We start from the raw sequence: 70,306 nt of genomic DNA on the forward strand, positions 1-70,306 counted from the left end.
AGTGAAAATCTCCTCGTGTAATAAAACTGCAGCCGAGCTGGGACACTGATCAACCCACTTCAGACAGATGAAACCACATGTTATGCTGATGAGGAAGTAAAGCATCATACACACCATCACAGCTTGAGCTGATCTACAGACGAATCTGAGGGACCTCAAAGATTTTCTTCTTGGAGGAGCAACACAATATAAAACAAATTGTTGCAATGAGTGACTTTTTCAAACGCTCGTCAATGGAAAACACATTTCTTCACTCAGAGGTATTTATTGAAGACGTTTGGTTGTGCTGTTTATGAGAACTGTCATGTTTGGTCCAATTTTCCAATTTAATTTAATGTTGTTGCCCAAACAGAGAAAAACCCCTGAAGTGTGATCAGCCTCAGCAATGAGCACCACAGTGATGTGCAGCAGAGAGACGCTTCGAAACGTTCAGTGCAACAGTCACATCAGGAGCCCGATCAGGACCGAGCCTCGCAGGAACTCCATCCCCCCGACCCAGACCCTCACCGCTAAACATCTGCTGGCCTACCTGCCCAGACCACAGCCAGAGGCCGTACGCTACAGCCCCTACACTTTCAAGGTACCTACAAACTCAGCACTTCTCATCCCATTTCATGTGAGGCCTGACAGGAAGAAAAAAGACTCATTACTGGATGTAAAAACAACTCTGTAAATATCATTCAGTATTTATCATTCCTACTATGAAAAGTTGTTGCAGTTTGTGGAGTGAAACAGTGGGAGGGATGTACAAACATGAAGCACGTTAAGAGAATGTACAAAAATGTGATTTTCACAAGGAGGGAAGCAGGTGTTCAACCATATCAGGCTGTTTACTGGGTACCTAAGCTCAGCTCTTATTTATTTATTTATTTATTTATTTATTTATTCATTTATTTAGTTACTGAGTATTTATGTAGTCGGTACTACTTACTATCTAATTTTTGCTAAAATTTACATTTGAAAGAATTTGTGGATTTGATAACAGTAGCCTATTGATACATTGTAGTTATATTTAATTAACGGCAGAGCATGTAAAGGAAGCTTAGCTGGTAGATAGATTGAAGGAGACGGTAAAAGTTTTGAACTTCAGCCCTCTCCTTTTCAGACATGTGAACAAAAGTTGTGCAGTAACTTGCTTTCATTGTTTTCTTTTCTTTGTTAACTTACTCTATTTTACATGTTTGAAATAAATAATGTAATTTATTCATTCATTCACTCATTCATTCCTGTAGGTAAACTACTCATCTGTTGTCTGTATTTAAAGGATAATTGCCAGTAAATGTCATGAAAAGATCAAAACCAACCATGAGTATACTCTGAGGTTCTCATCCGCAAGTAGCCTTCATGTGTTGTCACAAAAAGATGTAAATCTGTGATAAAATTGGTAACAGATGTATAGTTTTGTCTTTTTAAAATATTTACTAAATATTTACAAAAAAAATACTAATATTTCCTGAAACAGATGGGTTCTGTAGTTTTAAGTAAATGTTACTCAAACCTGAGGAAATTGTGTATTGACTGAGGACTGTTTTCACCTGTGGATTAAGTGGTTACTTGTGGTTTTGTACATTGTGTAAATATTATATATTGTTGTCTGTCATTTCAGGGTGTAGCTAAATCCACTGTTGCTACCATGATGATCACGAAACGAGCCTCTCTCATCCACAACTTGAACCATGTCAACTGCTCCTCACTCCCACCGCTGCAGGAAGTGTCTCTGTCTCCCTCCCAGAGTTCCCAGAGTTCCTGGAGTCAGTCTTCTCAGGCTCTGACTCTGGCTAAACAGGAAGCCCCCCAGCAGCCTACCACCGCCCAGGCAGCTGCTCTCGAACCAATAGAGGAGGAGGCGTCAAAGCCTCAGCGTTCGCATCGCAGGAGACACCTCAAGCGTTTCAGCTCCAAATGGCAATCGAGGGGCTCCGCCGGCAGCATCAGTGTCCCACCAGCCAGTTCTGCGATAGAGAAGCAAAACGGTGCGAGGAGCCACAAGAAGAGATGCAAGCTGCTGGGTGACGATGAGCCCTCGTTGCACGTCGTTGCCAGCCACCAACGCCAGCGCTACGTCACCAAGGATGGCAAGTGCAGGGTCAATCTGGGGCCTATTGAAGACAAGAGTCGCTTCATCTCAGATATCTTCACCACATTAGTCGACCTCAAGTGTCGCTGGTTCCTCCTCGTCTTCACCATGTGCTACATTCTCACATGGGTGGCCTTTGGTGTGATCTACTTTTTAGGTGCTTGGTTGCGTGACGACATTGCACACGTCGACGACCCACAATGGAAGGCGTGCTACCAAAATGTGGACAGCTTCCTCTCTGCTCTGCTGCTGTCACTAGAGAGCCAGAGGACCATCGGCTACGGCTCCAGGATGGTGACGGCTCACTGCCCCGAGGGGACGGTGCTCCTCATGGTCCAGTCCATCCTCGGCTCCATCATCGACGCTCTCATGGTGGGCTGCATGTTTGTTAAAATCTCTCGACCGCAGCAGAGAGCCCAGACGTTGATCTTCAGCAAACACTGTGTCATATGTGAGCGCGACGAGAAGCTGTGCATGCTCTTCCGCATCGGGGATCTGAGAGCGAGCCACATGGTGGACGCCAAGATCCGCGCCAAGCTGATCAAGTCGAGGCAGACGAAGGAGGGGGAGTTCATCCCGCTGGAGCAGTCGGAGATCAATCTGGGCTACGACACCGGGGGAGACAGGCTGCTGCTGGTGGAACCCCAGACCATTACCCACGTCATCAATGAAAACAGCCCCTTCTGGGAGGTGGGGGCTGAGCGTCTGAAGAGGGAAACCTTTGAGATCATTGTCATTCTGGAGGGCATAGTGGAGGCATCAGGTTTGTGGAAATGTTTTTTTTTAAGTCTGTTTCTGTCCTGCAACTAAGATAATTCAGATCTTTTTCTACTTTGAAGAAGATTTTAGAGAGCTTCGTGAGATGGATGGAGCTTCTGATTTGATCTCTAATTAAATATGTCCTGATAAAAATACTATTCTGAATTCATGTCAGTTTTTTTTTTCAATAAAGTGACACTTACGACATTCTCTGATGACTTGTGTTGCAGGTATGACATGCCAGGCGAGGACTTCCTACACAGAGGACGAGGTCCTGTGGGGCCACAGATTTGAGTCTTGCATTTCCTTGGAGAAAGGGGCATTTCGTGTCGACTACAGTGCATTTGACAAAATCTTCGAAGTTCAAATGTCCCTACTCAGTGCAAAACACAGGAGCTCAGCAAAGGAACAAGAAAATGTTGACTAAACAAAAAGTTATTGTTTTTGCACATTAATAATGATATAATATAGCCTAATGATATTGCCGGGTAAACACTAAAACTAATAGTTCATGAATATTAATCTCAGGGTAGACATAATTTCATTTTTTTCCATTTGTGTCTATATAAAGATTTGCTCTATGTTTTTATTACTATATTCCATTAAATCTTATGAGATGTTTTCTGATGTGTGATTTTCATAAAATAAACATCCTGCTGAAACTTATTGTCTATGGTGCTGTGAAAATTCTCATACATCCAGGTCACAGTTATCTCAAGGAAATTTCAATCGAACGCAACTGGACTTGGTTATTTGTCTTTAGAAGACGTTTCACCTCTTCACCTCTTTCACCTCTGGTCCCAGCCAGTCCCAGCCAGGTCAGAAGCGAGCATGAACTGATGAAGCCTCTTGGATGAGAGTTGAAACGTCTTCTAAGACAAATAACCAAGTCTCAGCATTAGAAATTTACCAGACATCCCATTTGGGAACCACTGCACTGCATTAAATGTATTGAGTCAAGAAAGCAGCCACAGCACTAAAATACCATGGGCTTCTTTATTGTTGTGCCATATAAAGGAATATGTAAAGGGACTTGTTTCTGACTAAAGAAAAACATTTACTTGGATATTTTTACTCACATTTCGCTGAGAACACTTTTATTCTTTTACCTTGTTGAGAGTTTCATTGCAGAAGTTTGCACCAGTGTACAGGCACCTTTATTCAACCCGAGAACTACTCTGGTTAAACCCTAAACTCTGGAAAACGTTGGATTCTGTTTTTAAACAACTTTTCCTAAACTCCTCCTCGATGTAGAAACCAACCTCCATCCCATGTGTCTGTCTGTCCATCATGCTGTCCATCCTCCAGCCTCCTCCATCCTCCTCCAGCCCGGCAGGTGGCGCTGCTGCAGTTCTTAAATCCAGAGAAGAAGAACCATTGCTAGAAGAACAGCATGATGGGATATGAGAGTCCTCCGGCGGCGCGTTGCCGCCATGTCACCTAGAGAGAAACATTTAGCGCTTCTCTCTGTTTTATGCGTAGTTAGTCTTGCTCTTTATTATATTCCTACTTTTCTTTACGCGACTTTAATTCTCGGAGTTTGTTGCATTGTGTGTTATTATCACAGCGGAGCACCGCTTCCCGCCAGGCTAGGCCTCAATCCGCGGGCTGGCCTGACCGCGCCGGCCGCGTTGAGGCGCTGGTTGTGGGGCTGGGGGCCGACCGGCGTGTCGGCGGCCAACCGGGGGAAACCGAGGAGCAGCAGCAACAGAGCCGCCGCCGGGCACCGGGAACCGGAGGGACACTTCAGACAACCGCTCGGGGAAACAGGGATTTATCGGAGGGAAGCTTTAGCGAGTGACTCGTTTCTTTTCAGTCCCCGGGATTTCCTCATGGGGAGTTACATCGGGAAGCCCGACAGCCCGGCCGCCGACCCCGGGAGGCCGAGAGCCGGGAGAAACCCCCGGGAGCAGCTGCGAGAGAAGCTGTGCAGACCCAACCACGCCGTGTGCACCCCCAACAGGAGGCTGTCGTTTGCTGGGTATGTTTGTGTTTATAATCAAATCCCGTCATAACAACAACGTGCGCCGGCCGCCGTTAGGAGGCAGCAGCGTTGGAGAGGATGAATCCTCAAGTCAAAGGTTCAACATCTTGGCGGGTTTGATGTCTTCACTCTTTGACCCGGTCAGCTGCACAGAGCTGATTTCACTGTTTTACCTCCTATTTGCGCCCTCTGAGATTTACTCTAACACTGGACACATGTATAAATAACATACATTTTTGAACTATTAGGAGGATGAAACTATAAACTTACTATAAACAATTGTGATCATTTTTAAAACACGCTAACATCAATATACATTTTTCATTATGTATAACGTTAGCTTTGGTTCATGACAACTTTATAATTCAATACCTTATTATTCTCAAATGGAAATCGCATAGATAGAATAAAATGTGAATTACAGATAGATTACATAGACTGGAAATAGACCTGAAACTGTACTGTATACTAAATGTATGGCATTGGGTGCATAATATGTTTATAACGCCTGTGTGTGAGTTGAGTTACACAGACCCTAAGATGGGCACCAATATATTTACTCGTCAGGGCAAGAACAATAAAGACAAAGGATCTGTTGTCGCAGGTGTTAAAACTGTTCCAATCTTTACCATGGCAGCCGGTTATTCAGTGAGATTGCGAATGAAATTACAAGAAAAACAGCAAATGTTATCATGTAATCTTCGTTCTTTCAAAAGGCAGATATAATAAAGTATCAAAGACTGAAGATCATTACTATTAGATAACTTTGTAGTAGTATATATTCTCCATGGACTGTAGAGGCTGCTGTTATTGGAGGACAACGCATCACACATTGCAGGAGTGTATTATCAAAATAAAAAACAACTGTGGTGCCAATACACTGTTGATCACAGCACTGCAGCATGGGCTCTGTATGATGTAGGAGTTTTGTTTATAAATGTGTACATCTCACTTGATGCAGATTGGTAACATGCATTATTTTGCTCTTGTCTTCTCTCCTGCAGAGAGCCGCTGGGCGCCGTGAGCCGGTTCACCATCACCCCGCAGCGTCATTACCCGCTGCAGCAGCCGGGCGCCTCGTCTGTGGGAGTCCTACCTCCTGTCAAGTGGGACGGTTTCAGGAAGAAAAATGTCCTCAGCCCACGTAACTCCCCAGCTGCCCTCAGTCCCGTCACCGTCAAGATCGCCAGGCCCAACCACAACACCCCCAGGTTTCTATTTTAACACACTCTCACAGTCTGTCATCATTGTGTGTTCTGTGTTATTTTATATATTTTTTTCATTATCTTGGAATAATCTGTGTAAGGTTTACATTTCATTACTGTGTCCCATTTAAAAAATTTGGGTCATCTATTTTGCCTCACTGAATCTTTGTCACACTTGTATCATTGTTTTGAGGTAATGCAATGGAGACTTCTCAACATCAACCTGCACATATCACTGTTTTAGTTTTATAGACGGAACTGAAACATGATCTTTGAAGTTATTTGTTTAGCAAATTAGCAAAATATTTCCTGGTTCTGAGCAGCAAAATTTGGTTGCAACTTATATGATTGTTGATGTGGTTTTGTCTTAAGTAAACTGCATTATGTTTCTAATATTTTGTAGTTTAGTAAAACCAAGATTTGTGGCTTTACTGACCAGAGTTGCACTGTTTGCTGTGTTTCTCTCCTCTTATAGTTTGGACCATCTGAGTTGTTCAGGGCTCATCAGGGCTCCTGCAGATCCCTGCTCCAGAGAAAGTGTCCTCAAGGTGTTAAAGGAAAGTCGTAAGAGGGAAGTGGAGGATGAAGACAGGAGCTTCACGACAGAGCAGAAAAGTAAACGAAGGTACCAAGCTAAAACAGAGTCTGAGCTCTATTTGCTTAAATGGGCTTTGTAAGTATTGTGAACACTGTGTGTAGCCGTCATTAGCATTAACAGCTGTTTGCAAATCTCGCCTAGAGCTTCACAGACTGTTGCATTTACAAGACAAGAGGTGGCATGATAATCCCTCTGAGCAGGACTGCTTGTAGGATGGGAGAGTGATGAGATGGACTGGGGGCAGCTGGTTAGCATGCTAATCTGAGTGAAAGTGATAGTGTAGAAGAAATAGAAGAAAATAGATCAGAGTGTAACTGTTGGTTTTGCTTTCGAACTAAGATAAGATATGCCTTTCATTTATGTCACAGAGGGGAAATTCTCAGCATCCCAGCATCAATGTGGGAGGTGCAAGGAAAAAGCAACAAAGACAGCAACCCAAAAAGCCTGAGGCAATAATATAAAAATAACTAGAACCACTGGAGACGGTTATTTACAAGTAAAGGAATGAAACATCTGTTACTGCTGATTCCGGTCATGTAGCCATAGCAAATCTTACAGATGTTCCCTTTAAAGCAGATATTAAACAAAGCATGCAGGGGCCAAATAAGTCACTCAATCCTTCGCTGGTCAGTTTGTCTTGGCGTCTCTCTGAAATGTTCACTGTCGGAGCACGTACAGGTTAGGACAGGTTTCTGTTACCTTGAACATGATGTGGCAGGATTTAGACAGACTCTCTTTCACCCTGTTGCTGTTTCTGGGTGAGGAAGAAATATTGATGCATTTGCCAAATGGTGTTTTGTCTTGAGCATTGGCTCCTTGTCCCCTAATGGCTCTACTCAACCTGGGAAAACCTAACCACACACTGATAAAATATAATACAAGGTAGATTTAATTGGAAGCATGAATTTAGTACTGAAGCTGAAATGTTGTCACTTGAATTTAAGGTCACTGAAACTACAGAGCCACAAACCACAGAGCCAGGATTAAAAAATATATTGAGGTTTAAACAGGTTTTGAAATTCGCATCGTTTAGGTGTTGAACGATTTGATTGAATTTTGTGTTAACATAGTTCTGTAGCTGTGGCAGTGAGGGGTCATATATTTACTGAATTGAAATATTAAGCGTGTTTTGTAATCCATATTTATTTCCCAAGGCGTAACGACAGCGGTGGAAGTGCTCACTCTGCTTTTGAGCCTCTTTTGCCCAATGGAACACTGTCACAACTGGTCCCTAAGTGAGTGAAATGAAATCTCCCTTTTTTTTCAGTCTTACACCGCTACTGAAGGTCATTGCACCACATGAAGTATAATGTCGCTGGCTAAATGTTGGTGGAAATGCTTTCCCTCCTCTCCTCCAGGCCAGGGAGCCTGAAAAGAGGGATGACCTCGCTGGCAGAGGAGTCCATCATGAAGAGGTCCCGCACGTCCTCCATCAGCTCCGGCAGCGGGGCTCACGCGCCGAGGGGAACGCCAGGCACCCGGCGAAACCCCATCCACAGCTCCTACAGCTCCTCAGTCGGCCTCTGCCAGGTAACACCTACCTGTTGGATAACAGTGAATGCATTCGACCCCACAGTGATGAAGCGGACTTGTTGAGCCTGATCTCCGTGTTTACCTTCACAGTGGAAGAAACCGTCTGCTCCCAGCTCCCCTCTGTCCAGCCCCGGCTCATCTCGCTCTCAGACTCCAGAGACGGCCGCCAAAAGACCCAGGTATGTATCTGCTCCAGTCGTCCACATTTAATCTCTTATTATGATTTTTTTGTTTTGTTTTGTTAAGATCAGATGCTGCTGACTGGCTCATCTGATCACGATTCGTTTTTTTTTTTTTTTTTAGTTTATTTTGGTCGTAACGCCTCATTGCGCAATAGAAATTACAACTCAACATAAATACAGGAGCGAGACAAGATCCAAGCAAAGATGACAAAATGGGGGGGAAAAAAAACAAAAACAAATCAAAGTAAATGAATGAATAAATAAAAGTGCTGGAGTAGATCCATTGTGATGAAGTTAATATGACTGAAATCACAGCTCACTCTTTGTCATTCGTGTGTAGTGGTTTTTGTCAGATGTTGCACTTTTACATTCAAGATCTTACCACAGGTGGTCCAGCCACATACGATGTTTTGACCTACTCTTGTCAAACTTGTGGTTTTGTTCCCAGAGAGGACGATGGACAGTCTCCCAGCTCTGCCTCCTCGGTGAGGTCAGACCACACAGCGTCAGACAAGGCACCTGTTACTTGTAAGTCACGTATAACAACCACTGAGCAGACGTCAACACTGATTTGTGATGTAGGATATAGAGTAATTATGACATAATGTTGTTGCAGCCAAACTGACTCCAGTCCCCAAGGTCCCCGTCACTACCTCGACAGACTCTACTGGCAGTGGTGGTGGGAAGCGGAAAAGGAAGATCCAGCTGGTGTCCAGCCAACGGGACGATCACATCTCTCTGGTACGAAGAACTGCCACGTTCTCGCATCCAGAAATCTGTCTGTATATAGTTCACGTGTCAGAGTTGCCTACGTGTGTTTCATTCTCCATGCTTGTTGATTGGCAGCCCCCACCTCCCGAGCTTGGCTACACCATCACCGTGAAAGACCTCGATGAAGAGAAGAAGGCTGCAATCAGCAAGATCCAGAAAGTCCTGGAGACGCCCGGTGAGTAAAACACTCGACTGTTTAATGTCTGCCATGTTTGGCTCGCCTCCATTCACACTTGTCTACTTCAGCGCTGGTGGAACGACAGGCTGCCATTTATTAACCGAGCCTTGAAGTATCCTGCTGCCGCCTCCTGCAACTATTAGGCCTCAGTTTTTGGCTTTTGATTGGATGAGCCCCCAGCTTGACCTCTGACCATCCTGTCGATTTGTCCTCATTTAGCTCCAGAGCCGGAGAAGTCCGCCTCGACCCCAGCCACCACCTCCAGCCAGCCCGCCTCCTCGACCATCTCTACCACCACCACCACCCTGAGCAGCCTCCTCGCAGCTCCTCTTCCCACAGCCTCCAGCGCCGCCATCCCAGTCATCAACCTCGACCCCAGCCCCGGCAGCAGTGTCGGCGCCGCAGCCGCAGCCTCCAACCCGCTCCTGGAGGCTCTGAAAATGAAGACTAGCTCTCCTGCAAGCTTCACGTCTGCTGCTAGCACAGTTACAACCACAGGTACGATCACTGAGCCGAGGCGGTTTCATCTGTGCTCCCGTGTGTTTTTGTATTTAAGAGGAACTATGTGAGTCTGGTCGCTTTTCTGCTGTTTTGTTAACCCTCCTCCCGGCCATGTGCATTTGTTGACAACGAAGTCGGCGAGAAATCAATCAGTGGAGCGGTAGATAACGTTATATATCATATACAATGTTACGATGTTTATATTTGTGTAGTTTACTCGGTCATAAACAAGAGGTCACGGGTTACGGGGCATGTTTGTGTTGTGCTGCACAGAGACGAGAGCTGGGACACCGGGTCAAGGATCCTGCAAAGTTGATTTTTAGCCAAGAGACGCTACGTCGAAGGCAGAGAGCCTCCACTCTCCCTCATAACAAGTCTTTTTTTTTTTTTTTTTTTTTTTTTTACATTTTACAATAATTCAGCACAGAAGACAACAAAAATATCCATCCTCCTGATACAGTATCAGTGACAGTATAGCGACAAGTCATTTATTAAACCATCACAATTACTTCTAAACTGTTTATTTAAGGCGAAAATGTAGCATAGTAAAGCTTCAAAATCCTGCATAGTTCCTCTTTAACAATCTCATTGTCTGATATTCACCTGGTTTTTAATTAAACATGTTTTTCACACCATGATTAAATTGTTCTGTCTGCAGCGTCTGCATCAGCTACACCAGTGCAACCCAGCAGCTTGAGCCTGAAGACGATGACCGCGGTGGATTCCCCACAGCTGCCCCCCCCGGCCTCCCAGGCTCAGTCCTCCACCGCCGGCGTGGAGCAGCAGCAGCAGCCGTCTGCCTTTACTCAGGTCCTGGGTCAGGTCTTCAAGGCTTCCAGCAGCGGCGGCGCCACGCCACCCGTCGCGGGAGCCGGCCTGTTTGGACTGGCGGGCCAGAGCAGCGCCCCGTCTGCATCCACAGCCTCCAACACCATCACCGCTGCCGCTGCCGCCGCCGCCGCCAGCAAACCCGAGTCACTCGGTAACACCAACCCTCTGCTGTCTTCAGGGTTCAAGCCCATCTTCGCTGTCACCGCCACCACCTCCTCCTCCTCGGCTCCAGAGAGCAAACCCTCTGTCCAAAGTTTCAAGCCCATCTTCGGAGCCGTCACTACAGATTCTGGCTTCGGACAGTCTGCGTCTCTCGCGACCACCAACCCGGCGTCTACGCTTTCTTCGACTAGTACATCCTCGATATTTGGCGCATCGACGAGCAGCGCCACGGCCGCGTCGTCTGTTTTCCCGGGCTTGACCAACACCCCCGCTGGAACGACGGCCGCTGGCTCCAACGCCAGCACGCAGCCTGCAGGCGTCAAGTCTCTCTTTGGAAACTGGTCCACGCCGGCGCCGACGGGCACCAGCTCGGCCATGGCGCCGCCTCCGAACGCAGGGAGCACGTTTCAGTTTGGAGCTGCCACCACCACCGCCGCTGCTCCGGCTGCCACTCCGGCCGCCGCCACCACGACCGCGAGCAACGGCGCCTTCTCGTTCGGTGCCGCGCCGCCAGACCCGCAAGCCGCCGCCAACCAGAAGGTGTTTGCTTTTGGCCAAGCGGCGCCGAGTCAGAACACGACCACCGCTTCGTTCGGAGGCTTCGGCATCGCCAACACCGTCTCCACGGCCGCCCCCGCCACCACCCAGTCCACCTTCAGCTTCGGGAAGCCGTCTTTTGAAGCGCCACCGGCAGCACCGGCGTCGACCTTCGGCTCCACGGCAGCGGCGCCAAAAGGATTCAACTTTGGAAGCGCTGTTACGTCTTCTGCCGCCGCCCCCAACCCAAACCCCGCCCCCGCCCCGGCTCCTTTCTCTTTCGGGGGAGCTGCTGCCACCACGGCGACCACGTTCGGGGCACCTGCTGCCACCACGTTCGGCGCACCTGCTGCCACCACGGCAACCACGTTCGGAGCAGCTGCTGCCACCACGGCGACCACGTTCGGGGCAGCTGCTGCTACCACGGCGACCACGTTCGGGGCCCCTGCTGCCACCACGGCGACCACGTTCGGGACCCCTGCTAAACCGGCGTTTGGAGGCAGCACCGCTGGTTTTGCTTTCGGCGGCTCCACCGCCTCCCCCGCCGCGCCCCCAGCTGCACCCAGCTTCGGCGCAGCGACCCAGACTCAGAACGCCTCCTCGGCCGCCTTCACATTCGGCAGCGGCGCTCCTCAGCCGGCGCCCACGGGCCCCGCCCAGCCAGCGCCCAGCGGATTCAACTTTGGCGCCAGTATGCCTTGCCCCCAGTTTGGAACACCAGTCGCCAATAACCCTGCACCGGTTATGGGAAACTTCAATTTTGGGGGTGCTACTGACAAACCAGCTTTTGGTAAGAAACAAAGACGAGCTCTGTTTTAATTATTTATTTTAAATCCACCGTAACATTTAGTTCCTCCTATAAGCATGTTTAGCCTGTTCTACATTTGTTTCTGTCCCTGTTTGGTTCAGTGGGTGTGTGGTTGGTTGGTTAAAGTTACGTGCTTCTTTCTCTGCAGGGACTTCAACCCCATCCTTCGGCCAGAGCGCTGCTGCCGGCCCCATCGGCTTTGGGAGCCCTGCAACTCCAGTCCCAGGCTTCCAAGCTGCTCCCTTTGGTATGTGTTTCTATAAGTGCCGTTGTTTGACAGGAGTGGTTGTAGTTGTGCCCCCTGTGAGCCCTTAGCAACCACAGCTAGTCGACCCATGCTGGTGTTAATGAGGAGCAGTGGATGAAGTGCTGCACTTAACATCACTGTTTGTTCCTGCAATAGTTAAAGCAGAAGTAAGCGATATATTTGTGTTAATATAAGTCTTAAATAGTTCTATCTTCCGACAGCAATCACTTACATAGAGTGTTTGGTCTGAATCACGGGTCTGTCAGTCACTCTGCTCTGCTCTGAGCCGAGGAGAAAACTTTTCTCGTATCCTACAGTTTTTATCCAATGAGGAGAGAGAACGGCATGCAGGGCTGTGTGTGCAGCCAAGGGATGCGCGTGAATGTGGTGACGTAGGGACGAGGACTGTTATGGTGCGTTCAAGGCAGCCCGTAACTCGTGTTTTTCCGACCTGTGAAGTCGTACCAGTTCGATCTGGTACGAGTTCACGGGTCGGAAGTTACGAGTGGCCGTTATAGTGACTTTCACAGGTAAAACAGGTCGGAGAAACACGAGTGGGTTGCCTGGAACGCTACAAAGTCGTAAGTTGTGACTTGAAGCTGTAATTTACGGTTTCAAAAGCCTGCCTGGAACGCAGCATTAGCCAAAACGACCGGATCGCTTACTTCTGCTTTAATCAAACCCTGCTGGTTTTTGTTTATGTAACAGCAGTAAGTCAGAGGAGAATCTGTAAACATTAAAATGAGGTTGATCTCAATCTGGAACATGGGTAACAAGTCTACTGAAATACTGAGAACTGAAGAAGGAAGCTCTCTCTCTCTCATGTAAAACCACATCCGTGTATCTATAGAAGACACACGAGAACAGGGGAAGGTCACTGCCACAGGTTTACAGTGGTGGACGGCATCCAGCTTTCATTTGTACCTCATGTTAAATCGAAACATGAAAGCATGACTACAAAGTACTAGTCTTATCTGAAAGATTATCTTAAAGACTCCTTACCTTAATCTGCAAAGGAAATGCAGAAACTAGAGCAGGGTAGTGAGCGTGCACTGTTACTCTGTGTTCAACAGACATTTCTCTGTGACACAATTAGAAGTAGAAAGAGTATAAAGAAATATTAATGCAACTTATGTGACCTAACGTGTCCCTGTCTTTGTGTGCTTTTTTTCACCAGGGTCTCCGGGGACTCCCTCCTTCTCTATCGGAGCCGGATCGAAACCATCCGGAGCCCGCCAGAGGCTGCAGGCGCGAAGGCAACACAACAGGAAGAAGTAACCCGCCACATGTGTCGACACTGCTTTCAGAGGACTCCAGCTGTTGCTGCTATGGCTAATCTGGCTAACATTGCTCTGTTCTAAGCCTAACATCCCCCAACCAGGCCGCCACCATGCCCTCTGCTTCCCTCCCCCTCCTCCAGTGGGTTGCGCTGGCCCGAAAACGTTGTGTTTGCAGAGGAGTTAGAAAGAGCACACCAGCTCGCTGAGTTCATGCTGCCTGGATGATCACATGGCTCGGCGAGGGATCGTAGCAGTGAGGAGACAGAATCCAGAATGTACAATACTTGAAGAGAGAAAAGACGATCGATTAGTTGATTCTGAACAAAAGCATATCCAAAGTTCTTTTTTCCTTTTTCAGTATGTGGACACTCCCATTGGTTTCGTCTTAAGGAGAAAGTCGAGTCCGACAAAGACATGGAGCCTCGGCTCAAACATTTATTTTTTTACGTAACGCGCTCTCTGGTTTGTATGTTACGGAATATTTGAGTACATTCTCTGAATGAGTCTGCGTAGAGTGAAGTGCACAGTTGATTCAGATAAGGTACACGACGCTGCAGTGTAAATGTAAAGTTATGAGTCGTTTTCATTTTAAATTATTTTTTTAATTGGCTCTCTGACCCTGTATATGAGTGATTTTGTTTCTGCACTTAAGGGCGACTTAGTAAATGTCTTAATGTAGTTAGTGAGGATCCTTTTGTTCTTGTTTCAGACTCTGTGTCATTGCAAGCATTCCCAGAGTCCCCCTGTGGACAGCCTTTTTTAATTAAGTGATTGCCAACACTGATGTAATTAGTAGATCAGTATGTGATTAGGATGACTACTATTGACTTGTGTTGTCAAACCAAAGCCAATTCTTCATCTTCATGCCTGTGAAAAGAATCTGTGATCTTTTATCTCATCTTAAAATCCTGAGATGTGTTTGTTTGTGCCAGACTACCTCTCTTTACTCCCAGGCACTGAATCCTTGTTAGTTCACTGAAGAATAACAAACCTGGCAACATTGACCAGATCAAAGATTTTAACTTCGACTACTGTTGTTACAGATACACCTTAATAAACATCCGCACAGCACCACATTATTCCCATTTTTGAAATATCACTGTTATTATTATCGATGACACCACATTAACGTAACATGAGATTTAATAGAAATGCAATCTGTCGATTTGGAAACCCTTACCTGCCAGAAACTGTCACTATGATGCAGGGATTTCTCTTGTCTTTCATTTCAAACATGATAGTAAATCCACTGATGTCAGCAGTCAAAGGTCATTTTATCATAATTATTTCTGTTCCGAGTAATTATCACCTCTTCATGTGACAAGTGAGCAGTATCTGATGCATTTTTGATTGTTGAATTTGAATGAATAAAAACTTAATTTTGGACATGGACAAGGACACATCCAGCTATTCAAGGCCCCGTTCTTTTGGTTTGCAGCTATGAGACCAAGTGACAGTTTGTCTCTACTTTTGATATCAAATACATTATTTCCAGTGCCACTGAATAAGACAAACGCAAACACAATTCATGATTCTTACTTGTTGATGTAATTTAGTATTATTTATTTACTGGACATCTGTCAAAAAAAGAAATCTTTAGAATATCATTTTACTCTACATTGTGCCCAACTATGTTTTTTACTTATTGTTTTATTTAAGTAGATGTTGGTGAATGTAAATTTGGTTAGACTGATTAATGTGAACTATACCCAATGGAAATGCAAGATACTTATAGAAATGAGAATTACAATGTGAATATGGAAACTTTATCAAATAACTTTTTTTTAAAGTAAGCTTTAATCGCATTCAGTACTTTCAGTAAAAAAATAGTTTATCGGTTAATACGTTTTTAGTGTTCACGTTACACATTCGTATGTCCAAATAAATGATTTATCAATCTAAATATTCTAATTATATCATAACTGAATATAACATTTACAACACCAAAAAGTTATGGCAGTGTTTTTCAACCATGGGGTTGGGACCCCATGTGGAGACGCCTGAAATTCAAATGGGGTCGTCTGAAATGTCTAGGAATTTATAAAAAAATTACTGATAAAAATATGTTTAAACTAATTATTATTCTTTTTTAAATTATGATTAAAACCATCACACACAATCTCAAACAACTGTATTCTATACTTCCACTTTCTCAAATATAAAATCATGTTCAAATAAAATGCAGCACATAAAAATATCTGAGCTGGTGCATCTTGATGGACGGGGTCTCCAGAAATTTGTGATGTCAAAATGGGGTCACAGGCCAAAAAAGGTTGGGAACCACTGAGTTATATGGGGTTCATGTTCATAGGATGGATATGATGGATATGATGCATGGATATTATGCGCTGCTGTGGCAGTTCCGCTGTCATCCGTCGGGGGCGCTCATCCCGTTTTGTTTCAAGCGACACTACAATAGAGACGAAGAAGGGTTTGACACAACTACGCATGCGCAGTGTGTCATACGAGTGGTAGTAGCCGTTAGCGGTGCGAGGTACGTGGCAGAAAACTCTAGATATGGAGATTTCTGCTCTGGTCGCCTTAACTTTAATACTGGGCGCACTGGTTATTCTGGTCGCAATAGCGGTGGGCAAACGGAAGGAAGAAATCAGAGAGGAAACGGAGCAGGCAGCGGAGTTTGCCGGTAAGTTACCTCTGTAGCTAACGTGAAGTGAAGCAGCTAGCCCCTGAAGCGGTGAGTCACCGACTCTGTCTCCGCTGGTCTGTCCGCACGTTTCTGCAGGTTCAGTCATTCACAACTAGTGTGCACAATGAGTGTTAGTGTGTGAGATATTTGATAGTCGTTCACACAGCGACACACAGACTCATTCAGCAACTTTTGAGCGACTCACTGTCACCTGTCGTTGGTCAGTCCTCGGATGTCACACTGACAGACCAATGGCAGGAGCCGCTGTGTGTCACTCATTTCCTATTAATTATTTAAACGCGACAAGTGATTCAATTAAAAATGCAATGGTTCATCTTAAAGTTGCATTTGAATGTGAAACACTGCATACATGTGCGTCTCTTATCACTCAAAGAAACATGGCAGACCTATAGAGAGGTCAGTGTTGAAATAGATTTTGAGACGAGATGAATTTCTATATATATATATATATATATATCTATATGTAGATAGATGTATATATTTATGTTTCAGGGGCCATGCAGTGATGTGATACAGGGCTCCAGACTTTGACCACTTTAAAAATGACAATACAGTTTCGTCATTTCCCAGGCCATGCGTGGATGTCTGTCTCTCTGGCCACTAACTATCACTATTCAGTAACATGTTTTTAGGTCAGTGAGCCTCATAGATATATTGATAATTTAACATTTAGGATGACCATTAAATAACAAAGAGGATGCTTCAGAGCTTTCCCAATGAAAAACAACCTACGTATGATAGATGGTGACACCAACACCTCCACAGAAGAAACCATGTGCTGCTGCATCCAATGGAGAAAGTTTGCAGCATCGGGACAAGCAGTAAGAAGTAGATCTGGAGCTGTGTAGTGTCAGGAGTGAAAATGTTCCTCAGTGTGCTCCTGTTTGTGTCTCTCAGCTGAAGGCAATGTTGTGAAGGGCGCTGCACCCAAGAAACAGAAGCAGGAGAAGCAGCGCAGCCGAAAGGACAAAGCAGCACAGCACAGTTTCAGCCATCCGCTGCTGGCAGCCTCGCTGAAGGTAAACTGGAGCTCACACCCACAAAGAAAAACACACTATTGGGCATGAAACTAATTCCTGTTCGTCTAAATGAGGTGGGCAAAAAATAATATCTGTCTGGAACAGTTTGAGCATGTGTGTTTTTGTGTCACAGGGCCACAGTGCGAACGTGACGTGCATTGATTTCAGCAGTAATGGAAAATACCTGGCGTCCTGCGCTGACGACCGCACAGTCCGCATCTGGAGCACCAAAGACTTCCTGGACCGGGAACACAAGTGTCTTCGAGCCAATGTGGAGCTGGATCATGCTACACTGGTTCGCTTCAGCCCTGACTCCAGGTCTCTTCCTCTCTCTTTACTATTCATACTAATTTACATGAAGCATCCCCGATCTGTCCCACAAGCCTAAAGCACAACCAAGATCTAAAATGTAACTTAAAACAATGCACACTCTCACCTTTTCACTGCAGGGCGTTTATCACCTGGTTGGCCAATGGGGATGCCATTCGAATCTTCAAAATGAGCAAGAAGGATGATGGGACTTTAAGCTTCAAAGCTGCTCCTGAGGACTTTCCACAGAAGCACAAGGCCCCCATCCTCAACATCGGCATCGCTGAGACAGGTGATGTTCACAACCTCGCCTACTTCTCATGAAAAATGAACTCCCTTGTTTGTGTTTCTGCTGCATCTGAGTATCTGTGAAGATCAGAGAAATGCAGCAGCTTTGTTTAAAGGGACATTGTGTAGCTTCTTTCGTTGTCTATTCACGAAAATCCAATTCGTTCAAAAGTATGCGTTTCATTAATCAATAATTACCCCCATCAACAAACTGATCTGTTCTGGTAAGCTTTGAATTTGCTGTTCATATCATTCGTATATACATAGAGCGGGTCAGCTCGGTGCTGGCTGCCATGTTGTGCCGCCGTCCTTTTACGTTCAGTGGCAGCGTGACCATAGATAACCACGGAAACTCACTAGAGACACTGGAGCGGTCGGCTTGGGGAGAAACGATTGAGGTGGCGTCTGTGAAAACCATCACCGTGGTGTAGTGTGAGGAAGGATGGAGGGTCACGCTGATGCTGCGTTCACGTGGAGTCAGGCAGACGGCAGTCGGAAACCGGATGTCATTTTAGTCGTAGAGAGAAAGCCGGTAAAACGTGGGTCAGGTAAACAATACTGTACGACATCGTGTATTGTTTTGCCCATCATGTATTGTTTTGCCTCGTGCTGACAGACCACCTGTTTACATAGACGCTTGTTCATCCCGTTACGTGCAGCGGCTGTCGTCCGTCTGCCCGATTCCACGTGAATGCAGCATAAAGAATACGATTGAGTTGCTTGCGATATACAACTACACCACTAGATGGGAGTAATTCCTACACAATGTCCCTTTAAGAAGCAACAACAAAACACCAGTACAGAGTCAGGATTTAGTTCTCTGTAACTGTAAATCTTTGAAATAACTTTGTGTCATCAAAGATACCTTCAGATTCCTTCTCTTACATTTCACTGGTCTTCTAGTTTGTCACCAGTCTAAAAACATGTCGTGCTGATTCTGTGTTTCCTCTGCAGGCAAGTTCATCATGAGCGCCTCCACTGACACTAGCATCCACATCTGGGACTTGAAAGGAGAGGTACTGGCCTCCATCAACACTAACCAGATGACCAATTCTTATGCTTCTATCTCGCCGTGTGGCAGGTCAGTCCCACTCCTCCATCACTACATACTGTCCAACTGAAAGATCAAACGGCGATCTATCTTGGATTTACTGCCTGGAAAAGATAAAAGATATTCACCCCCTCGAAGGATTTTGTTTTATTTGGATTAATCAAAGTGGTGTTCATCTGGGTTTTTGACACTGATCTACAGACTCTCTCAGCAAAGGGATGCATTTTTAAGGCGCTGTAGGTTTTTCCTCTTTGTGTATCATCCAGAAATTAATTTACATCGAGTAAAGACATCATAGTTGATCACTTGGGCTGATTTTGTTTGGAAAGTGAACATATTTCAGTTTTAATTCTCACTACCCCTCCTCCACAGTGTTACTAAATGCGCCTCCAAATGCTGCACTTCTCATTCATAATTTGCCAAACAAGTGCTCTCTCTTAGATAATTTATTCTGCACATCTATAATTCCTGATACTTTCAAAATCAGTTGCATGATTAATGCTCAAGGAAAATTGGTGTCAAATGGAGAAAGAGAGTGATTGTACAGCAGTTGTTTAAACATCTATAAAGTATTAGACCCAGTTTATAATCCTACAGTGAAAGTTATCTCTTTATGTGATCAGTGTTGGTTATAGCCGTACTATCTGGTCATCTCCTCTTCTGAAACAACTAAACTGAGCCATTTTCAATTCCACTGACTAGTTCAAGGTAAAATCAAATGTTACTGCAGAAGACTTGTGACTTACTTGGAGGTGTAATTGTGTGTGTGCTGTTTGTCTCTGCTCAGGTTTGTAGCGTCGTGTGGCTTCACCCCCGACGTGAAGGTGTGGGAGGTTTGCTTCGGGAAGGGAGGAGAGTTCAGAGAGGTGGTGCGAGCCTTTGACCTGAAGGGTCACTCTGCAGGAGTTCACGCATTTGCCTTTTCCAACGACTCTCACAGGTAACTCGGGCTTTTCTGAATTCAGTACGTAGCTGAAGAAGTGGCTCGCCCTGACACAATAACTCTGTGGTGTAAATATGTTCTCAGCTTACCACTGCATATCTGTTAATCGGACACCCCGTGTTTGAGTGCTGAGTGTATTTGTATTCATCTCTGTCTTTGCTGAATTGTATTTTTGAAACGTATCCTAGTATTTTATTGCTATTTATTTTATGTGAAGCACATGGGTCAACCTAGGTTGTTTAGTAGATGCTACATTAATAAACGTGACCTTGACCTTCTCTCAGGATGGTGACTGTGTCCAAAGACGGGACATGGAAGCTGTGGAACACAGACGTGGAGTACAAAAAGCAGCAGGACCCCTACCTCCTGAAGACCGTCCCCTGTTCCTCGTCTGACGGGAGCCGCGTGGCCTTGTCTCCAGACGGCCGGGTGGTGGCCGTCAGTGACGGCTCCAACTTGGCCATGTACAACGGCAACAGTGGCAAGCTGGAGGAAGAAATGCACGGCGTCCACAGCGAGGAGATCAATGACCTCAGATTTGATGTTACCGGGCGCCTCTTGGTGTGCAGCGGCGACAAGGCCATCCGAGTGTTTCACAATGCCCCGGGCTACCGGGCGGCCATCAGAGACATGCAGGACATGCTGAAGAAAGCCCAGAACGAAGGCATGAAGCAGAGGCTGCAGCAGCAGATAAAGGAGGCTCAGAGTGCACTGGACACTGTGTTGGCTGCTCCCGCCGAGTGAAGGATCCATAAGAAACCACACTGTGATTGTGATCATGTCAGACGCTGACTGATGATTTTTGTAACCTCAACTCTCCTTCTGTCACTCACTAAGTGATCTGGTCGGGGGAAGTGGAATTTGCATGCAGTTTTAATAAAGAGAACATTTTTATGGGAAAATAAAATGCTTTGAGTTAATATTTTTCTCTGCACAGTAATGTCTTGATGGTTGTTGTACAGTAAATGTGCCCTCTGCTGCTCCCAAAACTCACAAGTCTTGCATTAAAAAATCAATTTATGAAACCGAGAGCAACATCTAGTTTGAAAGCCAACAGAGGTTCAGTATGAGACAAATATACTACAAGCTGAATGTTGACACTTTTTAGTGAAGCAGGAGTCGAGACTTGGGTGTCTTTCCTATAACTTATCAATGTCATCTGAATTTTTTGAAAAGATACATTTTTTCTCAGCTGATGTGAAATGCAAGTTGTCAGTAAAGATGTAAATTTAGTGTAGCCTATCTCATTCCTGAATTACACAATCTATGCAAAATGAAGGTAGCTTATGCAGAAATGTTGTTTTTGTCCTACAAGAGACTCAAAACCCAAAGATGTTGAGTTTACCGTCATGGAAATCTTAATAATATTCACATTTGAGAAGCTGAAAAAGAGAATCTAGAGACAATTAAAAAAAAAAAAAAAGAACAGTCAAATCACCTTAGCTATTAACATGCTCATTATTTTTCTGTTAATGAATGGATGAGATCACTACAGCCCGGATTAATCTCCTCCGTCCTGTCTTTATCTGCACATTGACAACAGAGAAGCTAGTCCGTGTATAAAGCTTGTTCCTTTCAGGAAATAACATTTTCATGAATGAAAAACTACACGCGACTTTTACAAATACCACAAACTCCGGCTTCTTGTTTCCAGTCTAAAAAATCTCGCTCTGTCTGTGTTTGTTTTGTTTTTTCAATAAAGTTGTGACAGTGAGGACGGGGGGGGCGTGGTTATGGCGTTGACCCGGAAGCAGTCTCTCAGCCGTGAGGCACGTTTTCCTCCTGTCGCAGCAGCATGGACAGTTCACGGCGGCGCTGAGAGGAGATGTCCGTGGAGATGGTGGAGCTCTCGGTCAAAGCCTCGGGGCCGGTCCGGCCGGCCGCGGTCCTGCAGCAGAACCGCGTCTTCCTCGACTTCTTCTGGGACTTGGCCAAACCGGATCAGGAGGTCCGGCTGAAGGCGGTGGAAAACCTGATCCAGTACCTGAAAACTAACAACAAGGTGAGGCAGATAGATCACAGCTCACAGCTCACAGCGTGGCTCTGGTACAGCACTGTTGCTACCTGCAGTGATAATGTTAGAAATTAAATGATAAGTATTGATCACAGTGGTCCCTGTCAGTGTTTTACTATATTACTGAAACATTGATGTTGGCTGTTTTTTAACTGCTTGATTTTCTAATATATTACAATGTTTTATTTCTATTGGCCCATCATATGTTTCCCATGTAGTTTAATCCATGTAAATAAATTAATAACGGGAGCTGTGAGATAATTATCCTGGAATATAAAGTACAGTGTTTCCCTCAGACATGGCAGGTTTGTTGTGGCCCTACTTTACACATGGTAGTTTGATTGTCTGCTCAGTTACCTGCTAACCAACCAGAACCTGACCTGTAATTAGCTGATTGAAAAAAGTAAAAAATAAGAAACAAAAATCACTTTTACCAGATTCTTAAATGTGAACATTTTCCTTTTCCCAGTTGAGCAGTTTTTACCTGATGGTGTGTGCTGTGTGTCATATGGTGCTGGTGTGTGTGTTTGTGCAACAGGCAGATGAGTTGGAGTACACCTTCAAGAGGCTGGTGGATGGACTGGCTCACACACGCGAGGCTGCCAGACCTGGGTTCAGTTTGGCTCTGGGGCAGGTGAGTGGAGACGACCGCCCCGCTGAATGAACCTCTGTGTCCATGGTTACAGTCCTGCAGTCATGTAGCTGAAGCTCAGCACGTCCTTCATACACTGATGTCATTGATGATAACATTGACTTGCAGTATAGAAAAACATATTTATATCCACATTTGTCCAATCACACACTGGGGTCAGTGACAAATAAGGGTTGGCAAGATGAGCAATTAAGAACTGTCTTACAAAATAGTTTTAAAAGCATCAGATTTATTAAAATGTCTATTCTATATTCGTGTTGGTTTTATGTCATTTGAAATGACATTGCTGTATTTCAATATTTGAATTTTAATGCATTTTAGCCACATATCTATAACACACTGTTTTTTTAATAATAATATGACAAGTTATTTAATTGTCAAGAAAAATAGTGCTGCATTGAGAAAAGTGAATTACATTTATTGAGTCCAGATATAATTTCCTGTATATAGTCAGATTCTTATGAAAAAATACCGGTTACACCACTTGACATTGGGTTGCATCACGTCATTGACCCATTGAGGGATTCTGTAGGTTATGTTTAATTGGCAGGGATAGTTTTCTTAGATGAGCACTGAGGAGTTTTGGCTTTGTCAGAGGATGTCGAGCTACAAACCACAGGTGATCAGTGATCGCAGTGACTTCGCCAAGATTACCGAGCCAAGCAGCAAATGATCAACATGTCGGCTTTAGCTTGACCTGAGTTTTTGTTCTTCAGGTCCTGAGCGCCTTTGAGGACGTCACGCTGCAGAGCATATTTGACAGAATCAAAGAAAAGCACAATTTGCAGACGGTGAAGAAGGTGAGTGTTTGGTGTGTTTTTTTTTTTATCAGCAGAGAAAGTCTTTTATGAATGAGATCTGTAGCTCTGAAGTTCTCCTCGTGTTTTTCAGAAACTTGTCAGAAATGCTCTGTTTGGGAACCTGTTTGGCGTCCTCGCCCTCCAACAGTCCGGCCGCCTCTCTAAAGTAAGTTGCCTCGCAAACAGCTCATCACCTTGAAAGGAAAGGTTCATCTCTGTTTGTTTGACTGGATGAACGGGGAACAAGATTGTGTCTGACCCCAAACATGAATGAAAACCCTGTGTCACAACTTTATTTTCCTATCAGGAAAGAACAGACACAGACGCAGATACACTGTTGCCCATTAAGTTTGAATACTTTTTATTTATTTATTACTTACTTACTACTTATTATTTACTTCTCAATGAATGATTGTGACAGTGTGATTTATTCGTGATAGATTAAGTGTGTATATCATCTCAAAACTGATAACTGGGACTCAGTATGTAATCGCTGCACCTGGTCAAAGGGGATTACTGATGTGTATCAATAGGAATAAAAAGAGGAATGTGTCTGAAAACCAAATTATTCCAACTGTATGGGCAACAGTGTGGTAAAAATAATGATAAACACGTTGTCAGAGTTTTATTGTTGGTAACGCAGATGTCAGGCTTGGTCAATATGTGGAATAAAGAGATGATGTCTTTTTATAAGGCGACTGCTCATTGTCATTTTGACAGTGTGATAGAGATACCGTGCTGAGTGGATGAAATCTTTTTATTAACCGGTGTCAGATTGTCTGTCGCTCATCTCACACACAACAGATGTGCTTCCATTTTAACAAATGTGTGAAGTGGGTGTTACTTTTTCTTTTCAAATCACACAAATTCCCACTGTTAATGTTTTGGGAACCCTTATTAAAATGATGTATGATCATATAAATAAGCACCATAATCAGAGGTGAGGGGCCAACAGATGGTTAATACACCTCTAGTCTGTACTGATGGTGCAGTCCAACATCTGTCCATGTAGACTACAGCTGCAGTCTAACACTCTGTGCAAAGGTTGTGTGCCCTGAATGTTACCACAAAAGAATGATAAATACTAAATATTTGAACCACCTACAGTGGATTTAAGTGTACTTGTAAAGAATATACTTTCTTATAACATTACATTGAAATAGATTTTTTTTCTGTATTTCTATATTTGAATTTCAATGCATTTTAGCAACACTGGGCAGGACATATTCTAACTCATTGATTTTCTTCTAAATAATATGACAAGTAATATTTATATATAACTTTTTAATTATTCTGCAAATGGTAGATGAGCTGACAGACAAATTAATTTCCCTTTGGGGAATAATAAAGCCATTTGTATTCATATTCGTAAATTATGTCAAATTTGTCAAGAAACATAGTGTTGCATTGAAAAAGTGAATTACATTATATTGAGTCCAGACTTATTTTCCTGTATACAGTCAGATTTTGATGAAAAAATACCGGTTACACCACTTGACATTGGGTTGGGTGTGTTGTAGTCTGAGCTCTGCCCTGTGTCCCTGCAGGAGCCTCAGGTGGTGCTCGGCTGTGTGAAGCTCCTCCAGAGCCTCAGTCAGCACAGACAGCACGTGAAGGACCTTCCCTCTAAGACCATGACGGACATCCTCAATGAGGTGAGTGACCGCCTTATCACACTGGAGCTCTGTCACCGCCGCCGTAACACACTGACATGACGTACATGACGCACAAGGAGTTTTCATCTCATCTTAAGATCTTAAAGCTAATGTTGTCTGTCAGATCTCAGAGGACGTGTTTGAGGAGGTCCTGCTGAGCGCTCTGCAAACTGACCTGGCATCAGCCTTCAACACTCCCGAGCAGCTGCAGCTGCTGCTGGTGGCGCTGCAGCGTTTCCCACAGACTCTCAAACCCAAGAAACTCAAGAAGCTGCTGGGCTCGTCCACCATCATCAACTCTGAAAACATCCCAAAGTAAAGACACTGTCCCTCCGTCTCACACACACATGTTCACTGTCTGTCACTGTCTTTCTCTTCCTCTGTTCAGCTTTTCCTTTTGGCATAATGTTCTAATATTAGCTGTAAAACGCATGGTGTTAATTAGTAGCTGTGATTAACAGCTGCTATGTGTAAGCTGAGTGTGTGATGTTCTGCGACAGGTTGATGGAGGTGTTGAAGACGGCGGCCCGCTCCGTGAAGAAGGAGTGCGTCCTCCCCCCTGTGGTCCTGGACCTCCTGAAGCTCTCGCTGAAGGAGGACAGCTTCCAGCTCTTCTGGAATAAAGCCATCATCGACGGCATGTTGAAGGAGCAGCCTGGGCCGACGCAGTGAGTCACGCACATGCACACACACACACACACACACACGTACGTCACACTCAGGAAGAAAGAAGAAAGGCTCAGAAAGAACATTTATATTCAGGAGGCAGTTTCACTGATCAATAAATCCAGCGACCCAGATTGTAATGCTCAAATTTAGGTCAGTGATGATGATGATGGTATTAAATCACCGTATGACACTTTGCTCCAAAATCCAATCTACATCACTTCCACTCGTCTAACCTCGCTCCCCGCCCCGGTCTCGTCCTGTTTGTGTCCAGTTACCTGAGCTACCGCCTGCTGGGCGCCGCGCTGCCCCACCTGTCCCTGTCCCAGCTGAAGGACGTGTTGTCTGGAGAGGTGATGATGCACTACGGGGAACATGTGGTGGCTGCTCAGGTCAGTGGCTCACTTATTCACACTCTGACACAAACTTAGTAGAGTTTTAATACAAACTTAGTAGAGTTTTAGTTGCATAATTGAGTTTAATGTCCAAACAATTTGAATATTTATGTTTATTTTGCCGATCCGAAATCACCTTCTGCTGATTCAGCCTTTAAATAAGGCTGACGATTTTGATGTTGGTCTTAATAGATAATAGATTTTATGTTGAAATAATAGAAAACTGAATTTACTGATCATAATCAAACTTTTGCCAGATAATGAAAAAAATGTATCGTATATATTTGGTCAACAATCTGTAGCCTGTTTTTTTAGCCTATAAGTTGTTGAAAAAAGTGACTGTGTGTTCACAGCTGGGTCCAATTTGTGATGTCTAATAATTATTATTGACCATTATGTTTGGTTTCTATTTTTAGCATTGTTATGTGAAAGCGCTGGTATTACAGTAAGTTTAACAGTGATGTAATTGATTGAGATGCACAGTTATATTATTGTCACTTCCCTGATTGGTCAGTGTTATAGTCAACAGAGAAGTGACTCTTTAGTGTTTAAACCAGTCGTCATGGGGATAAACCACAGACTCATCTCCTCCGTCACCATCCTCTCTCAGAAACCGGACCGCTTCAAGCTGGCTCCGGAGATGGACGTCTACGTGTCGGACTTCCTGCAGGGCTGCGAGGACGCGGACAGGCAGCTGGCGGCGATGGTGGGCTTCTCCTCGCTCACCAACCAGGGGAACCCCGTGGTGCCGTCGGTGTGGCGGGTGGTGCAGCACCTCCGGCCCGCCGCGCTGCTCGGCTACGTGGACTGGCTGAAGAGCATGTTCCTGCAGCCTCAGCTGGACCAGCTGCTGGACTTCAGCACTCGCAAGCAGAAAGGCAGCCAGGAAGGACGCCAGCAGTGAGTGAATCAAGTTTCTGTCCGAGAGTCTGAGCTGTGACCCGTCCGGTCCGGTCACACGCACATTATAACGGGACGTTAACAGCTGATTTTTCCTTCCTCAGGAGGGAGAACTCCATTTTCCGCCTGAGGAAGTGGATCGTCGCTCGACTCACCTCCATCATCGACAACCACCAGGTGAAGAAGCAGGAGGACCTCATCATGGACGTGGCCAGGTGAGACTCCGCTGGGCGAGCAACTGAAGGCCTTTGTGTTTTGTTTTTTTAATATGAGGCCTTCATTTGTCCCTGTGTTGTTTGTTTCCCCCAGGTTTGTGTTTTTCCACGCGTTCTTCAGCACCAAAAAGGCCTCGGCCGACATCGCAGAGACGAAGGGAAAGCTCTCCGCCCCGCTGGACGACAACACCAGAGGAGCGCTCGTCTCTTCTTTCTTTGGGTGAGACACAGAATCTTCTCCGTGGCCAATCGATCATAACCAGTGTAGAAAGGAGAGTGTTATTTATTTTTTTATAGATATTTTTAAGGGGCTTTTTGCCTTTAATGGACAGGATAGTTCAGAGAGAGACAGGAAATGGGAGGCAGAGAGGGGGGGAATGACATGCAGGATAGGGCCGCTCGGCGCGGGATTCGAACCGGGACCGCCTGCAGTGAGGACTATAGCCTCAACACATTGGGTGGGCGCTCTACCAACTGAGCTAAACACCACCCCAGAAAGGAGAGTGTTGTTAAAGGGAAGAGGAAAATCTTCTGTTACAGTCCAAGTAGCTACTGTTTAAAGGGATAGTTCAACATTTTGGCAAATTGGCCCATTGCCGTAATCCCTATAGTCATAGCAGTAAGGTCGTTACCTTTAATTGTCGGTGCATGCTGTTTTTAGATCGAAGAAGAGTGAACGTTCCATTATTATCTCATAGTGTTGTGAATGTGCAGGTCACAACTTGTCCATGAGAGCGTTTTGGATTGTGTATTTCAAGAAATCCCATTAGCCTCTGTAGCGTAGCTCTGAGCAGCTCACGGCTCTGCTCCGCCATTCTAAAAACAGCTTGCACCAACAAATAAAGGTAACAAACCTACTGCTATGACTATAGGGATTATGGCAATGGGCCAATTTGCCAAAATGTTGAACTATCCCTTTAATATACAAGAGTTCAAAATAATGACAAAAATGAATCTCAGTAAAATAAATCTCTTTTCAACAAAGATGGATGAGAGAAGTTTTGAGTCAAAGGTCTGTGACTATCTATAAGACACTTCCTCTAATATCATCAAGCAGCAGCTATAAGAAGCTCCACAACCAGCTGTTGGAGTCTTATTCAACATGTCAGAGTCTAGACCACGAGAAATAATACATTGTTGTTTGTTATTTGTGCTGTAGTTCCTGTTGAAGTGACTTTCTTGCAAAAGCAGCTGTTAAAAAAGACTCTTTAATTTCATGACATCATGCAACACTCCTCAGTTTTAACAGCCCTGACGGACTCACATGCCGAGCCGCAAAAATGTTACAGTCGTTACCTGATGTTTTACAAAAATATGCACATTAATTATGAGCTAAAATAACACATCTTACCATCCCAACAAAAAAAAACCTGTAACATCGCAGCCGGAGCCGAACCTGTTTTGCGCCTGGTGACCTTGTGCATGACTGTTTTCTGTCTGTCCTCCGTCCAGCCTCCTCATGTCCATGCACCACCTGCCCCTCAGCGAGGACTCGGCCGAGGGCGCGCCTGTCAACCAGAAGCGTGCTCTGGGTGTGACGGCCGACGGCACCATGTGGATCTACCACCTGGTCCAGTACGCCCAAGTCCTGCTTAACCAGCCAAAATGTGTCCAGAGCAGCCGGCCCCTCACCCCCGAGCAGAGACAGGCCTGGGACAGGTGGGACCAGAAAACCTCAAACTGCCGACAACTTAATACAGCCTAGTTACTCTCCCTCTTCTCTACTCTACTCACAGTTTTGTTCACGTATGGGTTTATGAAACAGTATTACAGTTTCAGTGAGACAGTTTAAACCCTCCTGTTGTCCTCCTGGGTCAAGGAAGGAAGGAAGGAAGGACGAAGGGAGAGATGGGAGGAAAGAAGGAAGGGAAAAAGGAAGGTACGATAGATGGAGGGATTGGGTCAATTGGGTCAAAAAGGAAGAAAGAAGTAAGGACGAAGGAAGGAAAAAAGGAATGTGGAAAGAAGGAAGAGAAAAGGAAGGAAAGAAAATGGAAGGAGGGAACAGATTGGGTCAATTGGATCAAATGAGGAAGGACGAAGAAGAATGGACGAAGGGAACGAAGGAAGGACTGAAGGAAGGGAAAAAGCAAGGAAAGAAAAATGGAGGGAAGGAACAGATTAGGTCAAGGAAGGAAGCAGAAGGATCATGGATGGATGAAGGAAGGAAGGGAGGAAGGAAGGATGGGGGAAGGGAACATATTGGGTCAATTTGACCCAGAAGGACAACAGGAGGGTTAAGTGATGTTAATGACCGCACTTTTGGAGAGGAACATGTTTGATTCCGTCTCTGCACGTCCTCTTCCAGCATGTTGGAGTCGGTGGCAAATCTGAAGAAGAAGGCAAAGAAAGGCCCGACAGCGGAGAACAGCGCCTTCCAGCAGCTCTTCCTGCTGGTCGGCATGCACCTGTTCAAGGTACAACGTGCAGCTCAGAGCATTGAGACGGGAGAACCGCTGTTTGTGGATTATTGAGTTTTTAAAGACAAAATATAAATGTTATCATGAATCATCCTCTTGACTCTAAATGCTCTGGTAAATGTGTTTTCCTGCGAAGGCGCCCGAGGAGCTGCTGGACACCATGAAAGACCTGCAGAGCTGCATGGACAAAGCTCAGGAGAAGAAATCAAAGAAGAAAAAAAAGAAAGGTAGATATTCCCACCTTCATTTCTTCTTACACATTAATTTTTTTTCCCTGATTCACACCAAGAAACTCAAGCGTATGGACGTGTGTGTGTGTGTGTGTTTTCCCCATGTTGCAGCCACAGAGCAGGAGGAGGAGGAACCCGACTGGGTGGAGGTGATGGTGGACATCCTGTTGTCTCTGCTGTCTCAGCCGAGCCGACACATCAGGCAGGTCTGCAAGACGGTCTTCTCCTCCATCTGCCCCCACGTCACCGCGGGAGCCCTCACCGCCATCTTGGACGTGAGTAACACAGAGCGAGGTCGAGGCGAATCAACGTCAACAGCGACTGTCAGAAAATGTTTTTTTTTTTACAAGGCGACGGAGAAGAAGTGGAGTCTTTAGAGCGGTCGTGTTTAATTTGAAGCCTTTTTTTTTGTTCAGCTTCATCTCGTGATCTTTATCTGGAGGTTTTAGCTCAGTTGTCATAGAGATGGTTCAGTTGTATAGAATAAGTATAGAATAAATAATGCACTTTTTTTTCTCTTTTGCTCCCCCTGTGTGTATTTACAGTGTGTGTGTGGGATTTAAGTCAGAAACAGCTCCAGGAGTGTGAGTCACTCACTGCTGTGTTGGACAACAATGGAGCTCTATGGCTCAGAGGAAAAACAAACACCTGTCAGGCTTTGACAGTCACATTGTTGAAATCCCGACGTTTAAAGTGGATATTTTGAGAAGAGAAAAACAAATTCAACCTTTATTTATTTATTTATTTATTTATTGAAGTGACGTGTGGAGCAGCAGCATCAACACTGGCTGCGTGTCACTGAGCGGTGACACCGACTAGATTAGCACCAGTGAATCAACACATGCACAAGTTTCCCGTTTTCTAACTGCACATGAACGACGTCTGATGAGTCGTGTTTGTTGACCGGCGGCTTTTGTAAGTGATTGCAACGTTGTCGTAACAGTGGTGCTTTTGGACTTTGTGCAGGTTTTGGACACGGATAATAACGACGAGGAGGACAGCGCTGTGGTCGTCACCGACGACGGCGCCCAGAAGAAGAAATCCAAGGGCGAAGAGGATGATGATGATGATGATGATGACGAACAGGACGAAGAAATGGAGGTGGGTTCTTTTCTTACACAGTCACAGTCAATAACATCTGAACCACCCGATACTGATGATGTGAAACATGTTGCCAGGACGACACGTCAGAGGAAGAAGATGAGGGTGACGAAGCAATGGAGGAGGAGGAAGAGGAGGAAGAGGAGGAAGAGGAAGAGGAGGAGGAGGAAGAGAAAGGGGAGGTGGACCAAAACTTCCGTCTGGAGTTGATGAAGGTGTTGCAGCAGCAGAACACTCTGGTTGGTGTCCACGCTCCTCACTTTGACCGTTTAAACATAACTTTATTGGAACAACAATTTATGAGCTCAGAAAAATCTTACTCCAGTTTGGTCCAGCTAGTTGTTATAAGCTGGTGTCCTCTGTTCAGGCCACAGAGGAGGACGCCAGCAGCGACGACGATATGGACGACGACGCCATGATGGAGCTGGACAAGAGCCTGGCGGCGCTCTTCTCCCAGCAGAAGAAGAAGACGCAGGCCAAGAAGGACGAGAAGGCCAAACTCCAGAAAGAGAAGAGTCTGGTCCGAGACTTTAAGATCAAGGTACGTCATCGTCGTCGTCATGATCATCATCCTCGGTCTGAGAGAAACCCTCTTATGTTATTCTTTTTATTTTATTTTATTTTCTAACTGCTGTACATCGGAGTTATCTTACACATGTTCTTTGATGTGGATGACAATCTGATGGTACAGATTTAATGTAAGATTTTGTTGACTTGTCTTTCGTGTTGTGATTGCAGATTTATGTTTTAAATGTACTGGTTTTAACTGTGGACCCCAGGAAGACTAGCGGCGTTCTAGAGCGCAGCTAATGGGGATCCTAACAAACAGATAAAACAAATCCGCTCTGACCTCTGATTCTCCTCCTCCTCCTCCTCCTCCTCCTCCTCCTCCTCCTCCTCCTCCTCCTCCTCTATGCGGCTGCTGCTGCAGGTGCTGGACCTGATCGAGGTGTTCGTGGCGCGGCAGGCCGGCAGTCCGCTGGTCATGGGTCTGGTGGAGCCGCTGCTCAACATCATCGACAGAGGGATGAGCGGCGACAGCGACCAGCAGGAGCAGGATTTCCTCCGTCGAGCCGCCGACATATTCAGGTAACGAGCTCCAGCCGAGCGCCGAGGCGGATCGCAGCATCTGCGTCTGTCAGTGACTCAGTCTGTCGTTGTCGTGTTTGTTCTACACAGTTTGATGTTTTATGTGTTTTTATATACTGTGACATTTCCAATTAAAAGCAGTTATCTGAGATTTAAACAACAAACCACACCACATCTCTCTCCTGTTGTCTTAACCCTCCTGTTGTCCTTCTGGGTCAAATTGACCCAATCTGTCCCCTTCCTCCATCCTTCCTTCTTTCCTTCCTTTCTCTCTTCCTTCTTTCCACAATCCTTTTTCCATTCCTTCCTTCCTTCCCTTCGTCCTTACTTCTTCTTCCTTCCTCTTTTGATCCAATTGACCCTCCATCTTTCTTTCCTTCCTTTTTCCCTTCCTTCTTTTCTCCCTTCTTTCCCTTCTTCCTTCCTTGAACGACTCTGTTCCCTCCCTCCCTCCATCTTTCCGTCCTTCTTTCCACAATCCATTTTCCCTCCCTCCCCTCCTTCCTTCCTTCCTTCCTTCCTTTTTGACCCAATCTGTTCCCTCCCTCCATGCCTCTATCTTTCCTTCCTTCTTTCCTCCCATCTTTCCCTTTGTCCTTCCTTCCTTCCTTCTTTCCCTTTCTCCTTGATTCCTTCCTTCCTTCTTTCCCTTTCTCCTTCCTTCCTTCTTTCTCTTTGTCCTACTTTTCTTCCTTCTTTCCCTCTTTCCTTCATTCCTTTTTTCTTTCTCTTTGTCTTCCTTTCTTCTTTCCCTTTGTACACAGTGCACCATGCAGGATCAATGACAGACAATGACAAAACAAAAACCCTAAAGAAATTAAATTAAATGATCCGTGTAGATCTGTGTCTTAGCTGAAGCTGGTGTGAATCAAACTGAACCTGAAACAGAAAAACTTTTACTGACTCTTTATTTTGTGTATTTTCTTCAGGAACCAGTTGTGCAGGTCCAAGGTTTACTGCAGGACCGTTGGTGACCGCCAGGGGGAGCTCCACGACCTGTTGGACAAACTGATGACCAAAACCCAGAAACTGTCCGAGTCCTCCGTCTGCCTCTACTACTTCAGGTACAAGAAGATTAAGTTTAAACTTCTTTTTCCCCTGAAACATCCACCTGTGCTGTTTTTTTTTTTTTGTATCTTGCTGATGTTGTGCTGTCATCGCAGTGCGTCTCTGTACGTGGTCAAAGTTCTGCGAGGAGCCGCCGCCGAGAGCAAAGAAGAGCAGGCGGCCGAGAAAGCGGCGACAAACGACGTACGTTCATCACAAACTGATTTCATATCATGTACAGTGTCACAATTTTTTCCGTCCAGCCCCCAGAATCAGGAGGAAGTAAAATCAGCAGCAAATTGATCAGTTTGTCGTAGAGTCTGTGAGTTTTATCTGCCACATCACATCAGTGTAGTTTAAACTACAGGTAGGCTTCGCAAACGTTACACACAGGCCAAGCTTTTCTTTTATTTCAGACCACAAAGTGGAAATTAAATCTTTTCATAGAATACAGTTATTCCTGTTCCAGTCTCATCCTTCATATTATGTCCAGCTTTGCACCAAATAGACTCCAGGTCAGGTCCTGGACTTTACTGGGTCAGGAAGTGGGTCAGAGCCGGAGAACTCAGGCTTCTTTCTGCTCAAATCTCTTTCTCACAGATTTCTTGTCATCCTTTTTTCTTTCCTTCCGTTTTATTGGGGTTTAAATGATTAGTTCACTAATGAATCAGTTGATAAGCTCCTTAAATATGAGTGTTTGTTTGTTTTTTCCTTTATCATCAGTGATTATAATCTGAGCATCTTTAAATTTTGGACTGTGCATAAAATAACAGGGCAGTGGGAAATTAAGATGTTTTTCTTACTTGAGAAAATATGTTTTTAATCAAAACCAGATGTTAGTTACAGCTATAAAGGGATAGTTCAACATTTTGGCAAATTGGGCCATTGCCATAATCCCTATAGTCATAGCAGTAGGTTTGTCATAGCGTGGTGAATGTGCAGGTCACAACTTGTCCACCAGAGCGTTTTGGAGTTGTTGGGTTGTGTATTTGATGAGTTTGATGAGGGAAACCAAGAAATCCCATTAGCCTCCATAGCGCGGCTCTGCTCCGCCGTTCTAAAAATAGCTTGCACCGACAATTAAAGGTAACAAACCTACTGCTGTGACTATAGGGATTATGGCAATAGGCTAATTTGCCAAAATGTTGAACTATCCCTTTAATGTTTCTGTTCATGTAGATTCTCTGTGTGAGGGAAATATTTCCACAATTGGTCGACAGCAACAAAACATACAGATGTGTCAGGAGCAGCAGCCAGATGCTCTTGTTTGATTTGTCATGAGTAGAGCTTGATTTAAGGAATGATAAAAAGGACTGAGATCATAATGACGTCAAAAAACAGAACAAAAAAACACATGTGGAATCGAACCACACAGACAGGTTTGGTTGTATCTCCCGGTTTTGTCGTCTCTCTGAGGTTTCTGCCTCCACACAGGTTCAGTGGAGGTGAATGGAAAAAATGATGTTATTCATCATCTTTTATGTTTGTATTTAATGGAAAGTATTACTGGGATCAAAATGCCTCTGAGTCGTCACCGTAGGAAAAGCAGCTTTTGTCAACACTCCAACTTTAAACATTAAATCCTATTTATGACATTTCAGCTTCTTGAAGTCTAAATGGAATCGAGTCGTCGTTCATTTCATCATTTACACCGCTGCTTTTCCTGCTGTGACATGTCACCACGTCTGCTTTTCCTCTTTTACATTCACACCTCCACTCATCTTTTGTGATGTTTGTGTGTGTTATTTTTTTGCAGTTGAGCTTCATGGGCAACGTGGACGTGGACCGAGTCTCGGGGATCTTCAGAGAGGCTCTGACGTCCTTCATGAGCCGGAGGAAGAGTCCGCTGACCGCTCAGATGTTCACAGACCTGTTCAACAGATTCCCCGTGAGTACGGAGACGCGTGTCGCTCGCTCATGAGACGGACGTGAGTTCAGGACAGAGGACACGTCTCTGCTGGCACCGACTAATGCAGCTGATGTGGTTGTTTTGCAGGTTTTGTGTGTGAACCTGTTGGACACGCTCGTGCAGCACATCAGATCTGGGGTCAGAGAACATCAACAGGTGAAGACCGTGACTCTTTTCTGCTGCAGGAGAAGTTGCTTTGGTAGATTTGTTGCAGGCAGACACATAGCGAGAACTTGAAGAGTGATGAAAATACACAATTATAAATGTATTTATTTCTACTTTGTACAAAGGCAGCTGAACTTTCCCCAGAGAGTAAATTAAACAATTTTAACTCAGAGTAGTGGTCTAGAGTCTCAAGAGAAGCTGTGTTTTTCAGCTTTGTTGTTGTAGTTTTGGATCCCGTGTTGGGTCCACTGATTTTTCAAAACACGCAGAAACACACGGCTGCAAAGCTTCAGTTTATGTCGACAATTTGTCAAAATTGTTTGTGGGAATGTTTCGAACAGTTCAGTATTTATTCTTAAAAATACCAAAACAAAGCAACCTGGAGTTCCTCCCTCAAGAGTGTGGTGATTTGTCACAAACGTTTTATTTAAACATCTGACCACTGTAGATTTTTAGCAAATGATGCACAAAGTGGAGGGAATAGTTGATTTGTTGGGGACTATTTTCCTCAGCGGATCAACACAGTCTGATATTTAATTTTTATTGACAGAGGAATAAGCTCCAACTGGCTCATATATAAACAGGATTTATTCACTGTTGGTTTTGGTCTTATAAAGGAGATTTGTTCATAATAAGAAAAATATTGAATATCACCGTCATGGCTTTAACAACCAATATTAATTGATTTTTCGACTAAAGAATAAACATGGCAAAAACAAATATAAACAACAAATATAAGTCTAGCCCCAGTATTTTAATAAAATCCCTTTTACCAGAGTAAACAGGCAGAGTTCCTTCTCTTTCAGCCTCAGATTAAACACACAGTCTCTTCCCTTTACCGCTGCTCTTATTACATTAGGTCACTGTGTAATGGACGGAGCCTGACGTCACTGCCCACTTCTGGACAATTAGAGAAAAAATAGCTACAGGATGAATCTCTCGGTCGTCATCGTTATGCACAAAAGTGACCACAACTATAACCAACGTCCAGCTGTTGTTTTAAACCCAGCTGTGCAACGTCATTGACCACATATCGATCATTGTTTGTAAAGAATTAACATCAATTCAACATCCATGTATATCCTGATATATCCTGTGTGTGTGTGTGTGTAGGGCCAGGCGTGTGTGCTGGTGCTGCGTGCGATGCAGAGCCGGGAGGTTCAACAGGTGATGAGCGGCGCTCCGTGGGCCGAGCTGTGCGCGAAGGTCACGGGTCAGCTGGCGACGGTGAGTCGACGACGCTGTAGCGACATCACGTCTCTCCAGTAACAGAACACATCTGTAACATCTGCACGGAGCTGTTTGAAAGTCGTGTGTGTGTAAAAGCGATGCAGGCACGAGGCCGTAACCACGCGTCGCTTCTTCACCACGACGACAGACTCCCAATCACCAGCCTCCTTTAGGCTTATACAGATTTTAATTATATTGTTCTCAAAGTTAATGGGATTGCATCGTGCTGTGATAAATGATAATTAGAGCCAATACAGCGCTCGCCGTCCTCTGCGTGTCCTTGAGACAGCAGAGAGTAAAAGACGAGCATAATTACACGCTGCTGCAATTCTTCGCCAAACCACTTCACTTCTGTGTCGCACCGTCGTTTTCAGTCGTGACAAAAACAGTTGCATATTTTCTTCAACATGTGATAAAGACAGTTCTTTCTTTAATGCAGTATGTCCTTCCCTTTTACTCCCATGTTCAACCTTTATAAGATTTAAGTGTTTGTTGCTGTACCTTGGAGCCACTTTAACAGGAGTGCAGGCTGGTTTACAAACATAATCAATGACAATATAGTAAAACACAGTTGTACTAATATAAAATGCATCTTCACAGACACATATTGTACATGTTGCTGCCTACAACTGCACTTAATAAACCATTTGTTACATGGAGGACTTGAAGCGTCACCAGCTACAGAAAAAACATGATCAAGGCCATTTACTAACCAGCCCTTCAAAGTAAAGGCCAAACACGACCTTCACATTAAAATCCTTCTTACTGATGGCGTCCTGTCGGCCTTGAAGATGCTGCTCATTTGATCACAACATCCCAGCTCCGAGTCCAGCTCCACACCTTTGATGCACATTTCCCCTTTCTCTCTCTTTTTACCCTCGTCTCCTGTTACATCTTTTATTTTATATGAACTAAAGGCAAAAACTGTCTGATGCTTTCAAATGGATTCGTTAAGAAACACATGTAACAAGTTTTAGTTTATTTAGTTTATTCAGAAGAAGCTCCCGCACACTGTCTCACTCTCAATTATTTTTTTAAAGCAACGTTTCGGTCAGGAATATGACCTTCATCAGGCATATGGAAAACATCTCAAACATGATTCAAATATATACATATATTCCCGGTGGGACTGACCAATCAGGGGACTGGGGGGCTCAACTTGTGATGAGCTTCACCTGTTGGGGGGCGACAACTTTCAATTAACACATGTACACATCATAAAGTATAACATGATGAGTAAGAAAATTTAAAAATATACTATAGTTATAAAGACATTATTTAAGAGAACAATATCAAGACACAAAGATTAGCAATATATAAATAAGGGCATCTATGCCAATTGTTAAAAAGTTCTATGTGTTATATTTTTTTAACAACAACAAATCTAGGGGCTATGATATCAAAATAAATAGCCAGCATTCTACTTTATTTAGTTTAACATCAGCTCTGCAAACTAAAACAGAAGAAATCCATGCATTACAAAGAGTTGAAAAATATAAATATGACCGTGTTTTAAGTGGCAACAATAGCCAGTACCAATTACACCAAACATCCCTTTATTTGTATTATAGTATACAGGAAATCTAATAATCATATTGACGGTCAGAGGAACAGGAACGTCAGTCTAACCGGTGTGTGTGGTGTTTCCTCAGAGTCTCCAGCAGGTCGCTCAGACTGACAGCAAAGTGGTGAAGGAGAAGGTGCTGAAGGTCCTGGAGCTCTGTCAGTTCCTGGTCAAACACGTTCACCAGCAGGTGAGTGAAGACCGGATCATGATGGGAAGCCGTCGGTGCGGTTTCAGTCCAGACCTTCACTCTTTTCCTGTGCCCCCCCCCCTCTCTCTCTGTGTAGAAACTGTCTGTGGACCTGGAGCCGCTTCACACGGTCCTGCTGTCCTTGACGAGCGTCCTCACCTTCAATAAGACCGGCAAGATGGAGGACACCTACTGGGCCGTGATGAAACACTTCGGAGTGACGTGAGTTTGTGTGTTGTTTTTTTTCTGAAACGGTTCATAACAAATTGGAAATTCAATATTTTTCTTGATCCGTGTGTCAAACCGACTGGACCAGCAGGACGGGGACAGTGTGCAGCTGGAGGCTGACTTGCAATGAAATTGTTCATTGAGTATGAGGATGCATCGCTACGTGTATTGATCTCTGTTTTCGTTCAACCGCTGTGATGGTTTCTCTGTTCCTGCACAGGCTCACATGTAAAAAGCCGATGGGGAATCAGGTTACGTGGACACACGGGCAGGAAATCAACGTTTCGTAAAGTTCCCTGGAAGCGGGTTAGAGCATCGCTGACAGTAAACAACAGTAGACAATCTGGATGTTTCTTCATTTAGCAGCAGCAAAGTACAGTTGATAAGAGGAAAAAAAAAGAATACTTTATTCATCCCCTGGAGGGAAATTCAAATAAAAAATAACAATGCTAAAGCCACAGGTGCAGCAGTAACTGTTGTCTCCACCAGGTAAACAGCAGAATAAGCACAATGTTCCCAGTGCATTCAGATATATTGACCAGAAACGTTGGCGTGCACCTGTTTGTCTCGTCCCATTGAAGTGAATGAGGACTCCGTCTCATTTTCATGCAGTTCAAGCGTCTGTCTGACTCCTATCCATTCTTTCTGGTGGCTTCTTTATTTGCCTTGCCTGTTTGTTTCTAAGTGGGGTCAGGAGGGGGGGGGGGTCGTCTCCGCAGAAAAGTGATGAATGAGACAAGGAACTGAGGGTCAGAAGTTGTAGTCGAAGCTTTAAAAAGGGAAAAGCGGCGACTCTGAGATTTAAACGTTAAGTGTTACAGCTGGAAAAGATCTGACAGCCGCTGACAAAGAGAAGCAGAACCTCTTCAGCGCCGAGTGAAAGACACTCAGAGGTTTTATCTTCTTTTTAACGCGGCGCGCTGAAGTTCAGGGTCGTCAGCAGAGAGTGGGTTTCGATCCATGCTTCAGTTTTTTGATGATTCGAGACGGTTGCAGCGTTTTTCTTTCCTTCTCCACTTGACTTCTTTATAGTTCACTTCAGTTTAGTAAATTTAGAAAGTAATATAACCAATAAATAGAAGTAACCCCACTCAATGTGTAAGTGGAGTGAGGGCTTCAGCACCAGCATTGGCTGTTTGATTAAAACCACATCAGTTTTTTTTTTTTTTTTTTTATGAATTTCATTGATTCTTTTTACATGATGATAAATGAATGAGCTTCAGTCAGGAGCCTCGGTGAAAAGGTTTCTTCTTTTCTTTTTGTGCACTGAAGCCGCCGCGTTGACCTTGAATTTCGTTCCTGTTCACATTCGCAGGAAGCCCAAAGTGGAAAAGACAAAGCCTGTCAAGGAGGACGACCAGCAGACGGTCTCCAAGAAGAAGAAGAAAGGATTTCTACCAGACACAAAAAAGCGTAAAATGCGAACGAAGCCCGTTTTAGAGCCGGCGGCGGCGGCGGCGGCAGTCAGCTCCACTCCCACAGGCAAACCAGCAGCAGACAAAGGACAAGCCAAAAAGAAACATGACAAGAAAACAAAGCAGAAACGAGCGGCCGACGGCGCGGCGGCGGCGTCTCAGCCCAGCCCTGCCAAGAAGAGTAAGACACAGACTGAGAACGCACCGGGGAAGAAGAACAAGAAGAAGAAACCCAAACAGAAGAAACAGCAAGGAGGTGAAATGTAAAGCAGATGCTGCTTCTTCTTTTTTTAAATGGACACAGAGAAGTTTTTGTTCATTTCCTTCTGGAGAGGCTGCGTTCTCTCGTCTGTTAATTCGGAGGCTGTGTTTTTGTCCCTTTGTTTTTCTACTGTGTGTGCAGCTCATCCGGCTGCAGGTCCTGGCAAAGTGTTGGTGTGTTTCCATGTGAGATGATTCCATGATGTGTGTAAGGTTAATTAAGACACATTATTTTTCTAATGTGAGACTTGATAAAAAGATATATATATCTACAACAATAAATTCATTTCTCCTCCCAAACACCCATCACAACCCTGATCCCATCATTAAAGTTCATAACAGTTCAGTTAGTGTTGCTATGCAGCACTAATGAGAAACATTAGTGAAATCTTAATTATACCATTGCCCAGTCACAGTCCCTTTGGACTTTAAAACACTCAGACAAAATAGAAAACCTTAATATAAGATGAAAAGTCTGCCTTTCATCACCTCTTAAAGGGATAGTTCACCCTAGAATGATATTTCTCATTATCTACTCACCCTCATGTTGACTAAGGGCTGGAAGAATTATCAGAGTCCACCGTCCCTTCTCTGAGTTACAGGGGGTCTTGGCGTAGCAGTGCATTTCAATGCAACGGTTGCAAAGGGACACCGGAGCTCTTCGTAAAAAAACACACAAAAAAACATCCAAATACCTCCATGATGCTCGTATGTAATGTCCGTCTTGTGCTGAAGCCCCAAATTGCGTAATTGTCCCGAAAAAAATTAAGTCTATATTTTAAGCTTGTTTGTAGCTGAAGCTTCTCGAAGCTCCTCTTCCTGGTCCGTCCAAATCTCGCGTGATTTGCGCCGGCGTCAGTGCGGTTACTGCGAATCACGCCGAGACCCCCTGTAACTCAGAGAAGGGACGGTGGACTCTGATAATTCTTCCAGCCCTTAGTCAACATGAGGGTGAGTAGATAATGAGCGAAATATCATTCTAGGGTGAACTATCCCTTTAAGATCATCTGATATCTCTGGTGAAAATGATGAGATGATGCTTTTATTTTGAAAATCTAAATATAGCATTAGAAATTTCATATACAATATTGTGCAATGGTCTTAGATTTTCTAAAATACGCACAGTTTTTCAAGGCCCTTGGCAGGAAGCTTGGTCCGAATGTCTTGGAGAAACTTCTACAGTTCTTCTGTCTCTTCATGTGAATCCAGATCGACTCCAGGACACGCTGAGACCAGGACTCTGTGGGGCTTCGACCATCTGTCACAGGACTCCTTGTTGTTCTTGTCACTGAAGATGGTTCTTGATGACGCTAGCTGTTTTGTTTTTTTGTGGTAAACGAGTTTGGGAAATGAACCCAATCTAAAGTGTCTAAAACTTATGTGCAGCTCTAAAAGTAAAAGAAGAATTTGATTCCCATGGAAAACGCCAAGGACAAAACCTCAGTGTTCTCAGTTTAGTTGTTCTATGTTTTTGTTGAAAAAACAAAACCAACAGTGTGTTTATCTGTGTCACAGCTCCAACACAACCGGTTAATACTGAGAACAATCTTCAGTAGAAGGGGCACAAATACAGTTTTAGGTTCATAAAGAGGCTCAGTTGTTTCTCTAAACTGCTCCTCGGTGTAGTTTTTAGCAAACATTACTCAAACAGGAGGAAATGGAGCGTTTGTCTGGGATGTTTTCAGCTACACATTCGGTCTAGAGAATATTTTTCCACCAGCAGGACACTGAGTTTGACTGACTACACTGATCCCATCGATGGTGTCACTATCTATCAGATACTCTCTGATGTATTTTTATTAGTTTTTGGACAACGGAGCAATGTAGCTTGATGGCACAGAGGAATAACAAACATCAGACAGTATGGTATTAATGGCTCAGCTCATAATCATAAAATATAATATAAACTTAATTTATATTGTATACATGCTAAATATAGATTTATATAGAAGTTTACTCATTGTTAAACTTGGCTGAAGAGTCGTCACTGACACATCTGGGAGAAACTGTGTCAGATTTCACTTTTCTGTGTCAAGTTTATGGACTGACACAAATTCAGCTTCATTACACAACATTGTCATTAGGAAAAAATATCACAAGCCCCTTCGTTGGAGTTGATGTTGCGAGGCTTTGTGCTGTAAACTAAGATGAGCGGTCACGCAGAACTCTAATTCACCTGTCAGAAAAATGATGTAGTGTCCCACAAATGGATTACTATACAGGACATGAAGCCGTGCAGCCATAAATCTACAGGAGTGTCAAGCGGGGCAGCAGACCCATCCATCAGTAATCTCATCTTAAAGCCCCTCTTCACTGCAGGAACCTTCATTGGTGGGAAGTAACAGCCATCTTGCATCCAAGACGCAGCACAGAGGAGGTGGGAGGTGCAGTGAGTATTTACGCGTCAGTTAAGATGACCTGCACAGTGGTCAGTTTGTGCTAATATCGAAGTTTGAATATCCATCGTATAACCTGCAAAGTTTTTTTCCTTCTTGTCAGCACCAGCAGACAATATTAGAAACTATAAGTTAACACAGAGGAGAATTTAGCAGCCTGATTTCCCCAAAGAGTTGGTAAGAAACTGAATACTGGTCTTAAATTCATGGAGTTTCCGTAGACATGAAACAAATGAATGGTTAAGTTTCCCGTGTGAAAGGCAAAGATAATTTCACAGGTCTTTGGTGTCTCTGCATCCTTTCAAGGGGGTTAAGATTCCTCTAGCGAAAAAGAGTCAGACTTTGTAATCTCATGAGCAACATGGACCAAAAAGTAATTTTTGTGCAAGAAGCATTTGAAAAGGTCAGAGGAGTAGAATTTACATTTGGCAGCAAAAACTGCTCAAGTCATCTCTGTCTGTCATCCAGATGTTTCATTCTGGAGCAAAGTGGTGGACCAATATAAAGAACATTATAAGAACTTAACATAACAAGCATTGCCATAGATAGACCCACACTGTGGAATATAAAGCAATATTTCTGGTACATTTCAGGTCCATTTAAATCATGATTTGTATTGGCATCAGTACAGTAACATGGTGTCATGGCAGGAGAGTGGAGTCAAACAACTGTGTCTGTTTCAGTTGATAGAGCTCCTAAAGCTCCGACAGGAAGTTTAGAAGTAAAGCCCTCCCCACAGAGAAATGCTGCAGCCTTTGAAAAAGTGTGATTTGATACTCCGTCTTTGGCCCACAGAGCAGAGGAGGCACTTGTCTGAGTGCTTGGTAACCTCACAGCCACAGCTTGAACCTGCAGCAATGAAGCATTTAAACAGACACCGGTGGTGACAAATCATCTACCTCGAACCGTGACGGCAGGGGTGAGAACAGGAGCGGTGGTGTCCTCTCTCTCTGACAGCGAACTGTCACTTGTCATCACTGGGAGCTGAGCTATAGAGTGCAGAGCCAATCTGCTAATACAGCTCAGCAGAATAATCAGAGTGAGCTGTAAAGTCGAGGGCAAAGCCTCATAAATATGTGGAAGCTGTAAATGAATGCAGGCCTGATTCGCCCCCGTTGCCTCATGAAATATTTTAGTTCCTATGGAGTCGTGCTGTAAAATGTGGACTGGATTTTTCCCAATCTATAACGCAGCAGAGTGTGGAGAGTTTATCATTCCAGTTTTTTTTTTGTCTCCGCCATTGTTGCCTTAGTTAAAGTGTAGGTCTTCGGAGGCTGATGCTCCACAGCAGGAAGCGTGACAGGCATGCTGGCAGGGTGTTGGTTTTATATTGAGTGCAACCGGAAACCTATTAATTAGTGCACCCACTAGTTTAGTTGCCAGTCGTTGTAGGAACAACCAGAGTTGTCCTGCTGCTTGGAAGAGGACCAAATCAGGATGCATCACACAGTCTGTTTCTCCTGTTAAATACTGCTGTGCTGAAATATTTCTGTTCCTGCAGTAATAATTTAAAGGAGCATACCCATTTTCTTCCATGTTCCTTGTCACTATCTACAAAGCTCAAGCTGTATAATTTATAATAATGCTGACCTTCTCCAAAGCAAGCAAGGAGTGCAAGTCTGTGTTCAACAAAGAGGCCGTCTGGCACTTGGTGGTGAACCAAACCAACGACTGCCAACTCGAGCGAGTCTCCAGTGTCTGCGAGTTGATCTTCATACTTTGCAGAAGTGAAAGGAAATCAATGATTGTCTGGAAACACGCTCAAACTGGAGGTAAGAAGCAACGAATTCTGTTCGTGCCCAACAGATTAGATTAAAAAATGATTTACTGAGACAGTCCAAGCCATGTCTCAGAAGCCAAGGTTACTCCAAACACTTCAATAACAAGAAGAGGAGAGCACGCTCGGATAAAATCTAAAACCCACAAAGCTTCTCTAAAAGCCCAACCTGTTAGTGGCTGCACTTACTAGACAGGATGGTGAGGGGCTAAAATTGGAAACTTTGTCTTTTTCATGCCACTAGTAAAAAGGACATGGGATTAAATCAATAACCTATTAATATATAGCACTTTCTCCAAATTAATGATTTCTTTTGGTGGTTTCATAAGATTTACCAACAAAAGTTCCTATTATGTGGTCACCTAAATGTTTTTAAGTTCTTCTAACTGAAGGCCAACAGCCTGAGGTGACACATTCACTATACACAACCATAATAATGCTGTAATAAAAAAAAACCCTCAGAGGACCTAATCCATTCGCTGGCCAGCCAACACCTCTTACAAAGTCTATCTGCAGCACAGAAGAGAAAAACCTCTCGGGACAACAAAACCCTGAAAACTGGCCTCATTAATTCTAAATGAGGCTATATACAATAACTAGGCTATTCCCTGAGCAAACTTAAATCACACACAAGTGTCTTCTGCAGTGTCTCTCTGTAACACAACTCTTTAAGTGTGGCAATAAATAACAGCAGTACCTAATTCATATATCTCTGAATTTATTCTTAACCACTGACCTCCAATGTCTCAAAGCCACCTTCACCCACCTACCTGGTGTTAAACCCAGCGGACAATAGGTAAGGGTGGGGAATAATGCGTACATTCACCCTTATGGGCACTTAAGAATCACCAGTGAACCTGACCTGTATGTCCTTTGACGGTTGGAGGAAGCCAGAGCTCCCAGAGTTGGTGTACCAACTCTACATAGAAAAACCCCATGGCACATGAAGTCATGGTGCTAACTACTGCACATCCAGGCCTCCATCCTCTCCTGGCCAATTACCGCCATCAATTTCTGGCACTATTTACCTTCATCCATCCTTATTTTCTGCCCATCCCGTGCTACTGAGTTCCATTCATTCCTTCATCCACTCCAGCCACTGGTACCTTCATCCCTCTACTGACCTTCATCAATCCCCAGTAACTGACCTTCCTCTGCTCCTACAGACGTCCATCCATTCTTCTACTGACCTCCATCGATCCCTCTATCCATCCCTCTATGTTCATCCATCCCTTTACTGACCACTCTTCTACTGACCTTCCTCCATCCTTCTACTGACCTTCCTCAACCCCTACAGTCTTCCATCCATTCTTCGTCCATCCCTCTATTAATGTTCACCCATCCCTTTACTGAACTTCATCCACCCCTCTACAGACTTCTGTCAGTTCCTCAACTGACCTTCTTCAATCCCTCTATTTACGTATGTTCATCCATACATATTGATCTTCTTTGATTCCTATGTAAACCTTCATCCATCCCTCTACTGACTCTTCTTCATCCCCTATTAACTAACCTTCCTCCACCCCTACAGATGTCTATCCATTCTTCTACTGACCATCATCAATCCCTTTACTGACCTTCCTCCATCCCTCTATTAGCCTTCGTCCATCCCCAGCAACTGACCTCCTTCTGTCCTTCTACTGACCATCATCCATCCCTCCATTAATGTTTATCCATCCCTCTAATTACATTAATCCAACCCTATCCACTGCCCTCCACCCATTCCTACCTACTAACCTCCATCCATCCCTGGTCACCCACTTTAATCCAATCCCAGCCATTGACCTTTATCCTTTCCTAACTACTGACCTCCAGCCATTCCTAACTACTGACCTCCATCCATCCATCTCTAAATGCCAATACTCAGGTATTTACTCTTAACCTCCGCCCATCCCTAGTCTCTCTCTCTCTCATCCCTTGCTTACCTCTGACAGTCAGCTCGCTCCATCCCTCATCCCACTTTACCATGAAGAGGCAGCAGTGTTTCATCTCCCAGACAAATAAACCATAAACCCTCACAACCAGGGCAAACAAAAAGATCTGCATTTTCATAAGATGGCTACAGCAGAAACATCGTGATTTTATCTGGTCGTGACTACACCATACTGCTTCTTTTTCATGCTCAACACGTATGATGCGGTGTATCCTGATCTATAAATTGTCCTGGAGGAAACATATGTTTAAATGGAGAATGCATTAGTCAACTTTCATTGACTTACTTCCAATTTCGCTGCGAAAATAAATGGTTTCATTCCGCTGCACTTATGCCAATGAGATAAGATAGACAGGCAGTCTGTCAGTGCATCTTCCAGAGCTGGAGATTTGCCAAAGACTACTTCATATTCCCAGGCCTTTTTGCTGGGGACAATTAGGAACATGGTGTCCTGGTACCTGGCCAACACACTGACTGATGCTGATTCACTTCCACTGACCTCCAATAAGACATGCTGTGGCGCCATCACATGCTGAGGCTGTAGGGATTAAATATGGTATTTCTACAGATAACCTTCATGTCAGTAAGTCGCAGGAAGATTGATATTGATGGCACACTGAACCTTGTTATATATGCAGTGGACTAGATCATACTTCCTACAGTACATGTTGTTCATGTGGCCCTATATGTCATACAAATTATGCACTGATGTGATTGTTTTGTAGCTTCAGGGTATTTAGAGACTATTTCTATGTGTTTCCAATGGGAAGATCATTTGTACTTGTCTATTAGGTGGTTGGTGGTGAAATTAGCTTCCATCCAAAACATAGCAGTCACTTCAGCTGCACATTTACCTGAGTGGTAGTGTTCTGATTTATTGGTTAATGGTCCAGAGGTGACGAGTGTTTAAGAGCAGGCTACTGACACAATCAAAGGATTAACATAATGTAAGTATTTATTTATAAACTTTGAATATTACATATTTTCCTTTGATAAGGCAGATTATATGAACTCCAGAAAGATGATGTTACTGTAAAACATTCCAGCTCTCATAATGGCATACATTTACAGTGAACTCATATTATTAATGACATTGATTTTCTATTAGGCCCACTATGATGCAATATGAAGGATCATCATAATAGAAATAAAAAGATTGGCTTGAACTGAAGCCCTCTGTTGGAAGGATTCTCAATTTATTACATTTTCAGAGAATACATTAAAAATACTCAAAAATGAAAATACTGTATTAGCGCAAAAAACGTACTATCTGACACGTTAAGGAAAAAAATGTTATGTGCATAACTACAGCAAAAAAGTCTTGCATCCTGTCAGGCTAACTAGAGCTACCTACAGATGTCTAACTGACATTGGAGGACAGTACTTTATGCAAATATGCTAAGTCACTTAATTGAAGGAAAAAATACTATGCAAACAAATAAGCTATTTCTATAGCCTATATGCAGCTTTGCACTGCCTAACAGCACCACAACATCCATTATAGTCTAACTACATACTGGTAGTGTGTCAGAGGACATGCCAAGGCAGATCAGCGAGCCATTATGGTCTGTATTGTGTCATCAGCTCTTAATTATTTAACACAACTGTGTGTCACATCCCAGGGAGGATTTAAAGTTTGAACATCTTTGAGGTTTAAACAACGTTTTAGGCTTGGAAGGAAGAAGAGGTCCAAAAGTCGAAGCAGGCAAATACTTTATACAGTCCCATAAGGAGTTATCGGTTGGCTAAATATAGTGTAAGAGGAAGGAGTGTGACCACATAGCTAACCTACAGACGGGTGACAAAGAAGAGGAAAAACCAACTCAGAGTGTCTCAGTAAGTTGTTGGGCCTCCATGTGCAGCCAGAACAGCCTCAATGCGCCTCGGCATTGATTCAATAAGTCTCTGGAGGTCTTTATTCCAAAATATGGTCCCTCGTTTGGTGTTGGGATGATGGCGGTGGAGAGCGCCGTCTTACAAGTCGCTCCAAAATCTCCAAAAGCTGTTCAGTTGGGTTGAGATCTGGTGACTGTGGAGGCCAGAGCATGTGATTCACGTCTTTTTCGTGCCAATCGAGCCGTTCTATCATGACCCCCTGTGTCCTATGAGTGGCATCGTCAACCTGCAGGAGACCTCTCCCATCAGGGTAGAAATGTTTCATCAGAGGACAAAGGTGGTCGTTCAGAACAACTCTGTGTTGATTTTCAGTGACTGCACCCTCTAAGGTGACGAGTGGATCCAAACCGTGCCAGAAAAATGCCCCCCACTTGATAACAGAGCCCCCCTCAGTGGGCACCAGGAGCTCTGTCCTGTACCTCTCTCTTGGTGATTGCCACTCATTCACTCGTCCACTTGGGGACAACGTGGTGAAGGATGACTCATCTAACCATATCTCTTTTTTCCACATCTCTGTCGACCAGTGCTGATGGTTTTTGCACCACTGAACTCTCAGATGTGCATTCGTCTTGGTAATGAGGGGTTTATGCACTGCAACCTTGCTGTTTCCCTCTCTACATAGCTGTCGACAGACTCTTCTTGCTGACACAGTCCGACCACGTCCTGCATTGAAAATCTCAGTCACCTGAGGAAGAGTTGCTCTTCTGTTTTTCCTCACATGCTGCACTAAAGCACGAGCATCACGTTCCTCTAACGTGCGCTGTCGACCACAGTTTCCAACCCTGTTTATTGACGTCCACCCTGACTGACGTTCTGCACCTGCCACAGAGCTGGATCAGATGTTAGTTAGTGACTTGTACCATGAAGTGCACCTTTGTGGAAGCATCTGCGTTTCTTATTTGTGTCTCCAATCATTTGTTCAGGTTTTTCCTTTAGTTTGTCACCCGTCTGTTTGTATGTGCCACTGTAGTACTAGTGTTACCTCTAGACCTACTGTTCTGCATCTATTTTTTTTCCTGCTGTTTCTAAGTCTACAAGCAGCAGAGATGGGTGTGGGAGTTCTTTGTGCCTTATTGCTTTTCCTGTTTATTCCACAGTCTCATTCCCTGAAGTTGCACTAATAGTTAACAGTCCAGAGGAACCGTCTCGTGCAGCGCCTGTTTGTCCTCCTCCGCCGCCGCTGCGGTGACGTCCCCGTCCCCGCTGCTGTCCGTGCTCTGGCTCGAGAGCTTCTCCTCACATCTCACCGGTCGGACGATGACGCACGGCCTCGCGGGCTCCCCGCTCGCCCCGGCGCGCACGGGGCTGCGACGGTCGCGCTCGTATTCCTCCTGCGCGCGCTGGATCTTCCTGTTCCGGAGCTTCCTCTTGTGGAAGTGGAACGTTGCCAGGGAAACGAGGATGATCCCCACGAGCACGGCCACCAGCACGAGGAGCGCGAGGGTGGAGGAGAAGGGCGGAAAGAGGCTGAGCTGCTCCGCGCAGGTGCCGTTGTTGGCCTGGAGAGCCCCGTTACAGCGGTGCGGCGGAGGCACCGACAGTCCCGCGGCCTCAGCGGTTCTGGCTGTCATCCGGTCCACCTTCCCCGGTCCACGTCTGTCACTCTGACCCCAGTACCCTTTGTGCTCTCCGGGCTCAGCGCGGTGACACCGGCCCGCGCATGTGGTTACCTGCACCCAAAAGAAGACACATGAGAGCCGCTCGTCCAGCTCCAGAGGAGGCTGCCCACCAGAACCAGCAGAAACCCGCCCACAGTGTCTCATTAACTGGTCCAGGCCACTTCCATAAGACTAATCTGAAACAATTAGGGAAGAAATACGCGCCATCTGACACTAAATCACACAACGTTACAAACCTCATCCTCTGGATCAGCTTAAAAACGGACGTTGCTACGAATGTAAGATGGGCTCTAAATAAAAAAGACAATAGGCTTCACCATCTATTATAGCCTAATGCGTAGGCCTTCAAAATTTAACCTAACAGAAGCCATTCTTTGCTACTCTCCACGCAGCAGCGTTTGGGATGATAATGTGAGCTTTACGCAGAGGATAATGGCTGCGTTTCTTACATCTCCAGCCCAAACAGACTAAAGAGCTGAATAAATGTAGGAAAATCATGAATTCTTACCTGATGAAATAGTCAGCACGGGGAACAGTCCGCGAGTGCAGAGACGATAAGTGTAAATGGGAAAACTGGATCGCGGTGACGTCTTTCATACAATGTGATGCTGCTGATGCTGCTGCTGCTGCTGCTGCTGCTGAGCTCCGATCATCCAGGACGCTTTGAATGCCGCAATCCGCTCAGTCTGCATCCGAAACAGCACTTTCTCAGGTGGATGCTGGAAGCGAATGGGAAGGAAAATCCCCCAGTGTGTGCCAAAGTGGGTTTTCCAAAAAAGAAAAGGAAAGAGAAAGGGCGATTAGAGCAGAGCTGTGTTCTGGTTTTCCTAGAAACGCTCCGTCTCCTCCGGTCACCGCTGCTCCACTCAGCATCTGAATGAAGAGCTGTAGCTGCATTAAAGGTCCCGTATACCAGTCAGCTGGCAGGGCTGTGTTTTTTTTTCTTTCTTTCTTCAGATGTAGCCTAGTCTGTGTGTCACTCACACACCAGAGCAGCCTGCCTATACCTCCCTTTAATGGCTGCCTTCATAGAAGCTTATCCGTTTCTACTTAAATCGATTATCTACTGGTAAATTACTTTCAGTATTGCACCCTGATCGGTAACCACTGGCATTCCTGTGGGTGTGGTCAGTCAGATGCTGCAAACCTACATGATTAGGCTACACGAAAAATAAACATCTAAGTGTTAATTATTAGCATTTACCCAAGAATCAGATAATCAAAGGATGGGATAAATCGGGGTAAATTTATCACAAATTTGCAGCTGAACATTGCTTAAACTTTTAAATCGACCATTATTCCCCCGAAAGCACCAGATTCCAAAAATAATTTACCATTATTTGTCAGAGCAGGCCAACTTTTGTCAACCTGAAGCAGCCACAAAATCTCAGCCTTAAACTTCATTCAAACAGTCTCAGTTCCTCTATAGAGTCTGAAAAAGCTTCTTTATATTTTGACACCCCCTCTCCAACAATAAACCTTCTACCAGATCAGATCAGAATTTGTTTTGTCTTTTTCAACAGTCATGAAATTAGTATGGGATCAATAAAATGTTCTATGATATAAACTTGGTTTTCACACTAAAACCACTCACACTCACACCCTCTCTTTTACTTTAGTCTGAAGACATTAAATCTTTTTTTGCCAACAACAAAAAAAACATCACTTGAAATAATGTTGAAAACCAGTAATTTAGATCAGCACTAAACTGAGAGCAGCTCCTCCCTCTCTGGAAGATAACTGCAGGCAGCGTGACATGGAGTCCAAATATAGAAGTGTGGGTGAAGGAGACGTTTCTACAATGAGGCCACACCTTGACCTACTGAGGCTTTCAAAGCACTGGTGCCACTTAGCTAGAAATACTTTTCCATTTCACCGTTTATGATTGATGATGTCTGCAGCAGCTGAGTGTCTCAGTGTTATTCCAGTCGCCGTGCTGGTGTATAGTGTGTTTATGCACAAAGAGTAATAGTTAAAAAAGGCCATACTAAAAAAATACACTTGATTTTTTTTGTATTGAGCTGCCAACAATGTTCAATAAAATGTTATACTTTTGCTGCAGTGCAATGCAAAATCATTACACAATCTTTATTGTGATTTCCACACTGATGGATAAAATGATTTATGCTGCGACGACTTTCCAAACCATTCAAAACATTTGTGGAAAGCTACAAAATTGAAAAGTCTGTTTATTGTTTTTTTTTTATTATTTCTGTTTTTCATGATCTAAAAACCACTTGGTTTACACTTTATTGAAGAATATTGTTTTGTCTTTTTTCTCTGTAAGCTCATATTTTGTCTGTGCTGCGTCTCTCTGGCGTCACTGTCCTGCTCTCTATTGTTATATTGTTGTTATGTTGCCTCCTGAGCCTCTTTCCTCTTGTTTTATTGTTTTGACATCTGAATGTCTTGAAACCCTGAAGCAACACGGTCCCATTGACACAACCTCTTCCATTGTTTCGCTGCAGGACAATGGGATAGTGTGATCCTCTGGGGACAATTACTATCTCTACAAAGTCTTAAAGTCTTCTAACGTTGGTGACCAGCTCTGTCCAGAAGGATCGTCTGTCGCTCTCCTCCTCCTCCTGTGTCCATCCAAGGTGAGAGATATTGTAGCACCTGAACGCCTCATCCTGTGGACAGAGCAGGTCGTCCTGAGCCTGATGGTATCAGCTGTGTTCTCCAACGTGAAGTGAAGTGTTTGAGGGCTTTGTTGTTCTTATAAACCAGCTCCAGTCCAATCTGTTGTCCAGGTGGACTTCAGGCATTTGCAGTTGTCGAACCACTTCTGCATCAGACAGGGAACAGAGGAGTCGACCGCCGGCTACTTAGTCTGAGAGATCTTGAGCAGCGGGTGATTCATCCCACACCACTCGACAAACCTGCTCATAACTCTGAATATAGCCTCCTGCTGAAATTATATTCACTGAATATGCATTGTTAAACCATGTTAAGTTTGATAAATGAGACATTTTCTAATATATTCATGTATGATTTTTTAATTTCTTGTGTATAAAAAAACAAGTTATTATATCAATCTCAGTAATTATCTTAATTTACATATTAAATATAAGAAATCAAATCATTTTTTAATCAGAATCCAACACTCTTTGTAACAGTCTGGAGCTGCCTGCAGTGCAGCTCAGCAAAAAACTGAAACATTACTCAAAGATTTAGCCCTAAATCTTAAAAAGTTCAGATTTTTTACCAGAGTGATCTCCAGATTGAAAAGATTTGGCCACGTCGAGCCTCAATCAGAGCCGATTACAATGCAGCATGCTGTCTAAAATACTCTGCATATTTATGGAGGTGAGAAGTAATAACAGACAAGAGCAAAGAGGAACATTTAATCAGATAAAGGTCTCTGTGCTGTTTTACATCCGCACCAAAAAGCATCTGAGATTCTCACAGTAATTTCCCAGTCCTACTTGTGGACATGCTCCATCACCAGCGGGCCTCCATGAAAAATGAATAGCCTTAGAGGGAATGAGGGTCCCTGGATGATGAACTCACTGTAGATGAGTGCATACTGAAAGATTTATACAACTATTCATGCACAGTTTAAAGCGGGGCATGTGTTTGAGGGCTGTTAAATGGAGAGTGATTATAGCACTTATTTTAATATTCATACACGTCCACTCGGTTGCCCTGGTCAAACGGACCCGTATTAGATTGCAGGCTGAACACCAAGGAGCCACTGGTATTCATTTTCATAAGCTACAAATAAATGAAATCATTTTTATATGAATTTTTCAAACCAAAGCCATTTTCTTGAGCCTTGAGGGCAAATGAGCTCAAAAAGAGATTTAAAGAGGGGAAAAAAAGATACAGAAAACAAGTTGATTCATTTTCTGGTGAGTTTTAGTTTGCAGCTGTGGCGGAGATCATCGGCGTAGAAGCACAGACAGAGTCCAAGGCCTCTGAAAATGCATGTAGTGTAGTAATGCAGGCACATCTAGAGATAAAAGTATTTATGTCTGCTGACTTGGAGGTAGTTGGAGGGAAAGTCGGGATTTGCGGCTTCAAAGAACTCAGTGTCTTTTGTGCATCATTTCAGTCTCAACGTGATGAATCGTACAAATGGAGATAATGATGCACACACTCCGAGAGTCTCTCCTTTAAGGCTTTTTCATGGTGTTAACACTTGCAAAAAAAAGTGATGCAGTAGTCGTGTGAAGAAAAGAGGGGAAAAACAGCTTGAGAGGAGAAGTTTAAACCTCGTCCAATTTCACACCTCTGCACACTGTACACTACCCGCCCAGCGCCAAACAGCAGTTGGTTTATCAGCGCTTTTTTCACTGCCTGCTGGGGCAGGAAGTAAGGTTGATGAAAGAGTGAACCCGCCCAACAGTAAGGCTGTGGACCATAAAACCAAAACAATGAGTTGAAAGATGCTAAAACACTCTGGAGCGCTGCGGAGTTGAGTCGTAATTCTCTGTGGCTTTACCACTACGAGCATCTATTTTCACATTACTCAGTGATTTGATCGATTGATAATATAAAAATATTGATTGTAGCACTTCTTATGGATCTCCACAGGATTCTTTAAATTAGAAAAAAAGTTTGTAAATCCCTCAAGTTTGGATGATTAACAGCGTCATTGTAAAACCAAACCACATTCTCTCTCTGAATGACATTGTACATTATGTGTCTGACTATTATTGAGCCTCTCTCCCAGTGCCAGGCTGCTCTGACTGCAGCTGGTGTTAATCAGGGTTATTAACTGTAATGAGAAAGGTTTGTGGGCCCAAATGCTAAACATATATTGATGTACACACTGCTGTCCACTCAGTGTGTGTGTGTGTGTGTGTGTTTGTGACGTTATGCGTCTTATGAAGGAGCCGATATCTTTAAAGCTGCAGGCCATCTCCAGGCAGAAGCAATCCTCTTAATATTCCTTCCACACACACACACACCACTGCTTTCTCTGCAAGTCTCTGTCAGCAGAATTTCTAATGAATTGCACAAAAGCCGGTTTACCATGCATGCACTCATGCATGCACACACACACATACTCACATACACGCACACACAAACAGACACAGACCAACTTTCCTTTTGTGCACAACAGAAATGGCTTTAGGAAAGATTGAATGAGGCTCTTGTGCACGACAAGAGGAAATGTCTTCCATAAATTGATTTTTCTTTATTCTTAATGATTACCCTGTCCCCAAGCAGTACTGTTTGATGAACTGTGTGCATTTATTATGAGGATTTTTACATTTTTGCATTCTAAATGAAGACACACAAGCTCCCTGGATGGCCCCTCTTGGAAATGAGGGTCAGTTACTTGACAGAAATTGATGTTGACCATTTAGTTTTCTAGATTTATTTTGGCTTTTACTGGACAGTAATGAGAGCAGCAGTGGTGAGAGAAAATAGGAAACGTACAGAGGGAATGTTAAGTTGTTCCCAAACCAAGGTTTAAGTTTTTGCCACACACTTCTCACACTGGATCTCTTTACAGCCAGTGTGGACAGGAGGGATGTTTCCCTACATATTTACAGGCATGTGAGAAGTCTTTTAATATAGACCGTCTGTCAACTGTCGCTGCACAAAATACCCCAGACTCTGGAGATGTAGTCGCCCACATATTTCAAACTATGACCCCATATATGATTAAATCTGGACTGGACAGGTTCTGATCACAACACTACAAGCTGTCCTTTAAAAAGAAAACCTCCAAATTCATGTAGTGGTCACTGCATATGATCCAGATTCTTACATTAACCTAAATTGGATTTCTCTACATTACTGGGATTTTGCCAAAGTGTGTGTGTGTCTGAGACGTGGTGATTGAATTCAGTATCGAGTCAGGGCGTATAGGTTTGGTCTCCACATTGGTTAGGACACAAGATCCTCCAAAATAAAGAGAAATGTTTAATGTTGTTAAATAGTTTTCTTCTATCTGTGTTCACACTTAAAGGGATAGTTCAACATTTTAGAAAATTGGCCCATTGCCATAATCCCTATAGTTTTAGGAGTAGGTTTGTTACCTTAAATTGTCAGTGCAAGCTATTTTTAGAACGGCAGGGCCAAGCCGCAAGCTGCTCAGAGTTACGGACTCATAATGTTCCCTTACTATCTCATAGCGTGGTGAATGTGCAGGTCACAACTTGTCCACCAGAGCGTTTTGGAGTTGTTGGATTGTGTATTTGATGAGTTTGATGAGGGAAACCAAGAAATCCCATTAGCCTCTGTAGCGTAGCTCTGAGCAGCTCGCGGCTCTGCTCCGCTGTTCTAAAAATAGCTTGCACCGACAATTTTTATTTTATTTTTTGTATATTTTTTGGCGTTTTTCCTTTATTTGACAGTACATGGTGAGATAGACATGAAAGGGGGAGGCAGAGAGAGGGGGAATGACATGCAGGAAAGGTCTGCCCGATGTGGGATTCGAACCGGGGACGCCTGCGTTGAGGACTGTAGCGTCTACATGTTAACAAACCTATTGCTATGACTATAGGGATTATGGCAATGGGCCAATTTGCCAAATGTTGAACTATCCCTTAAATCCCTTAAATAAAACACACACAGAAGTAGGCCAAATGGTGGAACCTTCAGGAAATGACATGTTGATCTTCAGTAGATTGACCACAGCTGCAATAAAATTGCTGCTGTTCCATTGGTGCATTAGTTCAATTTAATAATGTGAGGACATTTTAAATCACAGTAGCAGCTGTTTAGTTTACTACCTACTACAACTGCCTCCGGTCTGATACTGATAACTGACCGATTATTTAACCTGAGTCCGAGTTCACTCACATAGGACGATGTCTCATTATGCAAACCTACACTTGATATTTAACGTTTCTCCAGTTAAATATTTACACACATTTCTCAATCCTGGATTCACTTCTTCAACACTTCTCTACACAGTTCTCTTAATAAACAATTGATATAGTCATGCAACCAGGTTTTTCACACATGTGACAGTATCCACTCATCCTGCTGAGCTCCAACATGAGTCACACGATTCATTGTCATATCAAGCCGTTTTACTATGCACCTACAGAAATCCCAGCAGTTGTCAAAAAAGGTGTTTTATTCAAATCAGAAAAAAGCAGAAACAGTTGGTATTTTTATAACGATGAGGACGTATGAAATTTACACCGTGACATAATGAAAGGAGTCACTCATAGTGAAGAACCAGTCAATTACCACCTGAATCAGCAGCTCCCGGCTCAGTTTTTAGCTGTCCACTCCATAAATTTCCTGTTTTACTTCCCCCTCGCTGGCTCCCACAGTGTTGTTATTGGCCACAGCAGGCTGCTGTTTAGTGACAGCAAACCTCACTGTAAAACACCTGCTCAGCACCGAACGGCAGACAGACGCTGTGAGCAACAAGAAGATCAGCACAGTGGAGCAAATATTATAAAGAAGTGAATGGAAACTGAAAACACACGCTCAACATTGAATTTAGACTGGCCAGGTGATTGGAAACATGACTGAGGGTGTTTCTGGATTTAAAAAAACACACAAAGAAGTTAAGCACATGACTGTAAAAGTACATAATTGTGTTTACACGTGTGTTTCTGCTGCATCTAAAAGGCCAAAACACACAAGCAAACAAAAACAGTGATTGCAGGTTTAAAGCAAAATATAATGACAAGAATGTCATGAATCACATGGAGCACAATTATTAGATTATCGTATTGTTGTACTTTTTTTTGTTATTGTCTGTTTTGGATGCAGCTTCCACAGTGTGTTTTTTTTTTATGTTTCAAATGAACCGATTCATTTACTGTGAGGAATGTGCTATATGATCAATCAATGTTTTGATTATTAATTGTTGAATTATTTAATCAGATGCATGAATTTTTTTGTGTTTGTGTTTTAAATACCATCACAGGATTTTACTCTTATTTTATTTTTGGTTTTGGTTGTGCTGTTTGTTTGTCACGGTTTTCTTTTTTGTCAAGATAAGATAAGATCAGATTTTCCTTTATGCGCCCCACGCTGGGCAAATTTAGAATGTTGCAGCAGCCAAAGGAATGCAGAGCACAAATAATAATAAAGTAAAAAGGAAAGAAAAATATACAGAATATATCAGTCCAGTGGTGAGCAGTGACCAAATATAGAAAAAATTATGTTATGTAGGCCTACAGTTATATACAGCTGCTTTAATGTATCTTCATTTTTTTTTTATAGCTGTACAAGCATCTAACTATGTAAAGAAAGGTGCTATATAAATAGTAATGCATTTATATTGATTTGATAACACACAATATCTATAAGCATCCTTCTCTTTGCTGTTTGCTCACTTATGTGATATCGATCTTTTCTTCAGCTGGTGCAGGGCACATCAACATCAGTTCACCTTTTCCACCCACCTCGAGGCACCATGAAGCTTCATCAGAGCCCCGCTTCCCGTTAAACACAACTCCAATATGAATAAAAAACCCACACCTTGCTCAGAAGTGATCACACCCACAGTTGATGAACAATTCTGTTCCTAAGCAACTGATCCTCTCCGTGTGTGGGGTTTGCATGTTCTCTGCGTGTCTGTGATTCCTCCAGGCGCTCCACTTTCCTCCCACAATCCACTGACACGCAGCCGAGCTGGAGTGCACATTTTAAATTGCCCCTCTGTGTGAATGTGAGTGTTGGTGGGTGGTCTGACACAATGGGTGAATAGCTAAAGGTGTGCGTGGAAATGCTCCATCTATCTGTGACGACTTCGAATGTGGACAGAAACGCTGGAGCGATCGACGCCTCAAAAGTCTCATGATGCTTTTTTAAAAATAACAATCCTGATTTTCATGTATCTGTATATTGGAGATTAACAGGATGCATGCTCCCTCCTTTCTTTCCAATGCCATATAAGTGTCGTCCAGGTTTGTTTAAGAAATGTTATTCCTTAAAAACATCTACAGTCCCATAGAGGCGATAGTGTCAAATGCACTCCACAGTAATCAAAGCTTCTCTACTGCTGAAACTTGGAACTCATCTTCTCGCTTTAACTTTTGATCAACTGCCCGTTTTCTCTTCTTTGGTTCCTCTGTAGGTGCAGTTGATAAAAACATGGTAGCTGGCAACATTGTAGAGGAAAAGGAGGAGAAACAAAGCTACATCATTTTGGTAAAATATTTTTTAAAACTTGTCCTTATGTGTGTTAGTTATTACAGGGGAGAAAACCACATGTACAGCTCGATTCAAATCATACACTGAGGTAGGTGACATGATAATAAATAGTGTGGGTGTAAATTAAGCTCCTTTCGTGCCACACACACACCTCTGTAACCTTTTGTTAATGAGTATATCTACACAGAGTGCATTTCACATCCCACAGTAGGGATGTTCTGTTACCTAACACTGTATTTCTAAAAGATAAAAACAGAGATTAATCTGTTTTTCACTGAGCACCTCCTTTCATTCCTGGATGACCTCTGTGAAAGGAGAGAGGTTAGAGGCAGGCTTGACTATTACTGCATATCTCTGTGTGCTGTAATATATGTTTTGTGCAGCAAATACAAAATATGTATTGTATATAAAAATCCCTTCTCTGCAGAACATGGCAGGTGTCATTGCAAAATCCATTCTTCTCGATTTGCTTTCAGATTCCCAAAACGTCGTGCACAAATTACTAATTGTGCCCTTGGACGACTTAATTTGTGCACATGATTTAACTGATGGGTTGTGATCTGTCGGTATCAATCATATGAGAGGAGGAGGACGGAGAGGGGGGGGTGAGGGTTGGGGAGAAGCAAGCAGCCCTTTTTGTAATTGAAACACTGGCTATTAAAATGTCTGTGCACGTCCCAACCGGCATGGCAGTCTGGCCCGTAGGAGGGATCTGCTGCTCCCGACCAAAGTGTAGGACAGACGGACAGATGGAGCGAAGGGGCTGTCACAATCTTCAGACTTCACTGTTATTGGGTTTACGAGAAGACGGGCTCTTTGTAGATGCTTTTTGTCCTCTGACAGTTTCATCCCGAGCCCCTTTTTAATGGTCAGTGTTGTGACGACATTCCCTGTTTGTCCGGTTGTTGACATTCCTCTCTTGTTGTCCTGAGCCTGGAGGTTTTCCACCCACACTCGTCCTCCCTCTCCCCTTCTCTCTACTATCAATTATGTTAACAGCAGCCCGAAGCTTCCTCCTAGCATGTTGCTCCATTTTGTGACAGGAAGCCTTTCTGCTGTTACTTTATGGCCTCCTGCTACATTATTGCTCTGCACTGGTAATAGAGCTTACTCTCTATTCTACTCCAGGCTTTGCCCTGCAATCCAATTTGTCTTTCCAACACTAGGCATTTTCTGGTGACAATGAAGAATGTTTATGGCCGTGCTGATGTCATCACATTTCTGTTTGTCCCTCATCTCCCAGGGCACAGCTTACCGGAAAATGAATTATACAACACAATGGAAGGGATGGATGTTCTGCAGTCAACTTGAGGCCAATTTGCCCTAACATGACTTGGCTTGTGTTTCTAGCTGGCTTTACAACTGAAGATGATCTGCCAGCATCCTTTAGAAATGATGTTTTCCCTATTTTGCCACTCATATTAATTATGTATTATCAGCAAGAAGCTGGTGGAGTTGTGTGGGGTGTCACGTTTACCCTTGATTGGCACAGCGGCCCAAAAATATCTCCTCAAGAAGTCCTACGCTATAATTGTTAGTCATATTCCAGCTCCTATGCATTGTATAACCACGCACAATGTGAATCCACTGGAGAGCCCCGGCCTTGAATCATTCATTGATTTAAGTGAACATCTCAGGCTGAGATATGTCAGGCAGGCAGTACTCATGCATGCAGCCCTGGGCTTTGAGCCTCCCACCGGCACCGTGTGAAGCGACTGGTGTTTGCACCTCTCTGTATGCATGGACAGTGTGTTTGAGCTGCTCAGCTGAAGGTAGTTCTGTGCATTTGAAATATTTAGTCAGATCTATTTTTTATTTTCATAATGCTGAAAATTATGCTTAAAGGACAAGTTCACGTCCTTTCAAATTCATCATGTATCGCAGCCCTGAACAGATCCCATCTTATTAGGATTTCACTCTAAGAGCGGAGTCCTCCTTTTGTGTAAAGATGCTTTTTATAGCTCAGCAGAAGGTATAATGAGAGGCAATCTTAGCTAATGAAAACTTCTGTCTTCTGAATTTCTCAACTTACAATCTTTTTAGTACAAAACTCTCTACTTGTCTCCCTGGACTGTAGTTCCTTGCTGAAATGTGAAACACAAAAAGGGAATCTCAAAGTCTATAAATTGGCTTAAATGGACTCTGACTATTTGAATATCTCTGACTTTGGAGCCACAACAGCACTTCGTCATATTATAATTTTTGTTGTTGTGTGCCTATTTGCTGCTATTTACTATGATACACTAGTGCACCTATGGGTATACTATGATTATTTTTAATAACTATCAACAATCAACAGCTATTCTTGGTCTCAAATGTGCATGTGAATATTGTTTTAACACAGACTTGAACATACCCCTTCATGAATTGTGATTAGGCCATAAATCATCTTATTCTGTTGAGTTAGCTAAGGGATGTTAACAAGGTGCACCCCAAAGATCATTAAAAATGTGCAAAATTATTTATTTTTTCTAATCTGTACCATTCAGGTAATTACTTGCCTTACCTCTCGGTCTTTCTCTTGTTCCTCCATGCACCTTGGTGATCAATAAATTCGTGCACTGGTTCAGGCTTGTGTACGCATTTATACTGAAGGATTCCTGGGTTGGGGTCGGGCTTTTATTCTGAAGGCGTGTTGCCACCAACGGCGGAAGTGACGGATGTACGTCACGGCTGTTAGTCCCCTCTGAATCCTTGGCCAAACTTTCGGTTTTGTCTGCAAAGACAGTGCTCATGGCGACGTTTTTCGGTGAAGTTTTGTCGACGTATTCTCGGGCCGTGGAAGAAGACGACGAGGACCTCGACGAAAACGAAGAAGATGAACAAATCCGCAGAGAGCTGGAGGAAAAGAGGTAAATAGCACTAGCCAGCTAGCATGTAGCACCAGGAAGCGATGCGTCAGAAAGCATGGGAGCGTATAGGAGATAAATCACTGAAACTTAAAGGGAAATGAACTGTAACTTATCTTTAAGTGGTGAAATTGGAGGCAGCACACACCTTTCGATAAAAAAAAACGGGTTTGTACCACACGTCTCACCATTATAGACGTGTCGGCTCTTGCCAGCCATCATGACACATGACATTTTACATCGTTATCATGGCAACTGATGCTGTCAATGTAAAACAAACGATACAGTGGGTAATCTACGGTTGACTGTAGTTGTTATATAAAATTAAAGAGCAAAAAAGTTCAGTAAGTAGCTAAAGTGAAAAAAGGAAACACAATCGAGTGTAATATGCCAATTAAAGTCCAGTATAAATAACTGTAGCCTATGCCTCTTGTTATGGTAGGATCTAGTTTTTGTGGCCATATGGATTGAAGAGGAATTTCTAATTATCTGTTTTATTACAAATACAAAATGAATGCAAGTTTGATTTAAAATGTTAGCTGTTTTTCTCACGGGAGCATCTCTAATGATTTTGATACAAATAAATAGAGAAATATGCAGAAAAATGCAGCAGAGAGACCTGCATTGAAGTATGTGATGTAGGAGACAAACTGATTGCTTGGTCCCCTGTATAGTTTATTTTGTACCACCGTCCTGCTGCTCCTCCATCCTCCCAGTTACTGCAGTTACTTAATGTCTCAAGCTTCAATAAAACGCTTGAAATTTTATTTGCACAATGTTTTCTGAATCTTTTCCTCCACTCTAACCCACATGACTATTCATCAGGGAGGTTCGTCTGCACTGGAGCTCTGAAGTCTCTGAAGCACTAAAGTCTGGAAACAAGTTGCAGTGTACAGATTTCATCCTCGCTGCTGGACACAACGCTGCCAGTAAGTAATGGATAAATATTTAGATTTTACATCTTCAACATTTATGGTTTAGATGGCAGTGGATTTGCCCTTTCTCTCTGTGAGTGTTTATTTAATCAGTGTTTCTGAAAAAAAGAAACGTGCTTCTACAGAAAATAACCCCCTTCTGCTACAGCTTTTGATTATAGCATTTATCCTCTATGTCTAACATTTAAAAAACATTCATGAAGGTTTTACAAAGCAGAGGGCCTGTGGTAAATGATGCTTGTTAAAGCCCACAACACTGAAAGATTACCTGTCCCTCCTTTTTTATTTACTTGTCCTCAAGACATATCATTGAGTAGTTTTTTCCTTAAAGCAGAAGTGAGTGATCCGGTCGTTTTCGCTAATGCTGCGTTCCAGGCAGGCTTTTGAAATCGTAAATTACAGCTTCAAGTCACAACTTACGACTTTGTAGCGTTCCAGGCAACCCACTCGTGTTTTTCCGACCTGTTTTACCGGTGAAAGTCACTATAACGGCCACTCGTAACTTCCGACCGGTGAACTCGTACCAGATCGAACTGGTACCACTTCACGGTCGGAAAAATACGAGTTTCCTTGAACGCACCATAACAGTCCTCGTCGCTACGTCACCACATTCACGGCGTTCCTTGGCTGCACACACAGCCCTGCATGCCGTTCTCTCTCCTCATTGGATAAAAACTGTAGGATACGATAAATGTTTTCTCTTCGGCTCAGAGCAGAGCAGAGGGACTGAGAGACCCCTGTTTCAGTCCAAACACTCTATGTAAGTGATTGCTGTCGGAAGATATAACTATTTAAGACTTATATTAACACAAATATATCACTCACTTCTGCTTTAAGGTTGGATTGTTAATTTGTTTTTTAAATACAGACTTTTTGTTTTAATGGGGATGCAGGTGGTAGAGTTGTGCCCCTGGAGGTCAGTGGAGTGAAACGGTGAAATTTAAATTCCTAGATGGCATCAAAAATGCAATAATTGGAACGTGTGTAATGTGAAGGCTGTTGCTCTTTATGACAAGCCCACACAAAAGCATTTTTGTACCTTATAGTTTGCTTACATCTACATTTTATGGCCTGCAGCTTTTATGCTTTGGTTCATCCGCCTCTTTTCCAAGCTTAAGGTTGCTGTTTTCAAAAGCACACACTGAAGCGCACACTGCACATAAACCCAATGTACGGTACCTGCTCAACAGAAGATGATGATGAAGCTGGCAACTAGCTAATTAAGATAAAGCCATGTATATTATTTGTTTAATTTGCTCAGAAGCAGAAAGTAAAGTATATAAGACAATGAAACTATATTATTGTAGATGGAGAACATATTTTGAGTGTTAGGCTAAGCTAGGCAAAACATGTCCTGTCTCCAACTTCTCACTTAACACATAGACATGAGATTGATATACTATAAAGCTGCTCATTGATTAATTAGTTGAAAGAAGGTTGATTGGCAACTGTTGTGATTATGGAATAAATGCTTATTCTAGAGAATTTGATACATTGCTTTTCACACATGATAATAAACTGAATATTGTTGGATTTGGACTGTGAATGAGTCAGAATATTTATTTGCCCTTTTTTTTCTCATATGATAATATGCACTGTTACTGCTTATGTTCAGGTTGTGTTTGTTGATATGCAGTTATTACAGCGCCGTCTCACAGCAGGAAAAGCACAGCTGTGATTTTGAATACTGATGATGACTCCATCCCATCTGGTTTGTCAGTAAACCAGCAGGATGTGGGCCTGGAGCACCACACACGCTGTAAATGTAATGCAGCCAGACGAGGGATGCAACTATCAATTATTTACATATTGGATTCATTCGCTGATTCTTTTCTCAGTTAATTGATGAGACATTACTTAAGGTAACACTCCCAAAACCAAACATGTTCTCTTCACTAAAACAAATGGCAGAAAAAAGCTGAAGAATGTAGTTTATAAGGCTGACAATAATGAATGAATGAATTAGCTTTTTTATAGAATATGAATGACTTTGATAATTTCCTACAGATTTTGTGTTGATTAACTAATTTATTGTTATATATTGTTTATTGTCTAGGTGTGATAGGGTCTGTTACTTTAATGCAGGTCTCCCTGTGAGTTCAGATGCGATAACATGTTTGTACACAATCAATCCTTAAAACTGAAAGTGGAATAATGTCTCCATGCCTAATAAGTAAAGAAAAAAAAATCACAAATCCGCTGTTTGGCTTTGTCTTCATAGGGTTTCTGTCGGTGTACGTTCTCGCCTCTGGAAACTGGGATTCAGTGGGACACGCATCTGTGTGGAACGAGAGGAGCCGGGCTGTGTCTGGATCAACCAGCGAGGAGTCGGCGTGTCTTTTCTACAGACACAAGGAAAACCCATCAGTGAGTAACACACTGAGCATAATACCTGAGTACATCGCACTAAAATCTGTCTGTTAGTAATCCCACATGAAGCACCAGCTTGTTGTAGACTCAATTATCATTCAGTCTAATGTGTTTGCTCCTTAACACATTAAAACCGTTATTCTCACTTAAAAAAAAGCTAATTGTCATACTGCATACATGCAGCAGATCAGTGGAAAAGTCAGCCAATATCCATGGAGAAACGTAAGGAATGCAGACAGAAGCAACACATTCACTGAAGCCATTTATATGATAACATCCATCAACACTATTCCAGTCTCAGGTCTGTTGTATCTCATTTTATAAATGGTCACAGAGTGTAACCGATTTGATAGAGAAGCGTTTGCACAGTGATGTATTTCAGGAATAAAACATGAAACCCCACTTCAGCTCTAAAAGTTGGAAAGTAGGCCATGACACGCAGGATTAATGAGCCATGCTAATCCGCCGTCTCAGCGTTTCTCTGATAAACTGTCAGAATACAGAGTTATAACTGACCGGTGTGATGCGCGCAGAGAGGTGTATGTGCTTGTTTTCTATCAGCCCAGTGTCATTTGCATGTGGTTTAATCAACACGGTGAACAGCTGTGTGTGATTGCACCGTGCTGCAGAGGAAGCTTCGCATTTATCACACATTCCTTCTCCTGTTGCCTGCAGTTGCAGAGATTTAATGAGCTGAAGGAGAAGACTTTCATACAGACTAGAGCCGCTCTGAGCAGCAGATACTGTGACAGTCACACATTCTTTCACAGATGAATTACCGATTTGCTGAAATTCCTCTCATCATAATCTCCATTTTTAAGACTGATTTAAATGCATGGCACGATAGGTTAGTGTGTGTTTGTGTCTTATAATATAATGATTTAATATCTTAGTCTTGTTGGGGATTGTTGGTTGCAACCATAGCAATGGGCATTTTTTTTGCTTTTTCTGTAATTCGTTAAATAAACAATTAAAGCAGATATCAGCTTCACGGCCGTTTCGGCTAATGCTGCGTTCAAGGCAGGCTTTTGAAACCGTAAGTTACAGCTTCAAGTCACAACTACGACTTGGTAGCGTTCCAGGTAACCCGTAGCTCGTGTTTTTACCATCCTGTTGTCTGTGAAAGTTCCCTATAACGGCCACTCGTAACTTCCGACCCGTGAACTCGTACCAGATCGAACTGGTATGACTTCACAGGAAGGAAAAACACAAAGTACGAGTTTCTTTGAACGCACCATGAGTTAGCAGCCCCCGCCCTTGTCAGGCATCAATTGGTCCTCGTGCTACATCACCACATTCACGCGCATCCCTTGGCTGCACACACAGCCCTTCATGCCGTTCTCTCTCCTCATTGGATAACACTTGTATCCCACAAAGAAAATTTTCTCCTCGCGTTACAGCAGAGCAGAGTGACGGAGAGACTCGTGTTTAGGCTGAAATACTTCATGTAAGTGATTGCTGACGGAAAATAGGACTATTTAGGACTTATATTAACAAAAACATTCCACTGATATCTGCTTTAATTCACAAAGAAACTAATTGAAAAATAAACTATTCGTTGCATCTCAAGTATGGTGTGCAGCCAAGCAAATTAGGCCTCACAATTAGAGAGTGATAATTTGGTTTTATATATTTATAACATATTTTTTAAATGTTTTATTGAGGTTATATGTAAAGACATTGTTCCACTGTAGCGTGTTCATTTTTCCACGGCTGACAGACTCACCAGGTCGCCAGCTGAATGACTCTGTCTGGAGCAGTTTTCACCAAAATCCAACAACTTCCTCTGAGCTGTCATATTTGAATAAAACTCTCACCTTCTCCTGAGCTTTGGGTGCTGCTGCACTTCACAACATGAAAACAGCACACAGACAGGCAAAGCGAATGTCAAGCTCAGGGGGGGAAAAAAACAAAGTGCAGTTCGTGACCTCCATGAAAATGGAGCTTCCTGTCTCCGACTTACACCACGCAGACAGACACCAGCCTCTGATCCACAAATGTTGAATTTAGCGTCTCTTGCGTTGTTTCCCCTGTAGGTTTTGATATGCCAAGTGACCTGCTACGTAGCGGAGGACCAGCAGTTTCAGTGGACAGACAAGGTGAGTTTATACAGCAAAATAAATGGCACACACTGATTAAATGATGTCATGAGAAGAAATAGAGACATTTAGACCTGACCATAGTTACATCATTGTCCTGTAATGTAACCGTGTGTTTATGTGTGTCTTGTAGGTGTTTAGCTGCCTGCAGCACAGAGAGCTGAATGTGACAGTGTTGTCAGACAGCTCTGTGGCTGATTACAAGACGGCAGACTATCTGTGCACCAGCTCTGCTCCCTTCCTGCGCTCTCTGCATACTGGTACTTTCAGTGGTCAACCCGTCTGCAGGGCGCTGGAGCAACCCAACATAATTACTGGACTTCCAGCTGCAGGTACTAATATTACACACTTTCGCTCTCATGAATTCTGATGTCTCAACTTCTCAAGCCCACATTACCTGGCCAGGTTTTTACTTTTACTTTACTTTATCACACTTGAAAACCCACATTAAGACATGACAGACACTTTGCTGGTGCTGCTTTTTAAATGTTAAATGTGAAGTTGCAGTGTTTACAGTTGTACCCTTGAAACAACAAATGTTTGTCCCACAATTTTAACTTGTTTCTAAATGAATTCAAGTGAACAATAAGAAAATAATACTTTTTGTTTTGGGTCTTGAACAGACAAATATAATTAACTCATATTTAACAAAATCAAGTGCAAACCTGACATTACTCACTAGTCTTTCAATCCACTGATTAGCAGCTACATAATCAACAAATGATCTTAATAGCGACACATTTTTGACAAGTCAGAGACAGACCCTCCCTGTGGCTGTTTAAGGTAACATTATCTTCACAACAGGACCAAGTCACAGTTTTGAGTCCTGGAAGTCTCAGTTCAGAGCTTTTAAGGTGGGATGCCTAAAACAACATTGTGTTGTGCTTCAAGGTTTTAACCTCAACAACCAATTAAAAAATGTTGGATCAGTGGATCTTGTTAATTCTTTGTAGAAGACATTACACTTCAGACCCTCTTCTCGCTGTGGTCTCGCCTTTTTTATGAATTAATGAACCAAAGTAAGGCAGGCTAGAAATCCAGCTTCAGCCAGGTTCTCTCCTCCTCCTGCTGAAGTGTCCTTGAACCTCAGATTGCTCCCGGTGTGAGTGTGCGGGGGAAAACTGTAAGTGGCTTTGTACAAAAGCGTCTGCCAACTAAATGAAGTGCAGCACCATTAGGCTCCTCACCACTCACCGACAACACATAGTCTTGCATCCTGATTTGGTCATTTTCATGCTGGTGCACTTAAAGACATTGACAGTCCAATTAAATGGATGTATGGTCAGGATAAAGACCCTGAGCCTTGGACGCCGACGACTGACAGGTCACACACCTCATGTCAAACCGCCTGCTCTTCTCTCCGTCGTCACATAACCCTGTTTTCTTCCACTTCGTGCTGTTTCATCAGTACTGAACCACTGCCAGGTCCTCCGGATCGCCGCTGTTGTTTACCAGTGTTACAGTGATGTCATCGGCCCTGACTCTGTCACCATGGAGACCTACAAGCCCGCACTGGCTAAGCTTGGGAAGTCCATACAGGTGAGGAGCTTTTTCCTGTTAAATCTGAGTCCAATAAATCAGTCTCTCCAACTGCTCCGTTAATTATTTGGGATAAAAACGACCATTCATTCATCAACTTTTACTGTCACATCACAAGAGGAGGTGTTTTTTTAAGCAAATGATGAAATATGTACTGGATGAGTTCCTCAGTGTCCTCAGTAATCACCAAATTAATCATTTAAACATCAAACACTGTGGGTGATACTTACCTAATGTACGCTCTTAAAATACACAGCATACACAGGTGTATGTACCGTACATCATAGTTCACCAGATCTCTTGGAAGTGCACTTGAGATTTCATATTACACACCTGAATTGTTATCACATTAAACAGGATGTTCAATATTTTAAGCTTGTGCTTTTCTTTCTCTCCACAGTTGGGCTCGTCTCCAAGCACAGAAGTCCTCCGGAAGTTTGTCAAAACCACTGACATCCAGAGTAATCTTTATATCTGAAAATGTCCAGTTTGCACACTGAGTGATGCAATTTCCTTCTATTTTCCTGTAGTAAAAATACTGTCATTTTTTAATAAAGAAATTAAGAAAACAAAAGTTGTTTCAAGTGAAAGTGACTTAATGGTTTATGTAATGTATACTGCTGTCCTTCCATCAGTAAGAGTATGTACTGTTACCACCCAAAACTTTGGTTTAACATCAAATATCTGCAAAACCTACAACCTTCCTAGGCTCTTAATCTTTCAGTTTTTTAATATTCTCACTGTCAACAGATTAACAGATGTCTAATGCCATATTTGTCATTGCTTTCTGTTTTAGAGCTTCATTGTTGTCCACAAACTGTCTCTGAGACAGACCATTAAATTGTGCGACATGCTTCAGCACATTCAACCCTGCAAACTCCATCTCTCTCCTATAAACTTACTAGAGCATAAAATCTGTATCCATCTTCACCTGAAAGTAGTCCTATCCCCACCAAGTGCACCACTCACTCCTGTTTGAGTCATGCCTGCTGATATCGAGTGTACGGCCATTTTAGAAAAATACTATATTGCCTTTTATTTTTCAAATGGCCTTCCTAAAACGAAAATACAGAATATCAAACAAGCCTTATGCTTTTTAGAATGAAGCTTATTTAGAAGTTGCTTCCTCTGATATAACATTTAAATTGTGTGTTTGGTTATCATCACTGATATTCAAGAACCAATTCAGCATAAGAATCCAAAGCATTTTTTCAGCAGGCGGACCCACTGTAATATTTCAGCTTTGTTCATATTATAGTGATTTTTTACTGACCTGTAAATCATAGTCATATGTTTGTGTTCAATTATCTTTGCTCTGTGGTCTGTTGAAGTACATTTAGAGCCACTAGAGTCAAATTTCCTGTATTCACAATCATACTTGGCCAATAAAATTGACTCTTATTGGGTCTCATTCATGAAACGTGAGTAAATCTGTGTGTAGATTTGCACATAAAAGCTCACTCTACTAAAATTCTACTCCGGATTCATGAACGGTGCGGGAAACTCAGATTTGATCGTAAACACGTGTGTAACTTCATGAATGCCAACCCATCTAAACTAACAACACGCCCCCGGTGATCAGCAATTAGCATAGATCTCCATACATGAATAGCCATATAAGGAGATCCTGCCACCATATTAGGAGGTAGGTGCATCCTGTTCACCTGCGGCCATGACGCAAACAAGGAAAGAGGGAGAGAGAGAAAAAAGAGAGAGAGATCGCGGATCGAAGTCA

General features: G+C 43.4%; 6 protein-coding genes across 7 annotated transcripts; 5 read left to right on the forward strand and 1 right to left on the reverse strand.

The window, feature by feature from the left end:
- Positions 1-385: 385 nt before the first annotated feature.
- Positions 386-3,263, forward strand: LOC310997386 (G protein-activated inward rectifier potassium channel 3-like; the record flags this gene model as incomplete). Its single annotated transcript, XM_083987061.1, has 3 exons — positions 386-580; positions 1,607-2,840; positions 3,067-3,263. The coding sequence occupies 3 exons, from the start codon at positions 386-388 to the stop codon at positions 3,261-3,263; spliced, it is 1,626 nt and encodes a 541-aa protein (XP_083843187.1).
- Positions 3,264-4,236: 973 nt separating this feature from the next.
- Positions 4,237-15,039, forward strand: pom121 (POM121 transmembrane nucleoporin). The gene is made up of 13 exons (XM_083985893.1): positions 4,237-4,817; positions 5,825-6,031; positions 6,501-6,650; positions 7,778-7,858; positions 7,982-8,153; positions 8,247-8,335; positions 8,787-8,866; positions 8,955-9,079; positions 9,185-9,284; positions 9,507-9,785; positions 10,447-12,108; positions 12,275-12,373; positions 13,551-15,039. Exons 1-13 carry the CDS (start codon positions 4,240-4,242, stop codon positions 13,649-13,651), a joined length of 3,723 nt encoding a protein of 1,240 aa, XP_083842019.1. The 5' UTR covers positions 4,237-4,239; the 3' UTR covers positions 13,652-15,039.
- A 1,071-nt stretch (positions 15,040-16,110) lies between these two features.
- Positions 16,111-20,827, forward strand: tbl2 (transducin beta like 2). Its single transcript, XM_083985908.1, has 7 exons — positions 16,111-16,297; positions 17,219-17,340; positions 17,474-17,658; positions 17,790-17,941; positions 18,892-19,018; positions 19,776-19,928; positions 20,216-20,827. The coding sequence occupies exons 1-7, from the start codon at positions 16,171-16,173 to the stop codon at positions 20,673-20,675; spliced, it is 1,326 nt and encodes a 441-aa protein (XP_083842034.1). The 5' UTR covers positions 16,111-16,170; the 3' UTR covers positions 20,676-20,827.
- An 879-nt stretch (positions 20,828-21,706) lies between these two features.
- Positions 21,707-40,398, forward strand: mybbp1a (MYB binding protein (P160) 1a). 2 transcript variants are annotated; one of them, XM_083985892.1, is made up of 27 exons: positions 21,707-21,933; positions 22,484-22,579; positions 23,314-23,397; positions 23,489-23,563; positions 24,945-25,052; positions 25,177-25,367; positions 25,553-25,720; positions 25,993-26,110; positions 26,724-27,013; positions 27,118-27,228; positions 27,323-27,448; positions 28,681-28,887; positions 29,537-29,645; positions 29,785-29,875; positions 29,990-30,153; positions 30,845-30,979; positions 31,057-31,222; positions 31,354-31,520; positions 31,911-32,068; positions 32,998-33,132; positions 33,232-33,319; positions 34,872-35,003; positions 35,112-35,180; positions 36,303-36,416; positions 38,072-38,173; positions 38,271-38,395; positions 39,717-40,398. In XM_083985892.1, exons 1-27 carry the CDS (start codon positions 21,757-21,759, stop codon positions 40,081-40,083), a joined length of 3,873 nt encoding a protein of 1,290 aa, XP_083842018.1. In that variant the 5' UTR covers positions 21,707-21,756; the 3' UTR covers positions 40,084-40,398. The 2 variants fall into 2 exon arrangements, with proteins under 2 accessions (XP_083842018.1, XP_083842017.1); XM_083985891.1 differs by having other exon boundaries at positions 31,057-31,218; positions 31,347-31,520.
- An 8,805-nt stretch (positions 40,399-49,203) lies between these two features.
- On the reverse strand, positions 49,204-49,650 carry LOC310997387 (uncharacterized protein C11orf87 homolog; the record flags this gene model as incomplete). Its single annotated transcript, XM_083987062.1, has 1 exon — positions 49,204-49,650. One exon carries the CDS (start codon positions 49,648-49,650, stop codon positions 49,204-49,206), a length of 447 nt encoding a protein of 148 aa, XP_083843188.1.
- Positions 49,651-61,431: 11,781 nt separating this feature from the next.
- psmg1 (proteasome (prosome, macropain) assembly chaperone 1) lies at positions 61,432-69,138 on the forward strand. The gene is made up of 7 exons (XM_083985912.1): positions 61,432-61,631; positions 62,454-62,557; positions 64,785-64,930; positions 66,970-67,032; positions 67,166-67,364; positions 68,441-68,571; positions 68,972-69,138. Exons 1-7 carry the CDS (start codon positions 61,513-61,515, stop codon positions 69,047-69,049), a joined length of 840 nt encoding a protein of 279 aa, XP_083842038.1. The 5' UTR covers positions 61,432-61,512; the 3' UTR covers positions 69,050-69,138.
- The last annotated feature ends 1,168 nt before the right edge of the window (positions 69,139-70,306 follow it).

This window comes from Trachurus trachurus (assembly GCF_905171665.1).
Source record: "Trachurus trachurus genome assembly, chromosome: 14".
Classification (NCBI taxonomy): domain Eukaryota; kingdom Metazoa; phylum Chordata; class Actinopteri; order Carangiformes; family Carangidae; genus Trachurus; species Trachurus trachurus.

Excerpts from the sequence above, each read along its gene's own strand:
- pom121 (XM_083985893.1), top strand. The coding sequence starts at position 4,240 with ATGAGAGTCCTCCGGCGGCGCGTTGCCGCCATGTCACCTAGAGAGAAA. Across the intron at positions 6,032-6,500 it reads CCCAACCACAACACCCCCAG|TTTGGACCATCTGAGTTGTT; the intron begins GTTTCTATTTTA and ends CTCCTCTTATAG. Across the intron at positions 9,080-9,184 it reads GGGACGATCACATCTCTCTG|CCCCCACCTCCCGAGCTTGG; the intron begins GTACGAAGAACT and ends GTTGATTGGCAG.
- tbl2 (XM_083985908.1), top strand. The coding sequence starts at position 16,171 with ATGGAGATTTCTGCTCTGGTCGCCTTAACTTTAATACTGGGCGCACTG. Across the intron at positions 16,298-17,218 it reads GCAGGCAGCGGAGTTTGCCG|CTGAAGGCAATGTTGTGAAG; the intron begins GTAAGTTACCTC and ends TGTGTCTCTCAG. Across the intron at positions 19,929-20,215 it reads TTTTCCAACGACTCTCACAG|GATGGTGACTGTGTCCAAAG; the intron begins GTAACTCGGGCT and ends ACCTTCTCTCAG.
- mybbp1a (XM_083985891.1), top strand. The coding sequence starts at position 21,757 with ATGTCCGTGGAGATGGTGGAGCTCTCGGTCAAAGCCTCGGGGCCGGTC. Across the intron at positions 22,580-23,313 it reads TCAGTTTGGCTCTGGGGCAG|GTCCTGAGCGCCTTTGAGGA; the intron begins GTGAGTGGAGAC and ends TTTGTTCTTCAG. Across the intron at positions 23,398-23,488 it reads ATTTGCAGACGGTGAAGAAG|AAACTTGTCAGAAATGCTCT; the intron begins GTGAGTGTTTGG and ends CGTGTTTTTCAG.
- psmg1 (XM_083985912.1), top strand. The coding sequence starts at position 61,513 with ATGGCGACGTTTTTCGGTGAAGTTTTGTCGACGTATTCTCGGGCCGTG. Across the intron at positions 64,931-66,969 it reads GACACAAGGAAAACCCATCA|GTTTTGATATGCCAAGTGAC; the intron begins GTGAGTAACACA and ends TTTCCCCTGTAG. Across the intron at positions 68,572-68,971 it reads AGCTTGGGAAGTCCATACAG|TTGGGCTCGTCTCCAAGCAC; the intron begins GTGAGGAGCTTT and ends TTCTCTCCACAG.